Genomic DNA, 72,089 nt, shown 5'->3' with positions numbered 1-72,089 from the left:
TTTAATACCTTGGACTGAGGTCAAATGATATGCAAAATATGTGAAAGCAGTGATATCAATCCCTGAAGGATTCAAATAATTGGCAAGAAGCCCAAATGTAACAATTAAATCCAAGTAAGGATGATTCTCAATTTAGTTCAAGTAGAAAGTACAGTAAAAACATCTCCCGGGACGAACCAAGTCACAATAACCAACGGTGCTCTACCCCACGCCCGTTATCCGGCGTGCAAGTCCCCTCAATATAGCGTTACGATGTAAAATTCCGGGGTTTCAAACCCTCAAGACATTATTTACAATCATTTCTCACCTCAAGACGGTCAAAGTCTAGCTCGCTATGCCCTTGCCTCTCAAATTACCCTCCTCGTGCGACGAATCTGCCTAAAATCACAACGAATATGTCGCATTATGCTAAAGAGACAATACCCAATCGAAAGCAATCGAAAAATATCAAAATTCACGAATTTGACAAAACCCGAGCCCCGGGCCCACGTCTCGAAAAATCAGAAAATTAACATCACCGGATTCCTTGTCTCTCCACAAGTCTATACATACCAAGAACTCCCAAATCTGAGTTCAAATGACCCATCAAATCCTAATTGTTTAGTTTCAAAATTCAAGCTCTAGTTCTTGATTTGTAGGCTTGTATTTCATGAATCTTGTGACGATCCGAAGGGTCATCACCGTAGTTCTTCCTTGTTCCGCGCTTTCGAGGCCTTGAAAACCTCGCTTTTAGTTGTCTCGATTGGTGTACGTAGTTCGGGCGCGTAGCCGGAAAGTTTTTATGTTAGAATATGTGAATTATGTGAAACATGTGATGAATTTTGGTATTAATATGCATAATGTTGACATCGGTCAATATTTTGGGTAAACGGATCCGGACCTATGATTCGACGGTCCCGGAGGATCCGTAGAAAAATATGGGACTTGGGCGTGTGCCTGGAATCAAATTCTAAGGTCCCAAGCCCGAGAAATGAATTTTTGAAAGAAATTGTTTTTCTGAAATTTGATATGAAAATTTGAAATGAAAAGGAGTTAGAAAATATAGGTATCGCGCTCGTATTTTGGTTCCGACGCCCGGTACAAGTCTTAAATATGTGTTAAGCACTATCTGTAAAGTTTGGCTAAAAACGGACGTCATATGACGTGTTTCGGACTAAAAATGGAGAATTTGAGTTATGAAAGTTGAAGAAAAGAAAATCATGTGTTTGAGGCTTGATCCTATGTATATGATGTTATTTTGGCGATTTGATTGCACGAGTAAGTCCGTAAGATGTTTTTAAGGTTGTGTGCATGTTTGGTTTGGAGCCCCGAGGGTTCGGGTGAGTTTTGAATGGGGCCCGGGAGGTCTTGGACTTAGAAAAAAAAATATACAGGTTCAGATGTTGCAGGCCCAGCGCGGCCGCGGCCATTTCCGCGCGGTCCGCGTTGGCAGCCACGCGGCCGCGGTGCTTTTCTGTGCGGTCCGCGTGGTGGGGTTCAGAGGGTCGACCAGCGCGGCCGCGCACCAAATCAGTGCGGTCCGCGCTGGGTGGGTTCAGAGAGAGCCCACTTCTTCCCTCCCTCGGCGCGGCCGCGGTACATTTCCGCGCGGTCAGCACTGGTAACCATGCAGTCGCGGTGCATTTCTGCGCGGTCCGCGCCAACCCCCAGCATATATATAAATTCAGGATTTTCAGTCATTTTTTCCACTTTTCAAAAACCCAAAACCTAAGAGGCGATTTTCCAAACAACTTTTCTTCTCCAAAATGATTGGTAAGTGATTTCTAACTTAATTTCTTTATTCCTTAACATCTTTTAGCATAATTTCAACTTCAAATCAAAGATTTTCATAGGAAAAATTGGGTGTTTTGGGTAGAACCTAGGTTTTCTACAAATTGAGAAGTTGGACCTCAATTTGGGGTCCGATTTAAAAACAAATCATATATTGGGATTCATGGGGGAATGGGTAACCGAGTTTTGGTCCGAACCTCGAGTTTCGACCACGTGGGTCCGGGGGTATTTTTGACCTTTTTGGGAAAAACCTTGAAAAATCTATTTTTCATGCATTGGGGATGATTCATTTAGTAATTATTAATGTGATTAAGTAACTTATGACTAGATTCGAGTGGATTGGTGGTGGAATCAAGAGGTAAAGCTATACTAGAAGCGTGAGTTGAGTTTGGAGCATTCGAGGTAAGTGTTTGTTCTAACTTTGGTTTGAGGGAATAGGATTAGGATGATATTTTCTACGTGCTAATGTGGAGTACGGTGTATAGGCACGGTGACGATTATCTATGCACCGGAGTCTAGCATGACTGTGAGTCTTGATTGCTTTTAATTCGAATAATGTGACACAAGTTCCTTGTTTATTTGATGAGTTTTCATATAATGTGAACGGTTGAGGTAAAATTGTGATTGGTGTACTTTTGGAGCGTTAGCTCGAATATAATTGTGTTAGTTGAGGAAGAATGGCTTTAAAAGGAGAATGTGTTGTGAATACTCCCTTGCCGGGATGTGTAGACTGATATATATATATTCTTCCTTGTCGGGATATCTTGGGTTGTTAGTTGTACCCTTGTCGGGTTAAAGGTATTGAGTTGTTATTCTCCCTTGAAGGGGTCTACTATATGAAGTTAGATATTATGAACTATATTATGGGATTGTGTGGCACGCCGTCCACTTATATATGATATTATGGGATCGTGTGGCACGCCGTCCACTTATATATGATATTATGGGATCGTGTGGCACGCCGTCCACTTATATATGATATTATGGGATCGTGTGGCACGCCGTCCACTTATATATGATATTATGGGATCGTGTGGCACGCCGTCCACTTATATATGATATTATGGGATCGTGTGGCACGCCGTCCACTTATATATGATATTATGGGATCGTGTGGCACGCCGTCCACTTATATATGATATTATGGGATCGTGTGGCACGTCGTCCACTTATATATGATATTATGGGATCGTGTGGCACGCCGTCCACTTATATATGATATTATGGGATCGTGTGGCACGCCGTCCACTTATATATGATATTATGGGATCGTGTGGCACGCCGTCCACTTATATATGATATTATGGGATCGTGTGGCACGTCGTCCACTTATATATGATATTTCATTTTTATCTGTTACTCCCCGATAGCATGTCCCCTCCTAGTTTTACTTTGTATTATCTTGTTATTGTTTGCTTGCACTTGTTGTATATATATCTGTACAGGTTAATTGTGGTAGGTACTGTCTAGCCTCGTCACTACTTCGTCGGGGTTAGGCCAGGCACTTACCAGCACATGGGGTCGGTTGTGCTGATGCTACACTCTGTGCATTTTTGGTGCACAGATCAGGGAGCAGCTTACGGACCGCAGCAGTAGGACTTCTGGGAGCTATCTTCAGTCCAGGGACTCTCGAGGTAGCCTAGATGGCGTTCGCAGGCCGAAGTCCCTTTCAATATTTTTTGTTTGTTTATCTTGTATCAGACAAACATTATGTATTTTTCCTTCAGACATTGATTGTAGTATTCTGTAGTAGTCCGTGAGCTAGTGACACCAGACTCTGGGTAGCATTTTGGTTCAAACTTCCGCACTTTTGGTTTTCAGTTGCTTTAGATTTAAAGTCTTCCGCTTAGATTTTGTCTCGTTTATTATATTGTTGAAAGAAAGAAGGAAATGTGTTTTAAATATTTGGCTTGCCTAGCTCCGATAGTAGGCGCCATCACGACACCCGATGATGGGAAATCCGGTTCGTGACAAGTTGGTATCAGAGCCCTAGGTTTCTTAGGTCTCACAACTCACGAACAAGCTCAGTAGAGTCTGAGGGATCAGTACGGAGACGTCTGTATTTATCCCGTAGAGGCTACCGAGTTAGGAAAACTTCACCTTGTTCATTCTTGTCGTGCGATTCTGTTTCTCAAGTACTGATTGTCTTTCCACTCTGTTCTTTTGCAAATGGCGAGGACATGTGCTTCCTCTTCTACCGCGCAACAGCCTGAGCCCCCAGCAGCAGCCCCTATTAGGGGCAGAGGGCGAGGCCGAGGCCGTGCCAAAGGCTGAGGCCGGGGCAGGGCTCAGCCCCGAGCAGCATTTCCAGCGACGGAGCCTCAGGTCGATTTTGAGGAGGAGGTTCCGGCCCCAGCTGTTCCAGTGGGCCCAGCTCAGGTCCCAGAGGGTTCCATAGCCACTCCAGTGCTTTAGGACACTTTGGTCCGACTGGTAGGCTTTATGGAGGGCATTTCTAGAGCGGGTTTGCTTCCCAGAGCTCCAGCCACATCTCAGGCTGGGGGAGGAGTTCAGACTCCCGATACTCGTACTCCAGAACCGGTAGCTCCTCAGGCTCAGGTTACAGCAGTTCAGCCAGCTGTGGCAGCCTAACCAAGTATTGCGGCTCAGTCCAGCGATGGTGCGGCTATGTCCGCGGATGCTTTGTGGAGGCTTGATCGTTTCACCAAGCTCTTCACTACTACATATAGTGGCACTCCCTCAGAGGATGCTCAGGATTTCATATTCAGTTGTCATGAGGTTCTACGGACTATGGGCATTGTAGAGACCAATGGGGTCGATTTCACCACTTTTCACCTGGCAGGATCCGCCAAGACTTGGTAGAGGGATTTCTGTTTAGCCAGGCCAGCAGGGTCGCCATCATTGACCTGGGATCAGTTTTCAGAGTTATTTCTGGGGAAGTTTCTTCCAGTTACTCAGCGAGATGCTCTTCGCAGGCAGTTTGAGTGTCTCCAGCAGGGTCCTATGACGGTCACCCAGTATGAGACCCGGTTCATTGATCTTGCTCGTCATGCCATTGTGATACTCCCCACCGATAGAGAGAGGGTGCGGAGGTTTATTGATGGGTTGGCCCAGCCGATCCGTGTTCAGATGGCCATGAGTGCCGGTAGTGAGATTTCATTTTAGGAGGCGGCAGATGGTGCCCGCCGGATAGAGATGGCACTTGCTCAGGGAGGTGGTCATGGGTCTGATAAGAGGCCCCGTCATTCTGGTAGATTCAGTGGTACCTCGTCTGGAGGTAGGGATTCTTATGGTAGAGGCCATCCTTCGAGGCCCTTTCAGTCAGCTCTCCAGGCTTCTCATGGTACACCAGGTGGTCGTGGTTCTCAGCCGTAGTATTCTGACCAGCAGCTCTTCAGTTCACCATCAGCACCTATCAGTGCACCACTACTTCGTTATTCTCAGCAGCCGAGGGCTTGTTATACTTGCGGCGATGTGAGTCACATTGCCAGATATTGCCCTCGAGCTTCCAGCAGCTCGCAGCAGCAGGGTCCTCGCTCGATGATCCAGGCACCAGTTGCCCCACAGCCTGCCCAGCCAGCTAGAGACGGGGGTAGAGGACATAAAGGTGGAGGTAGAGGTCTTAGAGGTGGAGCTCCGACCGCTAGAGGTAGGGGTCAACCAGCAGCAGATCGTCCCAGGGATATGATTCAGGGAGGTGGGGCCCAGCCCCGTTGTTATGCTTTTCCAGCCAGGCCAGAGGCTGAGTCATCAGATGCTGTGATTACAGGTACTATTCTGGTCTGTGATAGGGATGCTTCTGTGCTATTTGATCCCGGATCTACGTATTCATATGTGTCGTCCTATTTTGCACCCTATTTGGTTATGCCTAGTGACTCGTTGAGTATTCCTGTTTATGTGTCAACACCGGTGGGTGATTCTATTGTGGTCGACCAAGTTCATCATTCTTGTATCGTAGTGTTTGGGTGTCTTGAGACCCGTGTTGATTTGTTGCTTTTGGACATGGTCGACTTTGATGTTATATTGGGGATGGACTAGTTGTCCCCGTACCATGCTATCTTGGATTGCCATGCCAAGACCGTGACCTTAGCCTTACCGGATTTACCCCATTTAGAGTGGAGGGGGACTTCTGGTCATTGTACCCGCAGTGTTATCTCGTATGTGAAAGCTCGGCGTATGGTCGAGAAGGGATATTTGGCCTATTTGGCGTATGTTCGCGATTCTAGCGCGGAGGCCCCTTCTACTGATTCTGTGCCAGTTGTTCGGGAGTTTCCTGAGGTTTTCTCTTCAGACTTGCCGGGTATGCCACCCGACAAGGATATCGACTTTCGTATTGATTTGGCCCCGGGCACTCAGCCCATTTCTATTCTACCATATCGAATGGACCCGCCGGAGTTCCAAGAGTTAAAGTAACAGCTGCAGGATTTGCTTGAGAAAGGTTTCATTAGACCCAGTGTTTTGCCTTGGGGTGCGCCGGTGTTGTTTGTTAAGAAAAAGGATGGTTCGATGAGAATGTGCATCGATTACCGGCAATTGAACAAGGTTACAATTAAGAATAAGTATTCACTGCCGAGGATCGACGATTTATTCGACCAGCTTCAGGGTGCGAGGGTATTTTCAAAGATAGATTTGAGATCGGGCTACCACCAGCTGAGGATTAGGGCATCTGATGTCCCTAAGACAGCATTTCGCACTAGGTATGGGCACTATGAGTTTTTGGTCATGTCATTTGGATTGACTAATGCCCCAGCAGCGTTCCTGGAGTTGATGAACCGAGTGTTCAGACCTTATTTGGACTTGTTCGTGATAGTCTTCATTGATGATATTCTTATATACTCCCGCAGTCAGGAGGAGCATGAGCAACACCTCAGAGTGGTCCTTCAGACCCTAAAGGATAGTCAGTTGTATGCTAAGTTCTCAAAGTGCGAGTTTTGGTTGAGTTCGGTCGCATTCCTGGGTCATGTCGTATCAGCAGCAGGTATTCAGGTAGACCCGAAGAAGATAGAGGCAGTCAAGAACTGGCCTCGACCAGCTTCAGCTACGGATATTCGGAGTTTCCTAGGGTTAGCAGGTTACTACCGTCGGTTCGTGGAGGGGTTTTCATCCATTGCAGCCCCTATGACCAGATTGACCCAGAAGGGTGTCCAGTTCAGGTGGTCGGACGAGTGTGAGGCGAGCTTTCAGAAGCTCAAGACGGCTCTGACTACGGCACCAGTATTGGTTTTGCCCACAGGTTCAGGGCCATATACGGTCTATTGTGATGCGTCTCGTATTGGGCTTGGTGTAGTGTTGATGCAGGAAGGCAAATTCATTGCCTATGCTTTGAGGCAGTTGAAGATCCACGAGAAGAATTATCCGGTTCATGATCTCGAGTTGGCAGCCATTGTTCATGCCTTGAAGATCTGGAGGCATTACTTATATGGCGTGACGTATGAGGTTTACACTGATCACAAGAGTCTTCAGTATCTGTTCAAGCAGAAAGAGTTGAATTTGAGGCAGAGGAGGTGGTTAGAGTTGCTAAAGGATTATGATGTTACTATCTTATACCACCCGGGGAAGGCCAATATGGTGGTCGATACATTGAGCAGGAAGTCCGTCAGCATGGGTAGTCTTGCTTATATTTCAGTCAGCCAGAGATCGCTTGCTTTGGATGTTCAGGCCTTGGCCAATCGTCTTGTGAGGTTGGATATTTCTGAGCCTAGCAGAGTGTTAGCTTGCACGGTTGCTCGTTCCTCACTATTAGAGCGTATCCACGAGCGGCAGTTTGAGGATCCCCATTTGTGTGTCTTGAGAGACACGGTGCAGTGTGGAGGTGCCAAGAAAGTAACCTTAGATGATGATGGTGTATTGAGATTGCAGGGGCGAGTTTGTGTGCCCAATGTTGATGGGATTCGAGAGTTGATCTTAGCGGCGGCCCACAGTTCTCGGTATTCTATTCACCCGGGCACCGCGAAGATGTATCAGGATCTGAGGCAGCACTATTGGTGGCTTAAGATGAAGAAAGACATCGTTGCGCACGTGGCTCGGTGTTTGAATTGTCAGCAGGTTAAGTACGAGCATCAAAGACCCGATGGTCTATTTCAGAGGATTGCACTTCCCGAGTGGTAGTGGGAGAGGATTACGATGGATTTCGTTACTGGGCTTCCGATGACTCATAAAAAGTTTGATGCAGTTTGGGTCATTGTTGATAGGCTGACCAAGTTAGCGCACTTTGTTCCTGTTGCAGCCACCTATTCGTCCAAAAGGTTAGCCGAGATTTAATCAGGGAGATTGTTCGCCTTCATGGGGTGCCGCTATCTATCATTTCGGATCGGGGTACGCAGTTTACCTCGCATTTCTGGAGAGCGGTTCAGCGAGAGTTGGGCACCCAGGTTGAGTTGAGTACAGCATTTCATCCCCAGACGGACGGTCAATCCGAGAGGACTATTCAGATTCTTGAGGACATGTTCCAAGCCTGTGTCATTGATTTTGGAGGCTCGTGGGACCAGTTTTTGCCTTTAGCAGAGTTCGCCTACAACAACAGCTACCAATCTAGTATTCAGATGGCTCCGTATGAGGCGTTGTATGGTAGGCGATGTCGGTCTCCAGTTGGATGGTTTGAGCTGGGAGAGGCTCGATTATTGGGTACGGATCTGGTTCAGGAAGCCTTGGACAAGGTCAGGATTATTCAGGATAGACTTCGTACAGCTCAGTCCAGACAGAAGAGTTACGCAGACCGCAAGTTCAGAGATGTTGCCTTCATGGTTGGTGAGCGGGTATTGCTCTGTGTATCGCCTATGAAGGGCGTGATGAGATTTGGGAAGAAGGGCAAGCTCAGCCCTAGGTTCATCGGTCCATTTGAGATTCTTGATCGAGTGGGAGAGGTGGCTTATAGACTTGCCTTGCCACCTAGCTTGTCAGCTGTGCATCCCGTGTTTCATGTGTCTATGCTCCGGAAGTATCACGGAGATCCATTGTACGTGTTAGATTTTAGCACTGTCCAATTGGACAAGGATCTGTCATATGAGGAGGAGCCGGTGGCTATTCTAGACCGGCAGGTTCGACAGTTGAGGTCGAAGAGTTTTCCTTCGGTACGTGTTCAGTGGAGAGGTCAGTCTCCTGAGGCATCGACCTGGGATTCCGAGTCCGATATGCGGAGCCGTTATCCTCATTTATTTCCCGACTCAGGTACTTCTTTATTTTATCCGTTCAAGGACGAACGGTTGTTTTAGAGGTGGAGAATGTGACGACCCGAAGGGTCATCACCGTAGTTCTTCCTTGTTCCGCACATTCGAGGCCTTGAAAACCTCGCTTTTAGTTGCCTCGATTGGCGTGCGTAGTTCGGGTGCGTAGCCAGAAAGTTTTTATGTTAGAATATGTGAATTATGTGAAACATGTGATGAATTTTGGTATTAATATGCATAATGTTGACATCGGTCAACATTTTGGGTAAACGGACCCGGACCTGTGATTCGACGGTCCCGGAGGGTCCGTAGAAAAATATGGGACTTGGGCGTGTGCCCAGAATCAAATTCTGAGGTCCCAAGCCCGAGAAATGAATTTTTGAAAGAAATTGTTTTTCTGAAATTTGATATGAAAATTTGAAATGAAAAGGAGTTAGAAAATATAGGTATCGGGCTCGTATTTTGGTTCCAACGCCCGGTACAAGTCTTAAATATGCGTTAAGCACTATCTGTAAAGTTTGGCTAAAGCCGGACGTCATATGACATGTTTCGGACTAAAAATGGAGAATTTGAGTTATGAAAGTTGAAGAAAAGAAAATCATGTGTTTGAGGCTTGATCCTATGTATATGATGTTATTTTGGCGATTTGATTGCACGAGTAAGTCCGTAAGATGTTTTTAAGGTTGTGTGCATGTTTGGTTTGGAGCCCCGAGGGCTCGGGTGAGTTTTGAATGGGGCCCGGGAGGTCTTGGACTTAGAAAAAAAATATACAGGTTCAGATGTTGCAGGCCCAGCGCGGCCGCGGCCATTTCTGCGCGGTCCGCGTTAGCAGCCACGCGACCGCGGTGCTTTTCTGTGCGGTCCGCGTGGTGGGGTTCAGAGGGTCGACCAGCGCGGCCGCGCACCAAATCAGTGCGGTCCGCGTTGGGTGGGTTCATAGAGAGCCCACTTCTTCCCTCCCTCGGCGCGGCCGCGGTACATTTTCGCGTGGTCCGCGCTGGCAACCACGCGGCCGCGGTGCATTTCTGCGCGTTCTGCGCCAGCCCCCAGTATATATATAAATTCGGGATTTTCAGTCATTTTTTCCACTTTTCAAAAACCCAAAACCTAAGAGGCGATTTTCCAAACAACTTTTCTTCTGCAAAACGATTGGTAAGTGATTTCTAACTTAATTTCTTTATTCCTTAACATCTTTTAACATAATTTCAACTTCAAATCAAAGATTTTCATGGGGAAAATTGGGTGTTTTGGGTAGAACCTAGGTTTTCTACAAATTGAGAAGTTGGACCTCAATTTGGGGTCCGATTTAAAAACAAATCATATATTAGGATTCATGGGGGAATGGGTAACCAGGTTTTGGTCCGAACCTCGAGTTTCGACCACGTGGGTCCGGGGGTATTTTTGACCTTTTTGGGAAAACCTTGAAAAATCTATTTTTCATGCATTGGGGATGATTTATTTAGTAATTATTAATGTGATTAAGTAACCTATGACTAGATTCGAGCGGATTGGTGGTGGAATCAAGAGGTAAAGCTATACTAGAAGCGTGAGTTGAGTTTGGAGCATTCGAGGTAAGTGTTTGTTCTAACTTTAGCTTGAGGGAATAGGATTAGGATGATATTTGCTACTTGCTAATGTGGAGTACGGTGTATAGGCATGGTGACGGTTATCTATGCACCGGAGTCTAGCATGACCGTGAGTCTTGATTGCTTTTAATTCGAATAATGTGACACAAGCTCCTTGTTTATTTGATGAGTTTTCATATAATGTGAATGCTTGAGGTAAAATTGTGATTGGTGTACTTTTGGAGCGTTAGCCCGAACATGAATGTGTTAGTTGAGGAAGAATGGATTTAAAAAGGAGAATGTGTTGTGAATACTCCCTTGCCGGGATGTGTAGACTGATATATATATATATATATATTCTCCCTTGTCGGGATATCTTGGGTTGTTAGTTGTACCCTTGTCGGGTTAAAGGTATTGAGTTGTTATTCTCCCTTGAAGGGGTCTAATATATGAAGTCAGATATTATGAACTATATTATGGGATCGTGTGGCACGCCGTCCACTTATATATGATATTATGGGATCGTGTGGCACGCCGTCCACTTGGTTATTGGCCTCTGTGGCACGCCGTCCATATATATATCAGGGAAACCGGAGTTTCTTCTGTTTATTTCTGATATTTCATTTTTATCTGTTACTCCCCGATAGCATGTCCCCTCCCAGTTTTACTTTGTATTATCTTGTTATTGTTTGCTTGCACTTGTTGTATATATATCTGTACAGGTTAATTGTGGTAGGTACTGTCTATCCTCGTCACTATTTCGTCGGGGTTAGGCCAGGCACTTACCAGCACATGAGGTCGGTTGTGCTGATGCTACACTCTATGCATTTTTGGTGCACAGATCAGGGAGCAGCTTACGGACCGCAGCAGTAGGACTTCTGGGAGCTATCTTCAGTCCAGGGACTCTCGAGGTAGCCTAGCTGGCGTTCACAGGCCGAAGTCCCTTTCCATGTTTTTTGTTTGTTTATCTTGTATCAGACAAACATGATGTATTTTCTCTTCAGACATTGATTGTAGTAGTCCGTGAGCTAGTGACACCAGACTCTGGGTAGCATTTTGGTTCAAACTTCCGCACTTTTGGTTTTCAGTTGCTTTAGATTTAAAGTCTTCCGCTTAGATTTTGTCTCGTTTATTATATTGTTTGAAAGAAAGAAGGAAAGGTGTTTTAAATATTTGGCTTGCCTAGCTCTGATAGTAGGCGCCATCATGACACCCGATGGTGGGAAATCCGGGTCGTGAAAAATCTCTAGTTGGAATTCACAATAAAAACGACTTCTAAGTCCAAGAAACTTACCTCAAGTCGTTCCCCATTGAATCCCTCTTTAATCTCCACCAAGAAGCTCTCAAATGATCAATCATGGAGGAAAAATGACCCAAAATCACGGATGAAGTGTTTTATAAACTCACTGCCCAGAATTTTTCGGCTACTGTTCACGCGTGTTACTGTACACGGTACTGTTCACGGGGTACTATTTCTGCAATTTTCTCCAAGTTTACTTAGTCCGAAATCACTTTGAAACACTCCCGAGCCCTCGGGGATCCTAACCAAACACATACACTAACTCAAAAACATACTACGAACTTAACCGTGCGATCAAATCGCCAAAATAACGTAATATACCACGAATTAAGCTTTAAAATCCAAGAATTCTTTCAAATTTCATAAAACATCAAATTTTCCATTTTGAGTCCGAAACACGTCAAATGACGTCCGTTTCAACCAAACTTTACAGAAAGTGCTTAAACTATATATAATACCTGTACCGGGCACCGAAACCAAAATACGGGCCCGATACCATCACTTTCTAATCAAATTTCATTTTCATTTTCCTTAAATATTTTCAGAAAGCAATTTTACTCAAAATTTCATTTCTCGGGCCTAGGACCTCGGAATTCGATGATTCTTGTTCCTATGAGTCACAAATAATAATACGAACATAGCCCTTCAGTCGAAACTAAATTCGGAGCTCATTTGCTCGGTTCAATACCCATTTCGCTAGTTAAACAATTAACTCATGTTTCGTGTCAAAAACTCAATCGCGACTTGATGAAATTAGACCAAAATTTCCAGATCACTCCTATAATTCATTATTTAAATTCTGGAAATCTCGAAATAAAATTTCAATCTCTAGAACTAAAAATGGACCTTTGGATCATTACATGCTTATGCTCAAACGACAAAAGTCTTCCAAAAACTCTTCCAAAACTTATTCGAGCCTCATGGGACCCCGACCAAACATGCCAACATAATTCATAATATTATTCAAACCTCTTCCAATCATCAAACACCTCAAACAACATCAAATTACCCAAAACTCATCGAATTCAAGCCTAATTTTCTAAAAACTTCTGAAATACACTTTCGATCAAAAACACGACCAAACCACGTCCGAATGACCTGGAATTTTGCACACATATCCCAAATCACCTAAAGAATCTATAGAAACTCTCGGAATTCCATTCCGACTCTCGGATCAAAATCTCACCTATCAACCGGAATTCGCCAAAATACTAACTTCGCCAATTCAAGCCTAATTCTACACCGGACCTCCAAGATTACTTCTGATCACACTCCTAAGTCACAAATCATCCCCCGAAGCTAACCGAATCATCATGATTCAAATTCGAGCCCTCTAACACATAAGTCAACGTCCGATTGACTTTTCCAAAACAAACCTTCCTTAAAGAGACTAAGTGTCTCATTTCCTACTAAAACCAATCCAAATCAACCCGTTCACACCTAACACTGATAATGAAGAATAAAGAAATAGGAAATGGGGAAAACGGGGCGGTAACTCACAAGACGACGGGTTGGGTCGTCACATCCTCCCCAACTTAAACAAACGCTCGTCCTCGAGCGTACCCAGAGTTGTCCAATAAGCCAACCAATAGCTGAACGACTTTACTTAGAATATACCCGTGGGTGATCCCACACTACCCTATCTCGCATAGGTCCGATAACATAACATAGCTAAAATTTCACAATCCATCTAGTCCATAAACCATAGAACAACACTGCACGTTCCGAAATTATACATAAGATTAGAACTTCACATCCATACTCAGAATAAGCCCGAACCAGCTGTAATAACCCATACCTGCAACATCAGGTGCAATTTTCTGATATACCACATAACTCAAACACTCGAAACAATAATTTCTATTCACAGTAGTTATACATAATAATCGAATATCGATAGGAAACCTCTTAACAACTAAAGCCTCATTCCAACACTCTCACATACTGCCAATGATAAAGGAAACACGCAATAAATCATAACCATTTCCTATGTCAACCATTCATGAAGTCATTTCTCTCCTGGTAATTACCATAGCAAATTTTGAACCGAACCTCAATATTTACCCATCACACATACTGAAATCGAATTCGTTCGCATTCATTAATGATTTCAACGATCTCTTCTGACCAAACACACTACTCAGGTGACATGACACATCAATACATGCCTAAGCCACAACTTGCACAATACGTGCACCAATAATAAATGATATGAATATACTCAATTCATGAAAACGACTCAACTGAGAGAGCTATACCTCAAAATCACCAGTACTGCTACAACACAAGGCTGAGACCCTGTCTCACATCATAGAAACAGGACACAAATTTGACCCGCAATGTCATGTTTCCACACAGCTTTGCTGCAACGCGCGTTCATATCCAAATACTACTCCACAGGAAACACCTCAAGTCACTATGCTTGAAATCGACAACCATGCTCAATTGATGTCTGGAGCCAAAGCAAATCATTACACCCATAGTGAAACAAATAATACACACCACGCAAACCTGATAGAACATAACTGGTACGTTATTCACCGAACAACACCCAATTACTCATCCCGCTCGACTTCCACTACTACAACTCCTATCGGAGCCAGACGATCCAGTGCCCGACACCAAATTAATACCGAAAACAACAACCTCACCCGGCGACATGCCTAGCCATATGAAACTCATCTGAAAAGTCCCCCAACACCGGAACTGAATTAATGATAGCAACCTTTGCACTGACATCCATCACGAATGCCCAATTAAGAAAGCAATCCTTCCCAACTGTCCGCTGGTCCTTTGAAATATAAACCACTCTGCTAGAACATAATCCAATGCACTTCATCACTCAACCCGTGGCATTTTCGGTATTGCCCGTAGTGCAATAGTTCAGAATCACTCAACACTAAGACAACCAGTCTGAATTCCAACATCACATCCAAAATCTAACATACTAGCAAACAAAGATCCACTCGAGCCTCCAAATCTCGATTGTCGCTAAACAGTGCCGAATACACATGATCCACCACCACAACCTAGCATGTACATAAGAACTCCCAGTCTCCAACTCCATATGGCACACAAATCATCAACCTGATTCAAGTTTCCACCGTGTGAATACATGCACACCTTTGATACCCAATCATTCCACGACAGATACTCAAATTTTATTTTTTATTTTTTTCTGTGCTACCAAGCAAACCAGAATACCACCAGTGGACCCACCAAGAACATGCCGCAATACTACCGAAATATCATCACTTTAATCACATTACCTTTTTTTGAGACATATACTCTTATCAAATCATTTCCAATTAGCAATACCATTTCCTTAATCATCTGAAGATCATTCACCCTAATCATCTGAAGCTCATTTATCTAATCACCTAAAGCTGCCCGTACCGCTCAAGAATGTTATGAATTTCCATGCAGAACTGAACCGTAACCTTACACGCGCAAATCTCAATCCTTTACGACATATCGCATATACCATATCATCCTAAGGTAACATAAGGACTTCACCTCCCTTCTGAACCATGAACGTCTACGTACTCAGCTAGTCAAGAACTTCCATTGATCCCATCTAGAAGAAAAAATCATTACACATCCCATGCTCTGCATGACATACATGGGTCTTGTTCAAATTCTTACAATACCAACACGACGGATGAGATCTGTATAAATTCATAACACCGCCGAATCAACAATTCATTAGGTCTATACTTCTGGCAAGAACTATCACCTCATTATGAACCAAACAATGGTCTTAGCCCCTTAATTTACTTCATATACTCAGATTGCACTGATCTCGAATTCAATGATCTCATCTCACCCATTACGAACTGCTCAGGCAATAAGCCACCCCAGACATAATCAAAAGCCTCATATGATGCCCTAATATGCCAATAGGCTACCAATTCGAACGCGATACAAAAAAGAAAACAAACTCTGGAGGGAATTACCAATCCCACGCACTAATACGGACTTTACTTAGAAAACAGGAAGCAAGGCATACAAAATAGCATATAGAAAACTATACTCAACATCACACTGTTGCAAACTTCATACTTGGTTTACATCTTTAATCAATCAAGTGATCACATGCCACACTTATATAATCTTCCCGTGGGACACACTTCCACAACCTACCACAACAATATCTGGAGCGTACATCCAAACCACCGGTCGCACTAACGCTAAAGAGTGATCAAGAATTATTAACCAGGACGCAAAACCCTTTTTACAAAACACCGATCTTAGGTGACGCTGAAGACAATACCAACTTACCGTAAACATCGAAACTTATCTCCTGCTCATCCGAGCTCATGACATCTTGTCAAAAAAATTCCTTCACTCGTGCCATTCTCAGCCCAATTTCCACAACCATAACTAATTCACCAGCATGCATCAAATCAGAACTAATATAGTACATACCCGCATAATCTGCTAACCAATAGCAAGCTCCCCAATTTAGCTCGAAGCCATAGATCACAACACACTATACTCATAATGCATATACTCCATTGTTGCCTCAATACCATAGTGAGGTTAAACTCAAATCCTCTGTAAGCTTGTGTAAACACAGTTCATCTAGTACTTCAACTCTTTGGCGATCTCGCAACAGTTAAACTCACTCTCTTAAGTGAACCAAAAATTTCAGACTTCAATACTTACAATTCATTTGCACGTGAGATCTTCTGTCATTCACATGAGGAGCACACCGCCTCAGCACACTTCGCGGGAGATAACCCACCTGCTTTGCCTCAATATAATATTTCTGTATACCTTCCACCACCATAAGCATTACGCAGTCACTTGATCTTCCTGAGTCTGTACTCATACCGCAACATGAAATTTACTTCACTCCCAACTAGGAGACATGAAAAGATTCTTCACACGCCCATAACTCGGGCTATAACTTGAATCACGATGGACTTCAAGCATCTATTAGTTCTTCCATCATTCAGCAGACCCTTCTCGTCGCTTCCAAATCATATAGATACGCCTCGCAGTACTAACATACTCATCACATAGCCACAACCATCATTTCCACTAACAGGGACACTACCGAACATAGAAGTTCAAAAACACTTGTTCACACAATCAGCATCTCGGCGCTCCCGCCATAGGCAAAGATCCAACCTCAAGTCCTCCAGACTTGACCACTATAAACTCACAGAGATAACACCTTGCCCCTCGATCGGGGAATCACAAGCCATCGAGGCACATCTGATACTAAGCGCACATGCGCGCATACGAACGCGTGGAAGGAATTTCAAAAGTTTCTTTTCAAGGTGAATCAAGGACGCACGATAAGAATTCAAGAATGTGAAGTTTTCCTAAAGGTTCTGCAGCCTCTCGACGATAAATACAGACGTCTCCGTACCGATCCGCGAGACACTACTAAACCGGCTCATAACTCGCGAGACCAATTAACCTAGGCTTTGATACCAACTTGTCACGACCCCAACCCCGGTCATGATGGCGCCCAACACACTGCTAGGCAAGCCCGACCATTCAACAACATTATCCCAAATTCTTATTCAGATTATAGATAAATATCACAGAGAATTTACTAAGTCATTTCATTCAAGTGAATAATTAATAATAAAATCTGCGGAAGTTCAATTAAAATACCACACCATAGCCCAACAGAATTCGGTGTCACGAATATGAGCCTCTAATACAGAATATCCACCTATTACAAGTCTGTCTAGGAAAAATATGGAATAAAAGATAGAGATAGAGGGAAGAGATCAAGGCTGCGAACGCCATGCAGCTACCTCAATACTCTCGGATACTGCCTGCTCAGCTAAACAATTCCTCACTTAGCTTGTGGTGTACCTGAATCTGCACGCAAGGTGCAGGGAGTAATATGAGTACTCCAACCCAGTGAGTAATAAACATAAATAAAGGCTGAGAATAAGAAATAATGGAAAAATACAAAGTAAACTTTAATTGGCAATTTAGAACAACAAATAGTGAAGTAATAAGTCAATTAAGTCAGAGTAGCAAATACTGAGACAGGTATAACAGATAAAAACAAATGCATGAGTGCAATGCAATGCATATGATGGTACACTCAAGTACCCACTGCGGCGTGCAGCCCGAGCCATCCATTTATTTATCGTCGACGGCGCTCACTGGGGGTGTGTGCAGACTCCGGATGAGCTCCTACAGCCCAAGCGCAATATCAAGCCATCTCGTGGCATCAAATCTAGGCCCTCGGCCTCATATCAATCTCAGTATAATCACCCAGGCTCTCGGCCTCAATATCAATGTAATCAACCAGGCTCTCGGCCTCAATATCAATATAACACTGCTGTGGCACGCAGCCCCATCCATGCTCAGAATAAGCCCCTTGGGCATTTGTAAAACAGTAGTTCTCAGCCCGAAATATCATTTAGATATATCATTTAAGTTTTTAAATCTTAGAAAGATAGCTGAGTTTGCAAAACAGTATTTAAAACCTTGCACTGAGGTCAAATGATATGCAAAATATGTGAAAGCATTGATATCAATCCCTGAAGGATTGAAATAATTTGCAAGAAGCCCAAATGTAACAATTAAATCCAAGTAAGGATGATTCTCAATTTAGTTCAAGTAGAAAACACGGTAAAAATATCTCTCGGGACGGACCAAGTCACAATTCCCAATGGTGCTCTACCCCACGCCTGTTATTCGGCGTGTAAGTAACCTCAATATAGCGTTATGATGTGAAATTCCGGGGTTTCAAACCCTCAGGACACCATTTACATCAATTACTCACCTCAAGACGGTCAAAGTCTAGCTCGCTATGCCCTTGCCTCTCAAATTACCCTTCTCGTGCAACAAATCTACCCAAAATCACAACGAATATATCGCATTATGCTAAAGAGACAATACCCAATCGAAAGCAATCGAAAAATATCAAAATTCACGAATTTGACAAAACCCGAGCCCCGGGCCCACATCTCGAAAAATCAAAAAATTAACATCACCGGATTCCTTGTCTCGCCACGAGTCTATACATACCAAGAAATCCCAAATCTGAGTTCAAATGACCCATCAAATCCTAATTGTTTGGTTTCAAAATTCAAGCCCTAGTTCTTGATTTGTAGGCTTATATTTCATGAATCTCTAGGTGGAATTCACAATAAAAACGAGTTCTAAGTCCAAGAAACTTACCTCAAGTCGTTCCCCATTGAATCCCTCTTTAATCTCCACCAAGAAGCTCTCAAAATGATCACCCATGGAGGAAAAATGACCCAAAATCGCGGATGAAGTGTTTTATAAACTCACTGCCCAGAATTTTTCGGCTACTGTTCACGCGTGTACTGTACACGGTACTGTTCACGGGGGTACTGTATATTGTACTGTTCACGGGGTACTGTACACGGTACTAGACACCGGGTACTGTACACGGTATTGTTCACAGGGTACTATTTCTGCAATTTTCTCCAATTTTACTAAGTCTGAAATCACTCTGAGACACCTCCGAAACACTCCCGAGCCCTCGGGGCTCTTAACCAAACACATACACTAACTCAAAAATATCCTACGAACTTAACCGTGCGATCAAATCGCCAAAATAACGTCATATACCACGAATTAAGCTTTAAAATCCAAGAATTCTTTCAAATTTCATAAAACATCAAATTTTCCATTTTGAGTCTGAAACACGTCAAACGACGTCCGTTTTCAACCAAACTTTACAGAAAGGGCTTAAACCATATATAAGACCTGTAATGGGAACCGAAACCAAAATACGGGCCCGATACCATCACTTTCTAATCAAATTTCATTTCCATTTTCCTTAAATATTTTCAGAAAGCAATTTTACTCAAAAATTTATTTCTCGGGCCTGGGAACTCAGAATTCAATGATTCTTATTCCTATGAGTCAAAAATAATAATACGAACATAGACCTTCAGTCAAAACTAAATTCGGAGCTCATTTGCTCAATTCAATACCCATTTCACTCGTTAAATAATTAACTCATGTTTCGTGTCAAAAACCCTATCGCGACTTGATGAAATTAGACCAAACTTTTCAGATCACTCCTATAATTCATTAGTTAAATTCTGGAAATCTCGAAATAAAATTTCGATCTATAGAACTAAAAATGGACCTTTGGATCATTACATGCTTATGCTCAAACGACAAAAGTCTTCCAAAAACTCTTCCAAAACTTATCCGAGCCTCATGGGACCCCGACCAAACATGCCAATATAATTCATAACATTATTCAAACCTCTTCCAATCATCAAAACACCTCAAACAACATCAAATTACCCAAAACTCATCGAATTCAAGCCTAATTTTCTAAAAACTTCCGAAATACACTTTCGATCAAAAACCCGACCAAACCACGTCTGAATGACCTGAAATTTTGCACACATATCCCAAATCACCTAACGAAGCTACAGAAACTCTTAGAATTCCATTCCGACTCTCGGATCAAAATCTCACCTATCAACCGAAATTCGTCAAAATACTAACTTCGCCAATTCAAGCCTAATTCTACACCGAACCTCCAAAATTACTTCCGATCACACTCCTAAGTCACAAATCATCCCCCGAAGCTAACTGAATCATCAGGATACAAATACGAGCCCTCTAACACATAAGCCAACGCCCGGTTGACTTTTCCAAATAAACCTTCCTTAAAGAGACTAAGTGTCTCATTTCCTACTAAAACCAATCCAAATCAACTCGTTCACACCCAACACTGATAATGAAGCATAAAGAAATAGGAAATGAGGAAAACGGGGCGGTAACTCACGAGACGACGGGTCGGGTCGTCACATCCTCCCAGGTCACTACTCAAAATACACAGCCACAGACCGGAGATGATGGACAATTTTTGGTTGCTCTAGTTGCCATCTTACAAAGACAAATGGTTAAGAAGGAAAATGCAGTTGCTGTTAAGGTCTTAGTGCAGTGGTCAAACTTAGCTCCTGAGGATGCCACTTGGGAAGATTATGCAGATTTGAAAGCTAAATTCCCTCATTTTGATCCTTGAGGACAAGGATCCTTTCAAGGGGAAGGGTATGTCATGGTCTGTAGAGTCGTTATAATTAAAAATGGGGCAGAGTTCAATTATAAAAGGCTGAAGGACCTCTTTGCAAAATACAGAAAGGTTGGAAGGTTGAGATTTGTTCAGCAGGTATAGATCAAAGGCTCAGATTAATTCCAAAGGCATCAAATAACGACTGAGAGGGAGGAGAAACCAACGAACTTCTGGTAACTAAATTCTTCTCTCTCTTCTGATTTCTCTTCCTTCAATCCAAATTCTATTCTCACCTAAATCTACTCTTCTTTCTGTTGCAGACTCGAGCTCATCAACAATGGCGTTCATCAATTAGTGTTGCTTATAATTTCATTTTCTTCAATTTTAGTTGTAATACTTTCATTCAGTCAATAAATCGAAAATTGTCCCAAAAATTACTTGTTGTTTGAATTTTCTGTAATTGTGGTTTGGCTTAAGTCGTGCTTAGAGTTTGACATTTTCATAGAAACAAAATTAACCAATTTTCCTCTCCTTAAAGTGAATTTCCCCGATTTGAAGATGAGATAAATGCCTACTATTACTTGGGAAGGAAATCTTTTAGTGTTTGATTGGAGTTGATAAAGTAGAAGCACTACAAGAAATTAAGTTTTTTCGTAGTATTTAGTGGCTGCTATGATAAATATCATATTATGGTGGATGTCTACTCTTCCTCCATGATCTTCATGTCAAATGCTTAATGACATATTCAATGACATATTTTCTTCACTTTGCATGCCTATATAAAGGCCTTGTAATAGATAGGAAAATAAACACAATTGAAGAAGAAAATCTCTTCTTTCTCTCTATCTCCATTTCTTGTTTATGTTTTACTAAATTATTTTTATTTTCTTGTTCTATATTGTTACTTTGAGTTATATTTCATAACACGTTATCAGTACGAAGCTCTAATTTTTATTTCAACTATCATCTTAAAGTACGAAGATAACCAAGTTCATCGTTGAACTACAAAATATTGAATACCTAGAATCAGTTACGTTCTCGATGGAAGTTTGAGTATTTTATATGTGAATCAATTTGCTTCAATTGTCCAGGGAGTATCTTTTTCATTTTTCCTATGAATTCTCATTTTAATAATTGGGATTTAAGATTTCGTATTATTCATATTACACAAAAGTACAATATTATTTGTGCAGGAAAATAAGCGGGTTGAATCAAGAAAAAATATATGTAAGCTTACAGTTTACTAATTTTCATTTATTGAACTTGAAAATTTTCCAAAGCTTTCAAGGATGTGATTCTTCCCTGTAAAATATGTGAGATATGTTTCCTTCACTTAATTTTCTTAGCCTAACAAGTATATGTGGTCCGCTTTGGAACTCTTATATCATCATTTATTAATAATATTCTTAGTTACATTGATTTTTAATAATAGCTAAGCTTTTCATATGTACGCTTTCAAAACAGAACTTGCTTAAGTTGAACTATGGTTTGAATATTCAGTTTTTTTAAGTACTTTAATTTTTGTTTGAATTTTTCATCAATTTGGATTTCTTTTGAACCTCTATGATCACTTTAAACTATTTTAGTCTTTGTGTAATTGAAATAGCTAGATCAAGTGTGTTGATTTATTCAATAGATATTGAACATGGATATATTTTTAATTTGGCTACTAATATATCATGTAAACACTTAGTGATTTTTTTATGTGTCCTATAATATTTATCAAACACTATCATGATTTATTATAAGTTATTGGATGTAAATTTGCAGCCTATAAATATATTGATAATTTTGAAGATGTCTCTCTCTCTTTTAGAAAAGAGGATTTTAAGATTCATTTTATTTGGAAAGTGGTAACTGACCGATGTCAATGCTTAATTATGAGATTTAATTGTCAATGGATCATAATAATTTCTTAATCGTTTTCTATATGGTTGTTACTACTTTGCTGATGGTTTATCAGTACTTAAAATATATTATATAATATTTATTTAAAATTGAAAATCTTGCATTATTAAATAACACTTGGATTATAGCAAAGTTTCATGATATACATGACTTGTAGAAATGATTATATTCTTATAACTAATCCCGCTTCTACTGATGACCACAAGATTGATAACTGATATTTTTCATTAAGGTTCAAGGGTGAGTCATAGTGCACTTTGGCATATTATGACAATGATTTTATGATACGTTTAAATTCTAATAGAATTTAGAAGAAATATTCTGACTACAAACAGTTGTATTTCATATAGATGCTACAAATAATTGATAAAGCTTTACGCTGATTTGAGATTTGTATACTTTAAGAAAATAAATTTGATTTGTTAAGTTGCAAATTAGTTGTGTACAACTTTATTGGCATGTGGTTGAAATTAAAGCTTGAGAATGAATCTCAATACTGTTTAGCCTATTATTCCATTGATTGTGGGTAAGACATCAGGATCAAGTCCTGATGCTCCATAATGATAAGATTTGGGTTTGAGTCCTAATTTATTATAGCTTAACATGCCTTTATATTGGTAAGACATTGGTTTGAGCCCCAATGTACCATATTGATGATATAATGATGACTAAAGAAAAATAATATATTTTTCATGAAAAGGCATGAAGATTGTCCCGCTTGATTAGCTCCATTCTTGAAGTGAATGTGGTAGCAATGCATAATAAGTCTAAATGAAGAAAAGTGGTTGAACAATGAACGTGAGCATTCCAAATAATAATAATCATCACAATGATTATAAAAGGAGAACAACAAGGGTTCTCAAAATAATCCTTCAAAATGTGAAGGCAATGTTTACCATCAAATTGGTATGAAGCACATCGCTGATTATGATCCATTCCTTGAAGAGAATGTGACTTATGATAAACATTGAGAATGCAGACCCATTCCTAAAGGTGAATGTGGTAATATGTGATAAAAGTAATCAAGGCATGATTGGATGAATACCACACAACTTACCTTTGAGGAAGGTTTGAGTGAAATAAAGAGAATAAATATTATTGTGTGATTACATGAATATGTCATTGGTCTCGTACATGTGATACGCCAAAATAGTTTGGCATGCCTTATAAAAATTATTAAAGGCAAAATTAAAGCAAGAAATGATTTTGCTTATGATAATTTTGACCATGACAATTTATTATGATATAATTTTCTCAGTGAAAGAGACATTTACCATATGAATGGTATGATAAAAGATCTTGTAGTACAAAAGTTGTTAAGAGATCCGTAAAAACTAATTTATTACAATCCGGATGAATAAAACTATTCATGACATTGATATTGTAAAGTCTCAAAAGAAACTTTTTGAATTTCAAATGTATAAATCAAAGTGATTGGCATATTGAGACTATAAATGAAAGGAAGATTGAATATCTTCATATTTCTATAATCATACCGGGTAAATATGAAAGTGTCACGACCCAATTGCCGAACCCGGTCGTGATGGTGCCTCTCGTGAAGACAAAGCCAGCAAAACCAAAACAGAACACCTCTTTTAAATAGTTAAATATCATAAACAGTTCTAAAGCATGATATAATATCCATAATTTGCAGAATTAACGATAACAACAGTAAAAGTCATCCCGACACAGCCCAAACCGGGGTGTAGCAACTAAGGATCCTGATACGAGTCTACTAGATATAATATCTGGTACAACTGTTTGAAGAATATCAAAGTAATAAGATAAGGGAAGCACGGGGGCTGCGGACGCCAACAACTACCTCGTAGTCTTCGAAAACACTGCCTGGACTGGGAGGATCAACTCTCAGGAGCGGACTCTGCGATGCCTGAATCTGCATACACGGTGCAGGGAGTAATGTGAGTACTCCGACCTAGTGAGTAATAATCATAAATAATGGATGAAAGCAAGAAAACACGTAAAGGCACTAAGCAATTCTATATCAAAGCAGTAAATCAGTGAAGAAGTCAAGTGAAATCTCTTTAAATCAGGTAAAACCGGTAATTTAGCAGGTAAATAATAAGTAGAAATCCGCCCCTCGGGCACAGTACCAATCACTCAGAACAGTATCAGATCCTCGGGCTCACTCTCATCACTTAATGCTCATTCTCAGCTCTCGATCCATATATCTCTCATAATAACAGAAATCAGAATAACCGCTGCGGTGTGCAGCCCGATCCATATAGATAGTCGACTGCGCTCACTGGGGGTGTGCAGACTCCGAAGGGGCTCCTACAGCCCAAGCGCTATATTGTTGCGGCGTGCACCTGATCCATATAAGTATTGTTGCGGCGTGCAGCCCGATCCATAACATATATAATATCCTCACCATTGGGTTTTCAACCCCTCTCGGTCATTAACCTCACATCCTCTCGGGCACCATAATAGAAGATAGGGATCTTAGCCCACAAATTCCTCTCATTTAGGAATAGTATGATAAAACCGGCTCGAATCGTTTAAAACAGATAGAAACATGACCTAGGATATGATTTTTAACAAGTATAGTGAGGAAAATCAGTCAAAATCCCCGAAGGGTTAAAATAGTTGGCACGAAGCCCAAATATGGCAATTAGCCCAAATCATGATGATAACAAATAAGCTTCAGTCAAATACGCGGTAAAATCATCAGTCGGGACGGACCAAGTCTCAATCCTCAGTAGTAAAAGACCCCACGCTCATCATCCAGCCCGTGTCTCACCTCAATATAGCACTACGATGTGCAATCCGGGGTTTCAAACCTCAGGACATCATTTACAATCATTACTCACCTCGGACCGGCTACAACTCTAGCTCGCGACGCCTTTGCCCCTCGAATCGGCCTCCACGTGCGTCGAATCTATCCAAAATGAGAACGAATACGTCACAATATGCTAAGGAAACAAAGCCCAAGCGAAAACAATCAAAAAATATCAATAATCCCGAAATTAGCAAAACCCGAGCCCCGGACCCACTTCTCGAAACTCAAAATATTTTACATCAACGGGTTCCTTCCACGAGTTCATACATATCAAAAGTTCTCAAATCCGACCTCAAATGGTTCATTCAAATCCCAATTTAAAAGTTCAAAATCTCAAGCCCTAGTTCTTCCATTTTTAGCGTAGGTTCCATGAATTTCTAGGTTAATTTCACAATAGAATCACGTTTTAGGTTCATAAATCTTACCTCCAATCACTTCTCCTTGAATCCCTCTTCAATCTACCTCAAAGAGCTCTCAAAATGATCAACTATGGTGGAAAAATGACTCAAAATCGCGGATGAAATAATTTAACCACTTTCTCCCTAGTTTTGACCTCTCTTCATCGCAATCGCGGCCCAAGCCTCGCGATCGCGAAGAGAAAAATTCCAAAGATCCAAAAACACGCTACGCAAACGCGACATGAGCACTGCGAATGCGATGCTTCCACTTTCCAAACTATGCGAACGCGAGACCTATAGCGCGAACGAGAAGAGCAATTCCACTGGACCCCCAAATCCTTATATGTGAACGCGGACCTCCTCCTGCGAACACGAAGCACAAGTTTCTAACCTTCCGAGAACGTGATCCCTCAGACGTGAACACGAAGTTCTAAATCCTTCCCTTCCAAATTTCTTCTACGCGATCGCGACACAACCTACGCGATCGCGAAAGACAAAATCTCTGCAACAACTGAGTTGATTTTCTGCCACTCTTCAAACTCAAAATGGTCCGATTGACCACCCGAAACTCACCCGAGGCTCTCGGGACCTAAACCAAAAGCACAAACACATCCTAAAACCTCATTCAAAATTGTTCCAATCATCAAAATACCTCAAACAACACCAAAACCATCAATTCACATTGAATTCAAGCCTAAGTTTTCTAAAAACTTCCAAAATACGCAACCAAACCACGTCTGAATGACCTGAAATTTTTCACACACATCACAAATGACATAACGAAGCTACAACAACTCTCGGAATTTCATTTCGACCCTCAGATCAAAATTTCACCTACCAACCAGAAATCGCCAAAATATAACTTCGCCAATTCAAGCCTAATTCTACACCGGACCTCCAAAACCAATTCCGATCACCTCCTAAGTCATAAATTACCTACCGAAGCTAACCGAACCATCAGAACTCACATATGAGCTCTCTAACACATAAGTCAATATTCGATTGACTCGATCACATAAAACGCGGATAACGAAGCATAAAGAACCAGAAATGGGAGAAATGGAGCGGTAACTCATGAGACAACTGGTCGGGTCGTCACAGAAAGATTACCCGATTTTCTTTCTATTTGTACTACACAAATATAAGTATGATGCTGGAATCACATGCCACAAGTAAACTAGAAGTTTACTAAAATAAATATTAGTTGGCATGACCGGTTGACCATCCCAGTTCAATTATGATACGAAAAAGTAATTAAGAATTACATTGACATATATTGAAGAATAGAAGATTCTTCAAGAATTTTCTTGTGCTGCTTATTCTCATGATATACCAGTTAAGGTTGGGATTGAATCCCTTGATCTCTGGAACGAATAAAAGGTGATAAATATATGGGCCCAGTCACATGCCATGTGGACTGTTTACTATTATATGATTTTAGTAGATGCATCTATTCTATGGTTACCTGTGCATTTTGTTATCAACTTGCAATTTGGCTTTTGCAAGATTGCTTGCTCAAATTATTACAGCACAGTTCCGGAATATAAATTATGATGATTTATCTTGATAATACTAGTTTAAATCCAAGTTGGTTTAGCAGAAATTGTATGCCTCCAATTATAGCTAAATCGTTGGTTATGAAAACAAAACTCCCAAACAAAATTTGGTATGAGATGTATTATTTAATATACAACAACACTTGTACGCATCTAGCCAAGTTATAAAAATTTCTCCCTATCACAATCGGTTCAGGGTCAGGAACCAAATAATTTCTATATAGAAATATGGATGTGCTATATGATTTAATTATGCCACCAAAATGCACAAAGATGAATTCCCAAAGAAGGTTGGGAAATGTGTTGGTGACCCCAACATTAGGGGGAGAAAATGGGCAGCGGAGAAAGTGATACGTGAAATGAATTATTATGAATATATATAGATCCTCGTATAAGAAAATATGAACTTGAAGTTCAAGTGATAATTCATTTACAAATTATTGCCAGACGCATTTGCTGACCCAAAGCTAAATGTCATATTTCAGCTGCTAATGCTCCAAATAGAATGAAGTCCATGAGGGACAGAGTCTATGGAATGCATGAAGCGTAACAGACCAATCGGTTCCAAAGATAAAACTCCTTGAAAAAGGAGAGGGCAAATATTCAAAATGGTCATAATAAGGAGGCAAGTGCCCTAGAAGAGCACCACGACATAACATTTCATAAGATCTCATGGGAGAGGCTCAGGTACCTGAAAATAATGAGATAAAGAGATCTCAATAAGTTATGTTTTTATTAGGTAATAATGGAACCGACGTAAAGTGATCGTCGACGATATTATTAACATTATGTAGTGCTCAATATTATTAATATTGACGAGGATCTTGGCTCAAATCTGTCATAAAATTTGGACAGATAAATGATTGGCCAAATGAAAAATACATAATGAAAATTGAATTCACTTGAAAAAATGTGAAGTTGGGCGGATAGTCCCAACACCTGAAAGTATAAAGCCAATAGAGGTATAAATGTGTTCTTGTTCAAAAAGTTCAAGTCGATAGACATAAAGACGACTTGTGACATAAGAAAATTAGTAAATATCCTCACATTGATTATATGGAGACATGTTTTCTTATGGTGGATATAATCATTTCAGGTTTTAATCTGGCAATACATGAAAACTTGATATGCGTATAATGGAAATCATTGAAGGATTAAAATTGTTCTGAAGCATATTAATGTCTTCTCATCTATCTTCTTTATCTTCCGATCGGATTGTCTGGCTTCTTTCAAGCCTCAAAAATCCTTATACGGATTGAAACAATCATGGCGAATGTGGTATAATTGCCTATGTGAGTACCTATTGAAAGAAGGGTACAAGAATGATTCAATTTGTCCTTGTATCTTTATAAAAAGATGTGGATTTGAATTTGTTATAATCTCTGTGTATGTTGATGATTCAAATATCATTACAACTCCCAGGCAGCTTCCTAAAGCAGTAGACTGTTTAAAGAAAGAATTTGATATGAAAGATCTTGGAAAGGCTTTTTGTCTTGGTCTACAAATTGAGTATATCAAAGATGAAATTTTTATCAATGAATCAGCACACACTAAAAAGATTTTAAAGCGATTTTATATGGATAAAGCACATCCATTTAGTATCCCGATGGTTGTGAGATCACTCGATATAAATAAAGATCCATTCCGACCTCATGAAAATAATGAAGAACTTGTTGGTCCTAAAGTACCATATCTTAGTGCGATTGATGCACTAATGTATCTTGCTAACACTACAAGGCGTGACATAACGTTTTTAGTTAATGTCTTAGCAAGATATAGCTCTGCTCCTACAAGGAGACATTGGAGTGAAATCAAACACATATTGTGTTATCTAAAAGGGACTACCAATGTGGGCTTATTTTATGGCAATGATCAATCCCGATCTTGTTGGTTATGCCGATGTAGAGTATTTATCTGACACAAACAAGGCTTGATCTCAAACATGTTATGTGTTTACATGTGGAGGCACTGTCATATCTTGGTGATCGACTAAGCAATCAATCGTGGCTACTTCTTCTAATCATGCTGAGATAATTGCTATTCATAAAGCAAGTCGAGAATGTATTTGGTTGAGGTCTATAATATATCTTATCCGAGACAAATGTGGTTTGAAGTGTGACAAACTACCCATAATTTTGTATGAAGATAATGCAGCATGCACAATCCAATTGAAGAGATGATTCATAAAAGGAGATAAGACAAAGCACATTTTACCAAAGTTATTTTTCACACATGATCTTCAAAAGAATGGTGATATCAATGTGCAACAGATTTGTTCAAGTGATAATATGGTTGATTTGTTCACCAAATCTCTACTGACATCAACCTTCAAGAAACTGGTGTACAAGATTGGGATGCGAAGGCTGAAGGATGTAAATTGATGCTCTCATCATGGGGAGTTAATACGCGGTGTACTCTTTTTCCCTTACAAGGTTTTGTTCCACCGGGTTTTCCTTGCAAGGTTTTTAACGAGGAAACCAAAATGTGTATTTCTAAATATGTGTACTTTTTTTCCTTCATTATGATTTTTTTTCCCATAGGTTTTTTTTCCTAATAAGGTTTTAACGAGACACATTATTTATGGACATCCAAGGGGGAGTGTTATGATAAATATCATATTATGGTGGATGTCTACTCTTCCTCCATGATCTTCATATCAAATGCTTAATGACATATTCAATGACATATTTTCTTCACTTTTCATGCCTATACAAAGGCCTTGTAATAGATAGGAAAATACACCCAATTGAAGAAGAAAATCTCTTCCTTCTCTCTATCCTCATTTCTTGTTCATGTTTTACTAAATTGCTTTTATTTCCTTATTCCATATTATTACTTTGAGTTATATTTCACAACAGTGGCGACTTAATTTAATTATAACAATTTATTTTTTTGGAGACCTGAGCAGTAGCTATAGAAGATAAATTTTTAATGACACTTTTATTAGGTCGCCTCTTAGGTGCAGACTGAATTTGCCATTCCCGCTAAGAACAAAGTTTGACTCCAAAGTTTTACTTTTATACTCTCTCCGGTCCAAAATAAGTGATTTTTTGGCCTTTTTTTGTGGTCCAAAATAAATAATTTTTTCAGATTTCAAGAATGAATTAATTATATTTTTCCTATATTGTCATTGGAGTAAATAGTGTTGGAGTATGTATTAGGAGTATTTATGTAAGATAATAAAGATTAATATGATCAATTTGATTGCTCGTGAATTTCCTTTTGGACCGGAGCGCGTAGCAACTTAAAAAATTTGACTCCAAAGTTGTATTATGGGTTCTTCTCTTTGCTCATATCTCTCCAGAAATTTCCCCCACTCCATTTTCTCTCCGCTCAAATCACAAATTATGACCCATGTGTTATCGACCCAAATGCCCTAATTTGAAATTGTGACTCCATATATGACTGTATGTGCTCACATCTCAAATTCAAATCCTTTTTCAGTGGTTTATACAGTTAGCGAGAATGATGATTTCAACAACTTTACAAATGATTTCGCAGAATTTGCGCAAGTCTTGGTTAGGGTAAGTCGATTTCACTTCTGCAATATTTCTTGGCTGCTTGTGAACAGTGAAACACAGTAAGCAACTACTTGCTTTCTAGGTGGAAGCCACTTTTCCCCGTCGGAACTGGAAAAAAAATTCTTTCATATGATAGAACCATGAATTATCTTAAAAATTTACAAGTTACTTCTTTTTATCTGACAATTAATTCTATTTTATCCCAAGCCTAAATGCCTCTGACATGTTATTCCTTAATCTGCTGTATAATATACGTAGTGACTGAATTTTGAGTTTATTTGTGTAGTACAACTGGTATTGGTTGGTGTTGTTCTGTCTACGTCAATGGCTTCTTTGTTTTTTGGAGGTATCTTGGGCTGAGGTGCGGTGGCGAGAGTTGGCGATGTTAGATAGTGCGCATAAAAATGGAGTATCTTAGGGGCTGTTATTGCATTGCGTGATAAAGATTGGTGCTTAGTCTATTAACAAACAACTCAGAAGTCAGAACCATTAAACGTCGCTAATGAAATGTACCAAATAGAAATATGATGAGCAGTTGTACAAAAAAATTCTAAATGAAGAACTAACTCTTTGTCTGAACAATTTGATACTTGATGTTTCTGCTCTATGCCTAGGTGATGGTACAATGATGACTACTAATTAAGTTCTTTCATCAATACAGTACTGCGAATAGAGAAGAAGAGATTTCTGAAGGGTACAATAGGCAAGGACTTAAATACAAGTAACAACAATTTAGAACATATTCCCAATTTATGCAGTTCTCTGGGTTATAAGTTGCTTAAAGAATATAATTTTAGTTATTATCTTCCTCTACGGTAAGCTACAAAATTTTAAGGTATTGAAGGTGAGCTTTGGAGCAACGGTAAAGTTGTCTCCGCGTGAGCTATAGGTCACAGGTTCGAGCCGTGGAAACAACCGCTAATGCTTGCATTAGGGTAGACTGTCTACATCACACCCTTAAGGTGTGTCCCTTTCCGTGACCCTGCATGAATACGGGATGCTTTGTGCACCGGGCTGCCCTTTTATTCGAATAAATTTCGGAAGATAGAAGAACTGTAGAATAATAAACAGACGTATATGAGATGCTTCTATAGTATCTTAAGATGGTGAATGTAAAGCCTAAATGAATCTAAAGAAACTAGCATAAGTCTCAACTTTGCTTCACTCACCAGATTCCTGCTGAGCTATAGTTGGATAATGGAGGGCAAGTTCGTCAATACTAGTACTTAATGTTGCTTTTTTCTGCAAACAGGTGAATTTTGCTGTTAGGGCGAACTCGTTTCTTCCATACTGAACAATAACTCTGCTTATTATATCTTCCACTTTACAGTCTTGCTACTGAACAATTATTAAGTGGTTGAATAATAGAAGCCAACATCAAATTCACCATCCTTATAGCAAGTGACATTCCGGGACAAATTCTCCTGCCAGCACCAAATGGTATAAATTCAAAGTTCCTACCTTTGTAATCCACACTTGATTTGATGAATCTTTCAGGCATAAACTCCAGTGGCTTTTCCCATGACTTTGGGTCTCTTCCAATGGCCCAAGCATTCACGAGAACTTGAGTGTTCTTGGGCACAGTGTAGCCCAATACATCTATGTCATTTTGAGCTTTATGTGGTAAGAGTAATGAAACTGTTGGGTGAAGTCTCATGGTTTCTTTTACAACTGCTTGGAGGTATGGAAGTTTCTCAATGTCTGATTCTTTTACTGGCCTTTCTATGCCTATTTGTTGAAGAATTTCTTCTCTTACCTTCTGTAACTCATGAGGATTTCGAAGGAGTTCTGCCATTACCCATTCCATGGTTATAGCAGATGTGTCACTTCCAGCCATTAATAATTCCTGCCATCCGATGTCGTGTCACACACATGCAAGAACCTATTAGCTTAATATATGTTCTGTTTAGTACAAGGTGCATAATATATATTACTAACTTCTTATATTTAATTAAGAAGATTAAATCAATAAAAAAAACTTGGTACATTGAAAATATTTGTTTCTACAAGTTGAGCTCTCTGGTTGACAACCCGTTGAGTTAGGGATTGTCATAAAAACTGTTCAAGTGCAAATGGATAAACTTCACAAGTAGTCACTTTTCAGCTCTGTAATTAAAAAATTAGACTTTCAAATTTCAGGTGAAATTGAAACTCAATGACAATAGCTATTTTTCAATTACATGGCTGAAAAGTGACCACCTAAATATTTGTGGAGATTTTAAGAAAGTCACTCGTCGTCATGGACGAGCTTGTAAAGCCTAGAATTTTTTTTTTTTCTATTTTAAACAAGCCTAAAGGGTTGATTTACATAGCCTTGAAGTACATGTGGGATCACATAAGGATAACAGGGGCATTAAGATACTTGGGTATAATTATAGCACAAGTTGAAAGTCTCCACGCTAAGTGGCCAAGTGCCCAACTTAAGAAAAGTTGACTAAGTTGAAGTTGGAATAAGTCATTGATACTATGGTCTCAAACGTAGACAGGGTTGTCCATCTGTAGCCATGCTTTCACAAGAGACCAAGAAAGAGATCAAGAAAGGAATTACGAAACCATGGCGTGAACTGGGGTCACAGATCAAGCGTGGCCTTTACAGAGAGAAGAGGAACGCCTAATGGCCTGAAGATCAAGAGTCCACCGTGGAGCAAACAGTTCCTTTTCACTCAAGTATAAGGTGGAACTCAAAATTTAAATGTAAAAAGGAAAAAAGAAAAAAGAAGAAGCATTACCACCATAGGAGGCTTGATCGTTGTGCCAAAATGGTGTTCGATATTGAATTCAATGTTGCCGCAAAAGCAACACGTCCGATGTCAACAGCTGTACCAGTTTGACGCTCTTTCCTTATATGATTCACTAGTTTTGCAGCCTTTTGGTGACGAAGTTCTTGGAAAGAATCGAGTCTGTGGTTAGTGAACATATGTGTGCTAAGGATCTTCTCTTTTTCTTCCATAAGTGATCACCATTGATCCATGCCACTGTCGCTTCTAGGTTAGGCTGGGCGGCGACAGCAACGGGAACAGTGCGTGCTGAGAAAGTTTCGTCGTGTTTATGGAGGATCTCTTTCGCTGTTTCAGGGGAGGAGGCTACTATGGTAGTGACTGAACCAAGTTTTAGAGTCATGAGAGGGCCATGGATTTTGGCAAGCTCGGCTAGTGATTGGTTGGGTCTTGAGCCTAGCTCTAGTAGTGAACCGATTATGGGGAGACCAGGGGGACCAGGTGGTAGATTTCTGGATTTAGAATGGATATAAGGTTTGAGGGACGCAGAAGAGAAGGATATTATGAAGTTCCAATTTTGTATCTTGAGGACAGATGCAAAGATATATTACTCCTTATATAGGCTTACTAAAACCAGCTCCATCTTATTAAAATGGAGCATGGAAAATGCTACTAGCTGGTATTACAATTTTATATTGTAACTTTTTTTTTTTTTTTTTACCATTTTGCTGTTTTACTTATTATTTTTTATAACATTGTACTTTTTCTTTTAATCATGTGTGTTTTCAGTCTAACAAATCCTGAAAACAGACAATTAAAACGTCATACCTTGTACATTTCCATGGCATTCGTGTATGACGTACCTCTGTGAGTGTGTGTATTTTTCTGGCTTCCAAAAGGAATATTGTGATTGGTAAAACGCCAATCCTGTATTTGGCAATTTTTCTGTGTCTTCATTAGGGGATTCCGTGATTCTACTTCTACCTGCCCCGTGCAAGTAGGCTGAGTGGTTTTGAAATGTAACAATATTTTTCTTGTTCTCTCCTTTATTTTTAGTTTAAGCTGACATAAACTCAGGCAATAATTACATTCTATATTCTGCATAAGAAAAATATTGCCAATACATTCTACTAGCTAGTATTCTTTTAATCCTTTTTGGTGTGAGAGATTGACTGTGATGGGTTTGAGGAGAGGTAGAGGTAGGCCGAAGAAGTATTGGGGAGAGGTGATTAGGTCGGACATGGCGCATCTTCAGCTTACCGAGGACATGATCCCTGATAGAAGGGTGGAGGTCGAGGATTAAGGTAGTAGGGTAGTAGGCAGTTGAGTATCTTTTCTCATTTAAGGAGTAGTAGTGTCATTCACGTATTTCCATATTCCTAGATTTCTATTACTACCTGAATGCTTTTCTTCTGGTTATTCTATTCTCTTGTTGGTATTGCTGCTTCTTTGACTTTTTCACTATTGTGTTATTCTCTTTATTTTGTTGTGATTGATTATGTATGCTTGCTTTGATTGGAGGATCTATCGAAAATAGCTTTTCTGCTTGCACAAGGTAGGAGTAAGGTTGCATACACACTATTCTTTCCATATCCCACTAGTGGGATTATACTGGGGTATGTTGTTGTTGGTGGTGTTTTCCTAGTAGTTGTCTTTCTTTCGTATGGGCTCCCAGATAGCACCTTATAGACGGAATCTGAAAGGAAAGAGATTCAGAAAAAGCTTTAATTTGTGGAACAAAAATCACTCTTTGAAACTTGGATTTTAGGCTTAAAAAATTTTAAGAACTTATTAAGGCTTGGATAAAAGTTAATTACTAGTACTATTTTCCCTAATATAATATATTGTGCTATTACGTTTGAGCAATTTTTCGATGAACGCAGCAAAGATTATCTTAACGTTGCAACCCCGATAATATATTGATCTCTTAACGTTGCATACAATATTATGTTAATCTCATCCCAAAGCTGATTTGACATTAAAGTCAGCTGTGGAGTAAGCCACCAACTTTGCATAGTTTATACGATCGATCTTGCTGACGTTCCTTGTCTCCATTATTTATCCTCAAGCAATACAAAATAAGCAAAAAGAATAGCTTAATCTTTGGGCAATGGCAGATCACTTATCAGAAAACCTCAAGATTTATACAAAGTACGAGAAGAAATTATTCAACAAATAAGCATGGAAATGTCAGTGCAAGAATCATACATTGACCAATAAAACGCATATACCTTCAAGCAGTTGTAAAAGAAACCATGAGACTTGATCTAGCAGCTTCCTTACTCCTACCACAAAAATCTCAAGACGAGACAGAAATGTTCGGTTTCACTATTCCAAAGAACAGTAAAGTTTTCCAGAATTTATGATCAAATAATAGCCATAGGTTGAATGCTAGCATATGCTCACCATCTTCATCTTTTGTTTAATTTTCTTCTCAATTTCTTCTTGGCTTTCCTTCTTTGATCATAGCATGATCCTTGGATGGCAGTGAAGATAGAAATAGAACCTGTTCATAGTTATCTTTACATAAATGTCCGTCACTTGTGGGCCTTGGATTAGTTACCTCATATAGCAAATGTTGATACCTTATTTATGTTAAATAAATATCATTTTAAAAAATTATATTCTATAACTACCTTTTGATTTTTATAGCCAAATACTTATTTATGGTCATCTCCTATCCTTAAGCCATAAAATACGCTGCCCTCTCTCTCATAAAATACGCTGTCTCTCTGGCTTGACCCTAATGAAGGCAACGAAATCTCCACGGCCAACTCCAGTATGTTTCTTCTTCTTCTTCTTCTTCTTCTTCTTCTTCTTCCTTTTCGATTTTGATTGTTTTCTTCTGCCAGTATGTTTCTTCTTCTTCTTCCTTTCCATGGCGAGTAATTTTTTGGGACTTTAACTTCTTGGCAATTTCTTCTTTAGTGGGTGCTAGCAATTTATTCCGATTCGTTACCGGCGGATGCTAGCCAAATTCAGTTCTGGGACTTTAACTTCTTCAGATGCGTTACGGATGCTAGCAATTTCTTCTTCAGCGATCTTTCTTGTTTTCTTCTTCTTTCTCTCATCACTGCTTATGGAATCATGGTCGGAATCCGATGGGTCGTCGGAAAATCGTCGACTAAAATAGTTCGTCTGAAGTTTGGGGTTGAGCAATTTGAAGATTCTGTTGCCTTTTTTTTAAGAGCATTGTATCTCGCTGTATTTCTATGTATTTCATTGTATTCACTATCTCTTTTTTCATTATAATTCAATGTATCTCGTTGTATTCCATGTATTTCATTATATTCAGTGTCTTTTTTTCTCATTGTATTTCAATATATCCCGTTGTATTCTATGTATTTCATTGTATTCACTGTCTCGCTATATGCCATGAATGTATTCATATGTGTTTTTTTAATTAATATAATTTATGTATTCAAATGTATTATATAATTTCTCTGAAGCTTGCTATGTTTTTGGGGTATTTTTCGGTTGAGCCTTTTTTATAACTGAAAAATACAAAATTTGTGTGTTATAATTGAGTTTGTTGAGTTATATTAGGAGTCTATTATGTTAATTGATTCACTTTCCGATTTAAAAACAGTGTAATCCCCTATTTCACGCCATGGATACAGTCGAATACAATAATCTGTCCAGCTGTAATCTCATGTTTCACTCCATGAATACAATCAAATATAATAACTGATTAGCTGGACTTTCCTGATTCACGCCTATTTTTGCTACTGTATTCATGAATACAATAGCTTAAATACATCAAATACATCTTATAACCACATAAAAGATATCTATAATCTGTAATATAGCAAATGATATCTACAGATGACTAATTATTACTAAAAGATAGTGCTTTATAAAACTTTCTCTACAATATTTTGGTCTTCGGCCCACAAAAAAGGGATGTATACAATGTCCTCATTGTGGGCCTTAAGCTGGGATTGAGTTCAGGTTTCTCTGAGCCCAAGGCAGCACAGCCATCACTTCTGTAGCTTTATGAGTCACATTTTTGCAAGAGAGTACCATTTTTTTTTTTGTAAGTTTTGTTTTTTACTTTATGAAATGCTAGTTCGGAAGATACCTAATATATTATAATAGTAGAGCGGACATGAAGGTAAAGGTAATACGGGGTGAAATCACTAAGGATTGGGTGGAACCCTGTCGTTGTGAATCAAGGAGCACAAAAAGAAATGAAGTGGAAATTTAAACAAAAAAAGCGAATATATGGTGAAAGTAAAATAGAACTTCTAAGCATATGCTACCATTCAGTATTATCCCCAATCTGACACAAATCAAAGTGGCAATTGGTACTCACCTAATGAGTAGCCATGAAAATATTGATCAAGATGTTGAAGTTCGTTATTAGTTTCAAGTTTCTCGTCTCCAATTAACATTCAAACCTTATCTATGAGATGATAATACATCTCAGTTCTCACAATCAAATAGCTCAAAGAAACAGCCCATAAGGTTTTTTTTTTTTTTTTAAAAAAAAACAAGTGGCAAATAAAATTGTATAGACTAAACAATGATCTTGTTTTCTTCCATAATAGGAATGGCAACAAGAGGAACGGCCTTCCTCAAGCTAACTCCAAATTGTTCCTCCATGTTCAATTTCTCTGGTGCCATTCCATCAGGTAGCTTCCAACTAAATGGTTGAATAATAGAAGCCAACATCAAATTCACCATCCTTATAGCAAGTGGCAATCCAGGACAAATTCTTCGGCCTGCGCCAAACGGTATAAACTCAAAGTCCCTACCTTTGTAATCCACACTAGACTTAATGAATCTTTCAGGCATAAACTCCAGTGGCTTTTCCCAGGACTTTGGGTCTCTCCCAATGGCCCAAGCATTCACGAGAACTTGAGTGTTCTTAGGCACAGTGTAGCCCAACACTTGTATATCATTTTGGGCTTTGTGTGGTAAGAGTAATGAAACTGCTGGGTGAAGTCTCATGGCTTCTTTTACAACTGCTTGAAGGTATGGAAGTTTATCAATGTCTGATTCTTTCACTGGTCTTTCTGTGCCTATTTGTTGAAGTATTTCTTCTCTTACTTTGTTAAGTACTTGAGGTTTTCGAAGAAGTTCTGCCATTGCCCATTCTGTTGTTATAGCAGATGTGTCACTTCCGGCAATGAATAAATCCTGTCGTCATGTCATGGCAAAAACAAGCAAGAACGTATAAAACATCATATATATATATATATATATATATATATATATAAATATTGTGCTTAGCACAAGGGTTTGTATTTAATTAAGTAACAATAATAACAAATCCAGTAAAATCCCACGAGGTCTGGGGAGGATAGTCTGTACGCAGACCTACCCCTACCTTACGAGAGTAGAGAGGCTGTTTCCGACCTTTGGCTCAAAAACAAAAAAAAGGAGCAATAAACAAATGATAATAACAATAATGTAATAACACAAAGAAAGCAAATTAAGAAGATTGTATTTAATTAAGAAGATTGTTTAATAAAACTTGATGTGTTTAAAATATTTGTTTCTACAAGTTGAGGCCTCTATCTAAGAACCCGTAAAGTTAGGGCGTCGTCATTAAAAATGTGCTGTACAAATTAGGTACTAAGCCCCAAAAAACAAATGGACAAAAACATAATCTGGTCCGCCTAAATATTTGTGAAGATTTTTTTTAAAGAAAAAAGTCATTCGTCGTCTTTTGTCGCAAATTATGTCTCATGGTATTATTTTGTTAACTATTGCTCGACCAAAAGCAAAATTATGTATACTTATTCAGTTATTCCATCTCATTTGATGCGAATGTTTTGATTAGAAAACTAAAAGATTTTTTTTAGATTAAATCAATATCAAAAGACAGAATTACTCTTTATCTTTTTCACAAATCGATCATCAATACCATTTCAATTATACTACTTCGTATTATTTTTAAAAAATAAATTCATATTTGAATTCTCTCCTGGATATTCCCTTTCTAATATAAAGTTTAAAACGCCTGATAATTTTTTTTTCTATATTCCAATCCTTGCATAGTTAATATTTGCAGTATAATCCTTACATAACTTGTTTCCAACCAAATGGTCCCTTAAAGTATGTTTTCTCATTTTTAACAGAGTGATAGCTTCATGAACTATGCCCACGTTGACTTAAAATATTTTATTCCTTCCATTTCAATTTATGTAAACCTATTTGTTAGAGTCAGAATTTAAGAAAGAAACAAAAAAATTCAAACTTGTGATATTAAATATATCATAATATTTGTGTAACTACGTGTCTTTTAGAATTTGTGGTCTAAAAGCTTGTCATAAAAGAAAATAGATTTAAATAAATTGAAGTGTAAGGAGTACCAAATAGAGTAAAAAGGAAATTTAAGATTATAAATTTAAACAATATATATAGAAGATATAGCAAATTCGACGTTAGATAACATTTTCCCCTCGCACCCAAAGTCAATACAAAAATAAATAATATTTTCTGAGTTTAAGTTATACATTCTTAGTATATAGAATTTTTACACCAAATTTACATATTATTGTAATAGAGAACGTATATTATTTTCAAGATTATAAATTCTACATTTAAATAAGCTAAGGCTTATTTATAAATATCCAACTAATTTAGGGTTTGTTTGGTATGAATATTTTCCGGAAAATGTTTTCCAATTTTCCCATGTTTGGTTGACTTAAATATTTTGGAAAACATTTTCCTTATCAGCTCATTTTCCTTCACAAAAATATTTTCCAAAACTCTTTCTCAACATTCCCACCCTCACCAACCCACCCCACCCCCTCTCCAAAAAAGGCTTTTTCTTTTTTTTCAAATTTCAGTTTTTCCGTTACCACCCACCCTACTACCCCTCCACCCCCACCCCCACCCAACCCCTACCCCACCACAAAAAAATTATTTTTTTATCTAAATTTGTTTTTACAATTTTAAATTTCTGTTTTTTCTTTTTTCTGCACCACCCACCCCCACCTGCCTTCCCCGCACAAAAAAAAAATACTTTTTTTTATAATTTAAATTTCTGTTTTTTTTTTGTTTTACTGCCTCCTGCCCCCTCCCCCGGATAAAATATTTTTTAAATATATTTTTCAGTTTTAATTTTTTATTTATCAGTTTAAAGGTTCAAAATTTTATAAGTTCCAAAATTATAAGTTCGGAGGTTTATATGTTTGGAAGTTTACGAGTTTAGAAATTATAAAGTTTACGGGTTCGAAATTCCGAGGTTTTGAAAGTTTAGCGGTTCGAAAGTTTATGAAATTTGTGGGTTCGGAAGGTTGTTGGTTTAAAAGTTTATGGCTTCATGTTTATTATATCTAAATTATTTATGAATACTCTTGAGAAGTCATTTTTCTTAATTTGCGTACCAAACACTGGAAAATGAATAAGATTACTATTTGTTTTCCAAGAATTTTTTTCTTGGAAAATATTTTCCGTTATACCGAACACACCCTTAGTGTTGTAAAAAAATAATGATTTTATATATAACTTAAATTGTTAAGTATTTCGGTTGAATATAGGTGAATTTCAAATAAAATTTTAAAGGAAAAAAGAAAAAAGAAGAAGCACTTACCACCATAAGAGGCTTTATCTCTTTGCCAAATCCTGTCACATCAGCTTCTTCAAATTGATCAAGTAGTACATCCAAGAAATCACCATTCTTCAGCACCCCTTTGGCTCTAGCTTGTAGTCTCTTCTCAATTACTTCGTTAAATATTTCATGCAACCTTAAATACGCTGGCTCTATACGACGCTTCACTCCTTGCAAATCAAACCGCTTTAAAACCGGAAAATAATCAGACAAGTTAGGTACCCCAGCATCCTCCATGATTGTCCAAACCAATTCCTTGAATTCATGAGCTGTCTTGAATTCAGGGTCCACCATATCAATCGAGAAAACGGTGTTCGATATTAAATTCAACGTCGTTGCAAAAGCAACACGTCCTATGTCAACAGCTGCACCACTTTGACTTTGCTGCCTTATGTGACTCACTAGTTGTGCAGCCTTTTGGTGACGGAGTTCTTGGAGAGAATCGAGTCTTTGGTTAGTGAACATCTGCGTGCTAAGAAATCTTCTCTTTTTCTTCCACAAATGATCGCCGTTGACCCATGCTAGGGTTGCTTCTGGGTTCGGCTGGGCAGCAACAGCAACGGGAACAATGCGTGCTGAGAATGTTTTGTCGTGTTTATGGAGGATTTCTTTGGCTATATCGGCCGAGGAGGCAACTATGGTTGTGACTGAGCCGAGTTTTAGAGTCATGAGAGGGCCATGGATTGTGGCTAGCTCGGCTAATGATTGGTTGGGTTTTGAACCTAGCTTTAGCAGTGACCCAATTATTGGGAGACCAGTAGGACCAGGTGGTAGCTTTCTGGATTTAGAAGAGAGATATGGCTTGATAATGAACCATAACAGTGAGATGAAGAAGAGAAAGATGGAAAGGATGGGAAGCTCCATTTTTGTAAGTTGGGATAGATGCAAAGATATAAAACTCCTTATATAGACTTTAAAGGCTCCATTTTATGGAAAATGCTAAAGATATAAAACTCCTTAAATTTATTATCTTATCCATTTTTTTTCCTGCATATGTAGCGACACGTGAAAAGAAGTATTTGGCCCAAAATCTCCACTTACCTATCAAACACCTCCACCCACATATTAAACACCTCCACCCATGTTGGGGCTACTTACATGAGAGCCATGACAACCATCTTCCATGATATAATACACAAAAAGATAAGTGATTTTATTTTGCGTCTCACACAACTTATATTAATTGTGTGAAACATTTTTTTATTCCACATATTTGTGGATTCATATCTTACATATTTGGGTCCACAAAATTCTGGGACCCACACAAAAAAGAGGTCACGTCTACTTTTTCGAGAAAGAGTCCTAAAACGTACGTGTGCGCACGACGATTGCTATACAATAAGAAAAGATATCTAACAATATATACATACAACACACACAGAGAAAGAGTCATAAAACATACGTGTGCGCACGAGGATTGCTCGGTAGATGTAGTAACAATATGTTTTTCCTACGTACTCATTTGAATTATCAAACAAAAATCCTATTTGTAAATTCCAACTAGATGTATTCAAAAATCTATGTATCAGACATTGTACAAGTGGGATCCTTGGCCACATGTATAGTTCCATTTTTCTATCTTGGGATAGATACAAAGATATATATATAAACTAATTAAAAGCATCCTCTTTCCAACATTGTTAGGTACTATTCCCCCCCTTCCGATATTATTGGGTGTTTTTACATCTTCATTTTCATCCAAAATAAGCGGTGTTTTACATAATCAAGAAGACGTTAATTTATGTTTTCAAATTTACTCTTGATTTTTATACTTCCAACGTGAAAATTACAAATTCCTACGCTCTTTATACTTATCAGCTTTGAAAGATGCAAATTTAATTAAGGATAGTATAGTCAAAGTTCTTCTTAATTTTTAGGAGTGAGTAGTTTATTAAATGATGTGCCAAAGGAATATCCACCAAATAATATGCACAAGAGGGAGTAATTAATTAGGGTCGTTAAATTTCAAACAAATGAATACGATCTGGCTAATATTTGGTCCCTTCATTATTGATACTTTTATATGTTGTTGACTTGTTCCATATGTGATAGTATTTGGTTACGCATAAGGTTCAATTAAGTACTTTCTCCACTTTTTTTATTTGTCATTTTAAAAAATTAAGAAGGTATTAACTTTTTTAACTCCACTCTTAATACTCCAAGAAAGCACGTATTTATTTGCGGAAGATATACATATAAGTGTAATTTAGTAAAATATTCTTTTTAATTTATGTTATTAATTAGTTTCTTTTACAAAAACTTTTGATTAGTTCTGTTAAATAGGTTTCTTAAGTACCAAAATCTTAAACCACAAACAAAAAGTAGTGAAGATGTGTATTTGGTCTCTTTATATAAGAAATATATTGTATTTAAACTATTTCTATAAATGTATTATGCGCATAATATTGTCTAATATAGTTTAAAAAAATTAGCATAACACGCGATATTTAATTCATTAATTTTGTAGGAATTCACAAACGGATAGATCCAAAGCATACATTTCACTTTTAAACTCTAAATGTGTTTAACTGAATATATATCACAAAGACAAAATATTAGTAAAATTATCAAAAGTTGTGCTTCAAAGGAAGTGTACTAGCATTTCATTTAATTCTATTGGTTGGTTAGATTAGATTAAGTGGTCTCACTTCAATATTTTCTATCGAGGGAGAAATATGTTGGGTAATTAGATTGTCAAATTTCATTTTAGATAAGTAGCCCAAGAGCTTTGTACGTCTTTTAGTGCTGTGCCTATTATTCTCGATGTATGCGGTGAAATCGGAGGGTCCATTTCCCCGTCATCGAGGCACGTCAGAAGATTATCTCGAAGCCTCGAGACTACAAGGCTATGGTCGAGTTTCCTCCCTCGAGGTTCGTCGACGCCCGACCTTGAGACAATGTTGGCCACGACTATGGTAGAAATGGGGAGTTCCCAAGGTACACAGCTAGGACTGACAGAGCCTAGTGGACTGCCCTAACCCTGAATCAGGGTGTCATCTAGATGTCCCATCTCCGCTTCTTTGTCATTAATGTATTTTGTACTATGTTGGAATTCCCCTCCTATATAAGGGGGATCCTTATCATTTTGTAAAGCCCGGTTGCTTCAGTTGCTCCATACGAAATATACATGAACATTTGCTCTGCTCCATAGCATATTCTCTTGATATTGTTACTTCTGTTTATTATCTTCGTCATTGTGCTTCATTTGTTGCTTATCATAAGCCATAAAGAGCCTTCGTTGATTTTATTATAACTGTTAGCCATACTTCGACCACCTTCGATAGCTCCCAAACGAGCTTCGGAATCGACCTCGAGACCCCGATAATTAACCTATCGGTTTGGTTATCACCTTATCCTTAACTCTTATTTCGTTTCTATGTCTCACATACATAGTATCAACTGCTTAACAACTAGAATAAAAATAGATCACGTCTTTTTAGAGTCCCATAATCAAATTTAATTGTTATAACCATTTTCACAGTAAATAGTTTGGCGCCCACCGTGAGGCTAAAAATAATAGTGATTATTTTCTTGCTGGTTTTACTACATAACGCAAGTTATCTTTCACGCTTTCTCTTGTCCAAGATCTTCGATTTTAGGTCGAAATGTCTAACTCATTGAGTGGAGGTGAAAACAAAAATCTTGAGGACCACAGAGAAAACGGTATGGCTGCTCCAGGTGTTGGTATGCCACCACGAAACCTCGAGAACGCACCAGGACCAATTCTGGTGGACGCAGTCTCGCGCGACACCCAACAGGTCGATATAAGCTCGCACACCAACATGAGTGTGCACCAAGGAGATCAACAAGAAGCTCAGAAAACCCCAACTAGGGAAGAACGAGAGGTTAGCCTTTATGTTATTTTTGAAATGTTGCAGGAACAACAACTGGCTATTGCTCAGCTACAAAGTCACCAGAAAACTCCTAGCACAGTAGCACCGGGGACAGCTCCCCCAGCCGTCGGAGAGATCGAGCAATAATGGGTCATCATGCTCACGCCTGGCTCGGCCAGCTTCATTCCGAAGGCGCTCCAGGGCCTCCTTCTTTTTATGCAACTGAAATAAATGAAGTGTTATCCTCAGAAGCTAGAAGGCGGAATGCATGCTCACCCGGAGCAGAATATTACCTGCTCCTTCAAGTAGTTCTCATAATTCAAGCTCCAGCTCACCTCATACCACAAGTGTACCAACTCGACATCCTTTTCATCGCAAATGAGCCTAAGGGATCTCTCCTCATCCAGAGCTTTCAGGAGCCTGGCTTCATGACGAAGCAGCCCGGACTTAAGCTTGTCAAAGGCCTGCAAAAGAAAACATAATAAGGAAGAGAAGGCGTGAGTTCGAAAGGCCTATGCCAAAACTCACTACGAAGTGAAGTCGCTGGGCTTCCTCGAAGGCTGAGGGAACATCTACCAACCTAGTTCCCTCAATTCTGAAAGGGTTGACTCCATTCGAGGCACGATCGCTCGGTGTATACGACCCCAGGTTTCTAGTACCCCTCGAAGTACTGTCAACAAAAAAAAGGCGACAACAACGGGGAAACCATCTTTCCAAAACCAGGAACCACGGACGCGACAGGCTCGGACGATGCTTCCGCTCCAAAGCCCTGATCCTGTTTTGCCTTGCTTTGAGCGTCATCGCCCTGAAAAAGCATCTCTCGCTTATTGTTGTCGTTCTTTAGCCCGAAAGCTGGCAACCCTTCCCCCTCTCTAGAGGAGCGCGACCTCGCCTCGGAAGGCTCTCTGATGCCTACAACAGCAAGATTAATACGCATAAAGGGAAAATTTCTCTCCAAATGAAGGAAGTGAAATGAAAAAAATAGCACAACACGCACCATGATGTTTTGTTTCCCATCTGTCCCGGGACAAAGCTCGCCACTTGCGCTCATAATAGGTCGAGTGGGTCGCCAACTTCTGAACCCAATCCGGCAAATCAGGAACGTTGTCTGACGCCCATGAAACCGCTATAGAAAAAGAAAACAAGGCACGACTACGAAACCATTTTTTGCCATAGACAAAACTAAGAAGGCACAGAATGCATCACTTACGTGTATAGTTCCATTCCTTAGAGAATCGCATAATCTCTATGGGGATAATTTCAGTGGTCCGCACTCGGACGAATTGAATCATCCACTCCCGGTCTCATCTTCCTCATCATCAATAACAAAGGGCGTAGTTGATAGACATCGCAAGGTTAGCAGACCTCAATGGTGAAAGGGCTGGTACAATCTAATAAGATGACTGAGCATAAGTTCAAGCCCCGCCTTCTCTGCGAAAAATCTCATCATCAACACTAATCGCCAAAATGACGGGTGGATCTGCACTAAGGTAACTTGATACTTTAAATAGAAGTCGAGCACAACCCTATCAAGGGGGCCCAGTGTGAAAGGATACGTGTACACATTCAAAAATCCATCGGCACGATCCGTGATGCCCTCATTCGGGGAAAATGTCTGTAACACTACTTTCTCCCCCCATCCGCAGTCTTTTCTCACTAACTCAAGGTGCTCTTCTCCTATCAAAGAAGTAATCTCCAAGGTATACTCTCATTGGTCCTGAATGCCAGAGGCGGAACTCTCCCCTCTCTACTGAACAGACCCCGATGTAACAGTCATGGCTAATGAAAAATTAGAGAACTAAAGCAGGAATCTGTGCAAGTACGTTAGTACTGAAGTTATGGAAGACTTAACGCAGAAAAAGAAGGGTAACTACTTAGAATGGTGGGATCTCCAAAAAAGCATAAACAACCCTATATATGGAAAAAACAACATCATCGCAAGTCCCGAGGTGGTACCCGACCTCGAGGACCTCCACCAAAGAGAAGTTAGTCCTAAGAAGACAACAATACCATTGCCAGTCCCGAGGTGGTACCTGACCTCGGGAACCTCCATCAAAAAGAAGTTAGGCTCTAAAAGGCCAACGACATCATCGCCAGTACCGAGGTGGTAGCCGACCTCAAGGACCTCCATCAAAATGAAGTTAGGCTCTAAAAGACCAACGACATCATCGCCAGTCCCGAGGTGGTACCCGATCTTGAGAACCTTCATCAAAGAGAAGTTAGGCTCTAAATGGCCAGTGGCATCATTGCCAGTCCCGAGGTGGTACTCGACCTCGAGGACCTCCATCAAAAAGAAGTTAGGCTCTAAAAATCCAATGGAATCATCGCCAGTCCCAAGGTGTTACCCGACCTCGAGGACCTCTATCAAAGAGAAGTTAGGCTATAAAAGGCCAACGACATCATAGCTAGTCCCGAGGTGGTACCCAACTTTGAGGACCTCCATCAAAAAGAAGTTAGGCTCTAAAAAGCTAACGGCATCATCGCAAGTCCCGAGGTAGTACCCAACCTCGAGGACCAAAGGTTAGGCTCCAGGAAGCTAATGACATTATTACAAGACTCGAGGTGGTACCCGACCTTGGGGACTTTCGTCAAAAAGGAGTTAGGATCCAAGGAAATAAGCACTTAAACTCCACCCGTATGGGCTTGGCCTCGGGGTACCATATGAGTTCGGGGAAACCCTCTTTCGGGATCTATCTACAACACCTTCATGTTATTTATGCTAAGTTCGAAGCAAGTTTCCTAGTGGCCCGAGTTTGAACGAACCTCCACTCGGGGAATACTCTCCAAAGCTCAAAGGCAGTCCCTATCCTTGGACCTCCGTGCAAATTTCCCCTCAAATATTACTGTGGGGCCTAGGTGATAAATCACGGTCTTAAGGCTCTAAGAATTACTTTCATTCAACTCGAAGTAAGGGGCCCGACGACCCAATTTTAAACGGCGAATGGTTCCACAAGAGGTCGTATTAGTCTATCAAAGGTCAGAAAAACACTTGCATCTGGGTTCGATATGGCAGCAGCCGATTGAGTCATGCATTCAGAGTCTCCATAAGTACAAATGAAAGGAAATATAGCAAGCATCGAAGATAAACTTGGGAAAATGTCTTTGTATTCAGAAAACACTTGATTATAAAAGCCCTCGAGGGGTCCTAACATATGATTACAAAAGCCCATGAAGGGTCCTTACACAGAAACAAAGAAGCAAAAGTATAGTAAAAAGCCTAGAGCCTAGCCCACTCTCAAAGGTGCATCCTCGGTAGCAACATAATCGAGCACCATCTCTTCGGGCATGCATCCCAGTGACATTATCTTCGACCGCCACCTCCTTTGGGGTTTCATATTGGTCCTCTAGAATAATATCACCGAGGGCGAAGATGAAGAAGAGGAAAGTGGAAAGATGAAAAAGAGGAAAGTGATGTAGAAGAAGCAGAAAAAAGAGACATAGCCGCCAAAGCCAGAGGTTGAAGATTCAGCGGGAATCAACCCTACTTTCACGGCTGCTCCTGCTCCGAGTCTGCCTTCCAGGACATTGTGCCGTGCAAGTCTAATGGCCGGTTGTGCCATTTTATCCCTTGCAAAACCAAGTGGAAGAAGTGACACACCAGGCCAGGATAGGAGAGTGAGTAGTGGTGTATAGTCCGAACGCTCTCCCTAGCAGCGATGTAGAGTCCAAATGTCCTCCTAAGTCAGAAGAAGTCAGCCCCCTATCTCATTACCTCGAACCAACTGTCGCACTCCCTTTTTCCCTCATCACAGAGAGAGGTCCGGGTTTCGACATTCCATGTGGTGCAATGATTCACTTCCTTTTTGTGAATTGGGTATTTGAAGAGTCACCACCTAACGGATTATGGTGCGTTAGGACACCTAAAGTGATTAACTCTTGGTTTGGTTTGCATTACCAGAGATTAGGGTAAGGGCTCGATATAACCTCGAGGTGTAGGTTTTAGGCACCCCTCTTGGTCCACAACTGTAGGTCCCGACCAAACTTACATTTCTACAAATTAGTCCATACAAATAATTGAATCAAATAGGTGCAGTACGTTTGAACAAGTCAAGTAGTAAAATAAAGGTTGAACAAATTATGAAGAAAAGTTTTAAACAAGGAGAATGTTAGGGCGTAAAGAGGGGTCCTAGGTTGTTTATCCTACGGGATCACCTCACGCAATGTCCGGTAAACACTCCTCAATGAGAGGCTACATGTAGCATTAGCGCGTAGTCATCAAATCCCACGTCTACCCTTCCAATCCCCTTATTGGTCATGTAAAGCGAGTGTTGGTTATCAATTCCTATTGCGTGCTGCTACCCGTCCCTTCTTAATAGACTCGAAGGGAATTAGGACATCTTCCTATATGCAGTTCTAAACATACCCCTAAGGCTTAAAGGCAAAATTCTAAGGCGACAGTCAAAGAAAAGTAATTTAGGACTTTCACATAAATGGAGCAATTAAAGGCCTATAGTTTCCTCCGCAAACAAGCATACATGCAACACGACTCAACCACAAATAAGGTCTTTAGCAATCCAAAGTCCTAAAGCAGGATTTATAAATGATTATGCAGGAATAAACCACTTTCAGATGCAGAAGTCACAACCTATTAGTTGTCGAGGATCTCTTTTAAAAGCTCATTAGGATTCAGAAACGTTGAGTGACAGAAACAACTTCAGAGCAGTGGAAGTTTTGAAAATGCCCTAAGGCTTGCCTACATGTAGGACTTATACTTATGTTAATGCAGAAACAAGCAAGTTTTGAAATAATCTTTTTTAAACTTATATGATATCTAGATGAGATTACAACAGTTTTGAAAAGACTAATTTTAGAAAAAAGAGTTATTGCCCGGTTTTGAGAAGTAAACTAGGTGAGGTACATTTGATCTATTAGGCTAATTCGAATTACCAAATAGAATTGCGAATTAGATCATGGTATCTAGGCGTATTACGGTTTTTAGTCAACTTGCAGTAATATATGAAAGTCTTGCTAAATCGGAATTACACCCTATAGGCATGATATCTACACTTGAGTTGATTTAAAATATGATGACTTGGAACCTAGAAACATGGTTTCTACATGACAAATGCAGGATTTAAGAACATGATTTGTATATGATGCAAGTGACATTAAAAGTGAAGTCCTTACAGGCATGGTTTCTATTATGATGCAAATGAGATTGAAAGCTAAACCCTACAGACATGCTTCTACTATGCAAATACAATCAGATTCAACATGAATAGAAACCCTATAGGCATGTTCTCTAGTGAGTGAGGCAAGCAGATTCGAAATTAAATCCTTAAGTAGGATTCCTCCCAAGTTACCCCATAAAGTATACATCTACCCACCCTTTCACTAAATGCCCCAAATATCTGTTTACAAATTATTACAGGCTAATAAATGAATTACATAAGTGCAATAAAAATTAAGAAGTTATTCTATCGAGAGCCTGCAATCAGTCCATAGTTACCCAAAGCCTCCAATGGTCTTTCAATCCTTGTTTCCATAGACAAATCAGAGTCTAGGTGCATCAAAGTTCCCTAAGGGTCTCAAGGACCCCGGGCAATGCTTACACCTAGACTTAATAGCCAAGCATTGAACCAGTGCAGTGTGGAAAGCCAGCCTCAGTATGCCAGAGTTCCAAGGGTTCTCAAGGGGATCCCAAGGCAGTACATATACTAGAGGGGGCAGAACTTATTAACTAGGAGTAGAGTGAAAGTGTAGGACACATGTTTGAAAGGAGTTTGTTAAAAATAACTGGACTGAAAGGTCCATTTTGAAAGCAATTAGTAATAGAGATGGTTGAAAGAAGTTGGATTAGTAAAACAGAGTTCAAACACCTCAGGGTAAGATCATACACAACAATTGAATAAATTTAGTAATCACACATGGGGTTAAGAAGGTTTGGGGATACATATACATTGACTGCAGACACCTGACCCCAGCAGGAGTATTAGGACTAGTATGGACATGCTTAGAGATAGTTGGACATTGGCATAATCACAAACCAGTCATGAACACTGAGAGGAGGGACAAGGGATTCACAAAGTGGTAAGTGCACAGTAGGTAAAAGAATACAATTGCCCAGATATGCTTGAATCACACAAAGGGAATACATGAATTTAAACGGAGGGTAATCTTATCAGCATGCTTAGATACAGACTTCACAACAAAACTACAAGTAAAAGCAGGTTAGAAATAAAAGAAAGAATAGAAACATGTTGTTGTTGAGACTTTAAATTAAGCTAGGACATACCAGTGAAGATAGAGGTCAGCAAAATGAAAGAACCAAGGTTTACAGATGATTAGCCTTGGCTTGCAGCCGACTAATAATAGTAGAATAACACCAATTTTTTTAAGTAAGAGAGGGGTTTTTGAAAGCCAAGTCTCGTGTCTTGTTAATGAAAGATTTAGGGTACTTATAGCTTTGAAAATAGGTAGAAAATAAGGTAACAAGTAAATGTTTAGCACAATCATAGAAGTAATCACAATTAGAATCTAATTAATACAAGTACTCCCCTTTAATCAAGGGATTACAACTTAAACAGATACCAACAGAGATAACCAAGGAAAGAAAATTAGCTGAGAAAGAATGGTTTTTACCATATAAGGGGTAGTAAAAGTATAGAGCGTATGATTGAGTCTAAGTACAGAATACACTAATTAAGGAAATGATTCAGCAGAATGAAGACTATAGCAAATAAGGAAATGGAATCAATCAACTTAAACATCCGAGTAAAATTTTAGGGTTTTATAAGAAAATCTTACAATCAAACCATAAATTAAGGAAATCGGGATTAATCAAGAGGGAGTCATGATTCTGTACATCAACATATAAATAGAGAAGAATGAACAGGTGTAGCAGTCATGCAAGATCAGCCATATCGACAGAAAAAAGCAAGAGATGAGCAAACTAGATGGACACAATCATATAGAAGTGACACGAGTAGGCTAATGAATCAGTAGGAAAACCTATTCGAAGCATGGTAACCAACAAAAACTTAACAAAGTCAAGTAGTCATGGCTAACACACAGAACCAAAGTGAAGAAAAACCACACATAAACAGGTAAAGAAGATCAGGCCAACACACAGAAATAAGTAAAGAAAATCTTAAAGAAATTAGGGCTTTTTAACAGAGTTAAAAAGTAGTAAGAACTTAGAATCGGTCAAGATAAACAAAGAAAAAGGTTTAACCATAAAGAAATCAGTCGAAACAGGTATAGAAAGAACTCCGAAAACCCTAGTTTCTCAAAGGGAGTAAAAATGGTTTAAAGTAGAAGATCTTTCAGAAGAAAGCTCGAGATAAGCAAGTCACAGAAGTAGATAGGCTTAAAGCATAAAAATAACATAGATCTGAGAGATTCAGAAGAGAGTTAGGGTTTCAAAAAAAAACCAAGTAAAAATAAAAGGAACCTACTGAAACTTCACCGATCGTGACATATAAGGTGTGATTTTGCCCAAAATCACACAGGAGACCCATAAGTAATAGGAACAGAAACCCTAGGTCCAAATCGACATGGCCTAGGACCCTTGAGGGCCATAGAAATGATGAGTAGGGTGATGAGAGACCCATTGGAGGCTTGGGTTTGAAAGGGTGGTCGCGGGAGATGACCGGAGAAGGAGGCGGTGAAAAGTGATTAGGGTTAGGTAGAGAGAGAAGAGAGATGAGAGCATCTGAGGGCGGCGCCCTTAGAAAAGTGATTAGGGTTAGGGGCGTCTCTTAGAATTAAAAAAGAAAGGTTGAACGAAGGCCGCTGATATAAGAGATCAACGGCCAGGATTTAGGATGGATTAGGTCGGGTAGATGTGTATAGGATATGGGTCGGGTGGTTTGGGTGTGAAATTGGGCGGGAGAGCGGTCCAATTTTGACTATAATTGAAAGCCAAATTTGGCTGTTATTTAAATAGCCAATTTTACCTATTTAATTTATAAAAAATAACAAGCAATTTCTGGAAAATAAATTTAATGTGCCAAAATAATTTGAAATACATAATTAACAATTTAAAAATACGAGATCCAATTTTATACATATAAAACATAATTAAATCTTAACAGGGCTAATATTGTAATTATGCGCAATTTTACTTTAAAAAAATACTAAATGTAATTGTAAAAATACATAAAAATTACATTAGCCATATTTTGGTATAAACATAGAAATTAGATAGATGAATTATCAAAACAATAATTTTGAAAATAATTATTGGGGATTTTATGGATAAAAAGGGAGAAAATAAGTCAATTTAATCCCTTAAAATTATGAAAAAAATAATTAAAACCTTGGGCACGCTTATATATGCATATATATATGCTATTTTGAAGGTACTTATGCATATTTAAAATATATAGGGAAAAATTCGTTATCAACAGCTGCCCCTCTTTACCCGGGAAGGAAGAAAGAGTTTATGGGTAAAGACGTGATGGCCAATTTTGACCGGAAGGGATGTTTTGAAACATAGAGGCCGAGATCTGGTTTTCGAGTTGCTTACATATCCTTGGTTTTATAGGAATCAGGCCATGTGTAGTTCTGGATTCACCTGCGGAGTATGCCGATGAAATTTTGTAAGAACGGACACGAGGTGTAGGAAGCGGTTACAGTGAGCATTTAAGGCTCGGGACGGTTGGAGGGAACTGAAGCGGGATTTCTCCTACTAGGATAGTGGTTACTTACTGATTACCTGCAGATAAAAAATGCTACAAATGTATTTGCGAAAATTTAAACATTATGCAAATTCCCTTTGGACAATGAAGGTTGTCTTCGGACTATTAAAGATGACATCCTTAGACCATGATGTCCTGGGACATGAATTGTTTAATAAGGGATTTGCAGGCCATGAAATGATGTTCTCGGGCCATGAAAATAGTGCCTCCAAACTATGACACCTTTGAATAATGACATGCAAATTTTGGGAGATCCTCATGTCATGGCATGATGTCTTCAGGCTATGAGGATAGTGCCTTTAGACTATGATGCCCTTGGATAGATTGGCGATATTTTAACCCATGATATGCAATAATATGATGTAACAAGACAAGTCTTAGTCTTGTAAGGTTGAAGGCAAATCTTAGCCCGAAAGAGAAGCGAGATAAATAGTGTTTGGGATAGCGCTTAGTTTCAAAGAAAATTAGAGGCAGAGCTTAGCCTCGGAAAACCGAATGGTAGCCTTATGCAGATTGGAAGGCAAAATAGTAGACTTATGTAATGCAGATGCAGGTGGAGGTAGAGCTTAACCTTGGAAGGCAGAATGGTAGCCTTATGCAGATTGGAAAGCAGAATAGTAGCCTTATGCAATGCAGATGTAGATGGAGGTAGAGCTTAACCCCGGAAGGCATAATGGTAGCCTTATGCGAATTAGAAGGCCGAATAGTAGCCTTATGCAATGCAAATGCAAATGGAGGTAGAGCTTAACCTTAGAAGGCAAAATGGTATCCTTATTGAAGAAATAAGGCAGAATGATAGCCTTATGCACTGTAGATGCAGATGGAGGTAGAGCTTAACCTCGGAAGGCAGAATAGTAGCCTTATACAAATTGGAAGGAAGAATAGTAGCCTTATGCTATGCAGATGCAGATGGAGGCAGAACTTAACCTCGGAAGGCAGAATGGTAGCCTTATGTAGATTGGAAGGCATAATAGTAGCCTTATGCAATGTAGATGCAGATGGAGGTAGAGCTTAACCTTGGAAGACAAAATGATAGGCAGAATGGTAACCTTATGCATATTAGAAGGCAGAATAATAACCTTATGCAATGCAGATGCAGATGGAGGTAGAGTTTAACCCCGGAAGGTAGAATGGTAGCCTTATGAGAATTTGAAGGCCGAATAGTACCCTTATACAATGCAAATGCAGATGGAGGTAGAGCTTAACCTCGATAGGCAGAATGGTATCCTTATGCAAGAAATAAGATAACAAATGACAGTAGAGTTTTCTTAGCTGATAGCAGATTGCAGCGTTGTGATTACTGGGAACATCGTGACATATGGAAGATCACTGGTGTGTGTTGATATCAAATGTTGGTAAGTGCAATGGTACTGAGAATCGTATTTTGAACCATTTTTGTCCTGTGAGTGTACAGTATGTCTAATGATTTCACAATCCTAGTGCCTGTATTCAAAGAAAAATCGTGAGTTTTGTAAGGGGGAAGGTTAGCTCGTATCCCTGCTGGCTTTGCTTGACTCGTTCGGCTTTGATTTGGTGATACCGTCAGTATTATTAGAGTAGTATTGGTAAACAAGTAGTTTCAATAATAAACATGCATGATTTTTGTAAGAGTATGACATGAAATAACTTTTAGATGAACCAACGACTGTGATGAGTTCAGGACATTGCAACCTCTCCTGCTACGGAATTTTGAGGGCTCTCCTCAAAATTATGCCCTAGTTTGATGGGTTGATGTTTCTGACTGTTGCTCGTGTGGCGATCGACTGAATTTACTTCGGAATTTTGAGGGTCCTCCTCAAAATTCTGCCCCAGTTTCCAATTGCGGGGGAAAATGAAATTTTATTGCATTATGACCGAACCCATAGGGCTACCTACGTATCCCCTCTTAAACATGAATTGAGTCAGACGTAGTTCAATTTACATCATATAAGGAAAGCATAAAGATTACACATAGTAACGCTTGACTGCATCTGAATTGATCGGTTTTGGCCAGACATCTCCGTCCATTTCTACAAGTATGAGGGCTCTTCCTGTCAAAAACCGGTGGACCATGTATGGACCCTGCCAGTTGGGAGAGAACTTCCCTTTGGCTTCATCTTCATGCGAGATTTTTTTTTGTAATACTAGCTGTCCCGGTGCGAACTGTCTTGGCTTGACTCTTTTGTTGAAGGCTCTAGACATTCTATTCTGATAGAGTTGAGCATGGCAGACTACATTCATTCTCTTTTCGTCTATAAGGGCTAGTTGCTCATAATGACTTTTTACCCACTTTGCGTTGTCGAGCTTAACTTCTTGTATGATCCTTAGGGAAGGAATTTCTACCTCAGCAGGAATGACAACCTCTGTACCATAAAACAACATATAGGGGGTAACCCTGGTTGATGTGCGGACTATGGTGTGATACCCTAATAGAGCAAATGATAACTTCTCGTGCCATTGTCTGTGATTCTTTATCATTTTCCTCAATATCTTGTTGATATTCTTGTTGGAGGCTTCTATAGCTCCATTTATCTGAGGTCTGTAGGTTGTGGAATTCTTGTGTTTGATCTTGAATGTTTTGCACATATCTTTCATCAAGTCGCTGTTGAGGTTGGAGCCATTATCAATAATGATTAACTCTAGAATTCCGAATCGATAAACAATGCTGTCGCGGACAAAGTCTGCCACGACTTTCTTAGTCACTATTTTATAAGATGCTGCTTTAACCCATTTGGTGAAATAGTCGATGGCTACTAGGATAAACCTGTGTCCGTTAGAAGCAGCAGGTTCGATTGGTCCAATAACGTCCATTCCCCAGGCGGCGAACAACCACGGTGAGCTTGTTATGTTATGCTCGTTTGGAGGTACCTTTATCATGTCTGCATGTATCTGACAGCGGTGGCATTTTCGGACATACTAGATGCAGTCCGTTTCCATAGTCATCCAAAAGTAACTAGCCCAGTGTATCTTCTTTGCTAAGACAAAACCGTTCATGTATGGGCCACAGGTCCCAACATGAATTTCCTCTAGTAGCCTGGATACTTCCTTTGCGTCGACACATCTTAATAATCCTAAATCGGGAGTCCTCCTATACAGGATTCCTCAGCTATGAAAGAAGTTGTTGGACAATCTCCGAAGTGTGCATTTCTGAGTTGAATTCGCAAGCTCCGGGTACTCTCATTTTGCTAAATATTCCTTGATATTATGAAACCAAGGCTTTCTGTCTGCTTCCTCTTTACCATAGGCACAATAAGCTGGCTGATTATGGATTCTCACCAGAATGGGATTAATGAAATTCTTGTCGGGATGCTGTATCATAAATGATAGGGTAGCCAATGCATCGACGAACTCATTCTGGATTCTGGGAACATGCTGGAATTCCGTCTTTGTGAACCTCTTTCTCAATTCCTGTACATGATGCAGATACGGGAGTATCTTGAAGTTCTTGGTCATCCATTCTCCTCGTACCTAACGTATAAGCAAGTCTGAATCTCCAATCAGTAGCAGGTCTTGAACGTTCATGTCAATCGCTATTTTGAGTCCTAAGATGCAGGCTTCATACTCGGCCATATTATTGGTGCTGGGGAACCTGAGTTTGGCAGACACCGGATAATGCTGACCGGTACCTTCATAGGATTTCGCAATGTCTTCTCTTATGAATGATACCTCTTTATCAGGAAAATATGTTTTTAGGGGTTTGTATCCTCCATCCACGGGGTTTCCAGCAAGGTGGTCTGCCAGTGCCTGTCCTTTGACCACTTTTTGAGTTATGTAAACAATGTCGAACTCGCTCAACAGGATTTGCCACTTGGCTAGCTTGCCGATGGGGGCTTCTGAAAGATGTACTTCAAGGGATCCATTCTCGATATGAGATATGTAGTATAGGCGCAGAAGTAATGTCTCAGCTTCTGAGCTACCCAAGTCAAAGCACAATAGGTGCATTCCAATAGAGAATACCGGGCCTCGTACGGGGTGAACTTCTTACTAAGGTAATAAATGGCTTGTTCCTTCCTCCCTGTTTCATCGTGCTACCCCAGAACGCAACCCAAAGCTCTATCTAACACTGCAAGGTAGAGTAATAAGGGTCTACCTGGCTCGGGCGGGACGACTAATACTGGTGGTGAGGAAACGTACTCCTTGATTTTGTCGAAGGCCTTTTAGCAGTCATCGGTCCATTTGGTGGTGGCATCCTTCTTTAACATCTTAAAGATTGGCTCACAGATAACTGTAGACTGTGCTATGAATCGACTGATGTAGTTCAGCCTTCCCAATAAACTCATCACATCCTTCTTATTCCTTGGCGGTGGTAGTTCTTGAATGGCTTTGACTTTCGATGGATCCAGTTCTATTCCTCGGTGGCTCACAATAAACCCAAGAAATTTCCCAGCAACAACCCCAAATGCGCACTTTGCGGGGTTTACTTTTAGGTTGTATCTCCGTAGTCTATTGAAGAACTTCCTCAAATCTTCTATGTGGTCAGTGGCCTTCTTGGATTTGATAATAACATAATCACATATACCTCTATCTCCTTGTGTATCATATCATAGAAAATGGTAGTCATGGCCCTCATATAGGTGGCCCCTACATTCTTCAGGCCGAATGGCATCATCTTGTAACAGTACACTCCCCATGGCGTAATGAATGTCGTTTTCTCAGCATCTTCCTCATCCACCCAGATCTGATGATAACTAGAGAAGCAATCTACGAATGACTGTAGCTCATGCTTGGCACAATTGTCAATCAGGATGTGTATATTTGGCAAAGGAAAGTCATCTTTCGGACTGTCCCGGTTGAGATCTCAGTAGTCGACACAGACTCTGAACTTCCCTTCCTTCTTTGGCACTGGCACAATATTGGCTAACCATGTCGGGTATTCTACTACCCTGAGAACCTTAGCGTTGATCTGCTTGGTGACTTCTTCCTTGATTTTCAAACTCATATCCGGCTTGAACTTTCTGAGCTTTTGCTTTACCGGTGGACACATTGGATCGGTTGGCAGTTTGTGAGCCACAATAGATGTACTCAGACCAGTCATGTCATCATACGACCAGGCGAATATGTCCTCATACTCCTTTAGAAATTCTGTGTGTCCTTTCTTCTCTGATGGTAACAGGTGAATGCTGATTCGCGTTTCCTTGACGTTTTCTGCATCTCCCAGGTTGACAATTTTGGTCTCGTCCAAGCTGGACATAGGTCTGTTCTCAAAGTTCTCAACTTCTTTGACAATCTCGTCAGGTATGTCATTTTCCTTTGAATCCATGTCCGTTTATTGTGTTGTCTCATTGCATGTCACAGTCATTGATTCATCAAGACAAGTAATAGTAATGCTATATTGGTAAAGCAAGGAGACAAAACGATAGCAATAAATATTAATTCATAAGAAAAATCAAAAATGCTTTTGATAGATTGAGTAACGATTTTGAACATCGAAGATCTTATTGCAGGAATTGAAAAAAATGCAAAAAGAAAATCATTTAGTAAATAAAATAGTAAGTAATGCTTGTTTTAGCGTTGCTACCCCGAGGCTCGTCGGGCTTTGGTTGTCCTGATGGTCCAATTCTTGAGATGTGCCCCTCTGCTCACAGCCTGTATGGAAGGGCCTTCCTCCCCCTCCTCCTCGAGAATAACGCAACAGTCCATATCACTATCCTCTAGAAACAAGTTCTTCACTGTTTCAAGTGCTTCCTCTTCATCTGAGCCATAAATAATGTCAGCCTGTTGGAAGGTCTACTCCAGATGCGGTATTGGCTGCTCTAGTGGGTAGTAAGGACCGCACCATGGTGGCAACCAACTATTGAATTCTTCACAAGTGTATTCATATCCCAAACCGAAGTTAGTGTCATGTTTCTTGAGTTTTATGGGTTTAGAGATTCCTTGGAGGTTCTTGCCGAGCCCTTTGCCAGGTTCGTACCCACTCCAACTCAGTATACTCTCAATTTTGCTATCCCACCATTTGTCTTTGTCGATAGCATTGACCCGCTCAATGTGGTGGTAAGTTTCCTCACCCAGCTTTCTTCTTCCCTCGATTGCCGGAATGGTTTGGCGACTGTATATAGGGTTGCTACCGTCGCCGTGAATGATCGCTTCCTGGTGATTCCATTCGAACTTTACTAACTGATGCAGCGTTGATGCTACAGCCCCAGCAACATGAATCCATGGCCGTACCAGCTGGTACATCTATTACCTAAAAATCGACCTCGAACCAGGTTGGTCCCATCTGCAGGCATAGACTAATCTCACCAATGGTGGACCTCTGAGAACCATCAAAGGCTTTCACATTGATTGCTCCATCCTTTATCTCATGCAGCCCTTTACCCAATTTCTTGAGTGTTACCAGCAGACAAATGTTAAGACTGGAACCTCCATCGATCAGGATTCTGGTGATGAAATAATCTTCGCATTACACGGTGATGTGCAATCCTTTGTTGTGCCCCAGCCCTCAACGCCCTGAATCTGGCTGGTCAATTTCTTAAGTTCCTCCGCCAAGTTCCTGATAAGCAGATCCTTTTCACCAGACTTAGGTGTACATGAGATAGGTTGGGTGGAGTGTGGCATGGTCTCCACGTAGATAAGAGTGTTATGGTGGCCTGGTGTATGGGTGTGGAAATGGTCATTTATGGAGTTCTGAGGTTCTGGGATGAGTAGTGGAGTGTTGTTTGGGGTATTACAGGTATTGCATTGGTTCTTTGGTGGAGCATCTGATGATGAGGCGTTGGATGATTCTGTTGTTTTGGGATATTTTGAGGAGGTGTAGGGTTTTGAGCATTGGGGAAGTTGATATCTGAGGTGTTGAGGGAAAATGACAGGTTTGCCAGATTTCGAACCTGATCGAGCTCTTCCTGGAATTTCAACAGTTTCTGTTCAAGTTGTGACACATTCTCGTTAGGAACCCGAATACCTTGGCCATCAGTGGCCTCTACCCATTCAGATGTGTTCTCTTTCCTGATGTTGTTTAAATCTTCCATTTTATTCTTACCTTTGTTCTTGCCTTTAGAGGGACTGAGAGGAGGAGTGGGTGGAGGGCCCCTGGATCTTGTAAAATAAGATAATGATGCCCGAGTGCACGAACTAACCTTTGGGAAGGGAAATAATAAAAACAAAAATAAAACAAAAGGTAGTCAAGTCAATGAGGATTACAAAAAGTATTGCAATATTTAAACACATAGTGCGGGAATGTAAAGCGTGTCCTAATTTGGGAACCTCTTTATGCCCGAGGTAGGCCTAGGGACAAATAGACTTGGAGTACTTCAAATGTCAATAAATGCTTCATTTAATAATATAAAAATAGACGAATCCCAAAGCGATACTAAGATAATAATAAGTCACTACTGACACTTGGCCTTATTACATTTGGAAAGCGAGTAAACCTAATCTATTTGGCCTCAGAAGGACCTTCCTCAGGTTGAATGCTCTCGTTGATCAAATCCTCCCGTTCGCGTAGGTTCACCAATAAAAATGCCTTTGCCAGGTGTTCTCCTTCGTTTCCCTTAGTGTTCTGGAAGTCGGTGACTCTCTTCCTCACTTTTCCTTCCAGTTCCAGTAGACTGTATTCTAGATATTCCAATTTTTTGCTAGCTTTGGTGGCCTTCTCTTTCCACTCATTGATTTGGTCATTTGATGGAAGACTCCTCCACCAGTCTAGCAAAAGTGGGGGCATGCTGACCATACCGAAACTGGGGACCTCGTGCCTTAATTTCTGCAAAACAGAAGGGTGAGACCCTACCCCCATCGGACTCGACTATTTATACCTTTATGATCAGCACATCGACATTTAGTTCTCCAAATTAATGCACAAAACGTGATTATGTCCATTTGGGGTTAAGGGAAACCCAATGGACTTTTGGACAAGGCTATCTTAAAGGATTATTTTGTGGACAACATAAGTGACCCGGCTAGGTTTGACCATGATGAATGCGCAATTTAAACAGAGTAAGGTTTCTATGAGGTTTTAAACTAGTACTCTTGAGTGGACAACTCGAGGGGGAAGGCATGAAACTGTCGACTGCACCGCTGATCGGCTAGTTTTACCCGCAAATAAGCCTTTCCGAATTTATGGGGGTTAATGATATAGGAAGGGCGCAACCACTCATCAAACGTTGCTATAGTATTTGTTTGGTACAAGTGGAGTATGATGTGGAGCATGATTTATGCAGCAGTTAATAACATGTAGGCAAGTATTTTCACGTTGGAAAAATAAATACAGCATTTAAATAATTGAAAAGACAGTTACAAGAAAAGGAAAACAAAGAGAAGTCAGTTTTCAGGGTAATAAAGAAATCATAAATGCTTAAAAAGAAACAGACAATTACATTCAAATAAGAGAGGAGGGTACGAGATAAAGCATGCTTGGACTAATTTGTAAAGACAAGTTTGTTATGGTAAAACCCTAAAAAATATCCCCAGCAGAGTCGCCATGTTGTCGCGCCCCCTTTTTCCCTCATCGCGGAGAGAGGTCCGGGTTTCGACATTCCATGGAGTGCATGACTCATTTTCTTTTTGGGAATTGGGTATTTGAAGAGTTGCCACCTAACGAATTATGGTACGTTAGGGCACCTAGAGTGATTAACTCTTGGGTTGGTTTGCATTACCAAAGATTAGGGTAAGGGCTCGATATAACCTCGAAGGGAAGGTGTTAGGCACCCCTCTTGGTCCACAACTGTGGGTCCCGACGAAACTTATATTTTTACAAATTAGTCCATACAAAAACTTGAATCAAATAGGTGCAGTACGTTTGAATAAGTCAAGTAGTGAAATAAAGGTTGAACAAATTATGAAGAAAAGTTTTAAACAAGGAGAAGGTTAGGGGGTAAAGAGAGGTCCTAGGTTGTTTATCCTACGGGATCACCCCACACAATGTCCGATAAACACTCCTCAATGAGGGGCTATACGTGACATTAGAGAGTAGTCATCAAATCTCACGTCTACCCTTCCCACCCCCTTATTGGTCATGCAAAGCGAGTGTTGGTCATCGATTCCTATTGCGTGCTGCTACTCGTCCCTTGTTAATAGTCCCGAAGGGAATTAGAACCTCTTCCTATAGGCAGTTCTAGACATACCCCTAAGGCTTAAAGGCAAAATTCTAAGGCGACAGTCAAAGAAAAGCAATTTAGGACTTCCACATAAATGGAGCAATTAAAGGCCCATAGTTTCCTCTGCAAACAAGCATACATGCAACATGACTCAACCACAAATAAGGTCTTTAGCAATCAAAGTCCTAAAGCAGGATTTCTAAATGATTATGCATGAATAAACCACTTTCAGATGCAGAAGTCACAACCTATTAGTTGCCTAGGATCTCTTTTAAATGCTCATTAGGATTCAGAAATGTTGAGTGACAGAAATAGCTTCAGAGCAGTGCAAGTTTTGAAAATGCCCTAAGGCTTGCCTATATGCAGGACTGATACTTCTGTTAATGTAGAAACAAGCAAGTTTTGAAATAATCCCTTTTAAACCTACAGGCGGGATATCTAATGAGATTACAACAATTTTGAAAGGACTAATTTTAGAAAAAAGAGTTATTGCCCGGTTTTGAGAAGTAAGCTAGGCGAGGTACATTTGATCTATTAGGCTAATTCGAATTGCCGGACAGAATTGCGAATTAGATCATGGTATCTAGGCGTATTACTGTTTTTAGTCAACTTGCAGTAACATATGAAAGGCTTGCCGAATCAGAATTACACCCTATAAGCATGGTATCTACGCTTGAGTTGATTTAAAACATGATGACTTGGAATCTAGAAACATGGTTTCTACATGACAAATGCAGGATTTAAGAACATGATTTGTATCTGATGCAAGTGACATTAAAAGTGAAGTCCTTACAGGCATGGTTTCTATTATGATGCAAATGAGATTGAAAGCTAAACCCTACAGGTATGCTTCTACTATACAAATGCAATCAGATTCAATAGGAACAGAAACCCTATAGGCATGTTCTCTAGTGAGTGAGGCAAGTAGATTCGAAATTAAATCCTAAAGCAGGATTTCTACCCAAGTTACCCCATAAAGTATACATCTACCCACCCTTTCACTAAATACCCTAAATATCTGTTTACAAATTATTACAGGCCAACAAATGAAACACATAAGTGAAATAAAAATTAAGAAGTTATTCTATAGAGAGCCTCCAATCATGCCATAGTTACACAAATCCTCCAATGGTCTTTCAATCCTTGTTTCCATGGACAAATTATAGTATAGGTGCATCAAAGTTCCCTAAGGGTCTCATGGACCCCTGGCAATTCTTACACCTAGACTTAATAGCCAACCATTGAACCAGTGCAGTGTGGAAAGCCAGCCTCAGTATGCCAGAGTTCCAAGGGTTCTCAAGGGGACCCCAAGGCAGTACACATACTAGAGGGGATAGAACGTATTAACTAGGAGTAGAGTGAAAGTGCATGACACATGTTTGAAAGGAGTTTGTTAAAAAAACTAGACTGAAAGGTCCATTTTGAAAGCAATTAGTAACAGAGATGGTTGAAAGAAGTTGGATTAGTAAAACAGAGTTCAAACACTTTAGGGTAAGACCACACACAACAAGTGAATGAATTCAGTAATCACATATGGGGTTAAGGGGGTTTGGGGATACATATACATTGATTGCGGAAACCTGACCCCAGTGGAAGTATTAGGACTGGTATGGACATGCTCAGAGATAGTTGGACACTGGCATAATCGCAAACTAGTCATGAACACATAGAGGAGGGATATGGGATTTGGGATTCACAAAGTGGTAAGTGCACAGTAGGTAAAAGAATACAATTGTCCAGGCATGCTTGAATCACACAAAGGGAATTCATGAATTTAAAGGAGGGGAATCATATCAACATGCTTAGATACAGACTTCACAACAAAACCATAAGTAAAAGCAGGCCAGAAATAAAAGAAACTGAAACAGGAATAGAAACATGTTGTTGTTGAGACTTTAAATTAAGCTAGGGCATACTAGTGAAGACAGAGGTAAGCAAAATGAAAGAACCAAGGTTTACAAATGATTAGCCTTGGCTTGCAGCCGGCTAATAGTAGTAGAATAACACTGAGTTTTTAAGTAAGAGACGGGTTTTTGAAAGACAAGTCTCGTGTCTTATTAATGAAAGACTTAGGGTATTTATATCTTTGAAAATAGGTAGAAAATAAGGTAACAAGTAAATGTTTAGCACAATCATGGAAGTAGTCACAATTAGAATCCAATTAATACAAGTACTCCCCTTTAATCAAGGAATTACAGCTTAAACGGATGCCAATAGGGATAACCAAGGAAAGAAAAACAGTTGAGAAAGACTGGTTTTTACCATATAAGAGGTAGTAAAAGTATAAAGCATATGATTGAGTCTAAGTACAGAATATACTAATTTGAGGAAAGGATTCAGCAAGAATGAAACACCATAGCAAATAAGGAAATGGAATCAATCAACTTAAATAGCCGAGTAAAATTTTAGGATTTTATAAGAAAATCTTGCAATCATACCATAAATTAAGGAAATCAGGATAAATCAAGAGGGAGTCATGATTCTGTACTTCAACATATAAATAGAGAAGAATGAACAGGCATAGCAAACATGCAAGGTCAGCCATATCGACAGAAAGAAGCAATAGATGAGCAAACCAGATGGACACAAACATACAGAAGTGACACGAGTAGGCTAAGGACTCAGTTGAAAAACCCATTCGAAGCATGGTAACCAACAAAAACTTAACAAAGTCAAGTAGTCATGCTAACACAAAGAACCAAAGTGAAGAAAACCAATCTAACACACAAAAACAGGTAAAAAAGATCAGGCCAACACACAGAAACAAGTAAAGAAAATCTTTAATAAATTAGGGCTTTTTAACAGAGTTAAAAAGTAGTAAGAACTTCTAATCGGTCAAGATAAATAAATAAAAAGGTTTAATCATAAAGAAATCAGTCGAAACAGGTATAGAAAGAACTCCAAAAACCCTAGTTTCTCAAAGAGAGTAAAAAATGGTTTAAAGTAGAAGATCTTTTAGAAGAAAGCTCGAGAATAAGTAAGTCACAGAAGGAGATTGACTTAAAGCATAAAAATAACATAGATCTGAGAGATTCAGAAGAGAGTTAGGGTTTCAAAAAGAAAACCAAGTAAAAATTAAAGGATCCTGTTGAAACTTCACCGTCGTGACATATAAGTTGTGATTTTGCCTAAAATCATACCGGAGACCCATAAGTAATAGGAACAAAAATCCTAGGTCCAAATCGACATAGCGTAGGACCCTTGAGGGCCATAAAGATGATGAGCATGGTGATGAGAGACCCATTGGAGGCTTGGGTTTGAAAGGGTGGTCGCCGGAGATGATCGGAGAAGGAGGCGATGAAAAGTGATTACGGTTAGGTAGAGAGAGAAGAGAGATGAGAGCATCTGAGGGTGGCACCCTTAGAAAAGTGATTAGGGTTAGGGGTCTCTCAGAATTAAAAAGGAAAGGTTGAACGAGGGTCGTTGATTTAAGAGATCAACAGCCATGATTTAGGATGACTTGGGTCGGGTAGACGTGTATAGGGTCTGGGTCGGGTGGTTTGGGTGTGAAATTAGGCGGGAGAGGGGTTCAATTTTCGCTATAATTGAAAGCCAAATTTGGCTGTTATTTAAATAGCCAATTTCACCTATTTAATTTATAAAAAATAACAGGAAATTTTTGGAAAATAAATTTAAGGTGTCAAAATGATTTAAAATACATAATTAATAATTTAAAAATATGAGATCCAATTTTATGCATATAAAACATAATTAAATCTTAACTGGGCTAATATTGCAATTATGTGCAATTTAGTTTTAAAAACTAATAAATGTAATTGTAAAAATATATAAAAATTACCTTAGCCATATTTTGGTGTAAATATAGAAATTAAATAGATGAATTATCAAAAAAATAATTTTGGAAATAATTATTAAGGATTTTATGGATAAAAGGGAGAAAATAAGTCAATTTAATCCCTTAAAATTATGGAAAAAAATAAAAACCTTGGACATGCTTATATATGATATTTTGAAGGTAGTTATGCATATTTATAATATATAGGGAAAAATTGGGTATCAACACCAATGACGACAACCGTAACAGCCGTAACAACAAGAACATCAACGATGGAACATCACCATAATACCTTAAGGCCATAGACCCCAAACATGGTGGGTAGCAATGGAGGAGGATAGTGGGAAGAAAGGGATGGAAAGGTGTTGAAAGGTACTTGGATAAAAAGATAGTACCTGAAGGCCCCCATTTATAGGGGTGATAGTATGACCAACAACACCATCAATGCCTTTGAAAGACAGATCAACAGGTGCAATTAATGAGTCATTGGAAACTGGATCGACGACGATACTGTTGCTTTGAAGAATGGGAATCGGCAGCGCATTGAATGACGTTGAAAAGACAAGTCCATGGGATGTCCCGGTTATCGTGAAGGCTTTTGTCATAAGTACGATATCATCAACGTGACATTATCGCGGGAAGTCCGAAGAGTTGGATGTCAAAATCATTTCTTGTTACTCCTCTCTAAGAAATGCGGGGACTATCTGTATATGGTAAAATCAGAGGGTCCATTTCCTCATCATCGAGGCACCTTAGAAGATCATCTCGAAGCCTCGAGACTACAAGTCTATGGTCGAGTTTCCTCCCTCGAGGTTCATCGACGCCCGACCTTGGGACAATGTTGACCGCGACTATGGTAGAAATAAGGAGTTCCCAAGGTACACGAATAGGACTGACAGAGCCTAGTGGACTTCCTTAACCCTGAATCAGGGTGTCATCTAGCTATCCCATCTCCACTTCTTTGATATTAGTGTATTTTTTACTATGTTGTGATTCCCTCCTATATAAGGGGGATCCTTGTCATTTTGTAAAGCCCGATTGCTTCAGTTGCTCCATACGAAATATACATGAACATTTTCTCTGCTCTATAACATATTCTCTTGATAATGTTACTTCCATTTATTATCTTCGTCAATGTTCTTCATTTATTTCTTATTATTGGCCATAAAGAGCCTTCGTTGATTTTATTATAACAGTTAGACATACTTCGACCACCTTCGATAGCTCCCAACCGAGCTCCAAAATCGACTTTGAGTCCCTCGAATCGACAAGCTCGAGGCCCCGATTATTAACCTATCGGTTTGGTTATCACCTTATCCTTAACTCTTATTTCATTTCTAAGTCTCACATACATAGTATCAACTGCTTAAAAACTAGCACAAAAATAGATCACGTATTTTTAAAATCCGATAATCAAATTTAATTGTTATTACCATTTTCACAGTAAACACTCGATTTATTAATGTTCCTTAATTGTAATTAAAAACCAAACGTCGCTTTTTATACTTAATATCCTATCAGTAACAGGTTGGTGAAACAAACCAAGTTGTCCATGTGACGCCTATGGCGGCTAACAAATACGGGTCAAGCAGGATTGACATGCTTCTAGACTGGCAAGTTTCTGAAAAATGTATGCATATGTCATTTTATGCAAATTTTATCGAAATGAAAGTAAAAATAAAGAGATTTATAAGGCATAACACAGCTGTATACGGTCAATAATTGGGCTTGCCTGCGACATGGTACATCAGGCTCGGAGCATGGCAATTAAAGACAAAAGATCGACCCCAAGTCCCACGGGGCTAGAACCCGGGGTCAGAACGTCTGTCTTTAAGAACATTGAGTCTATGATCCCGGAGTCGACCCTAACCCCAAATGAGCTCAAAAAAACATTATTAGCACAACTAACAAAAGACCAAAATATTCGTGACTGGTCAGATATTACGGTGGGAATCTCGGCACATATAAATAAAGAACCGACAATTAGCAAATCAAGAGATTTTTAACCTTTTATAGAATTATACCTAAAGTAGGACTCCTCCACTATATAAAGGTGGTCTGATAATTTGTTTAAGACATTTTATAACACACATTCCAAAGCAGTACATTATCTTTCTCTTTATGATCTTATTCAATAGTGTCTTAATATCGATCGAAGTACATCTAGTTCGAGGTGGCTAACCTCCCAAAATTGTAACTGTTCAATTCGTGTGATTTCAATTTACTTTATCATTGTTTATTTCAATTACAACTCAATTCATCGCTTTGTGTCAAGTTTATTCGCATATCCTTAAAATTACTTACGAATTTAATTGTTATCCGATTTTGAGGGTAAACAGTTTGCCGCCACCGTGAAATTAAGGATAATAGTGGTTATTTGATACAAATCTCCATAACACACACTACTTTACACTTGTTCTTTGAAGTGTCTCTAATTTCAGGTTAAAACTTAAACTCATAATTAGCACCCCTACATGTTGACAATGAGTCCGGCCATCATGGTGAAAATAACAATATAGTGTCTAGTGACGGGGTACCACGGTCGATCCCATCGAAATTCCTGTCGCTGAGCCGATTGATGCTAACTCGCGTGTGGCTATAGACACAAATCTGCAGATTAACCCCAAGAATAGCATCCGTGGTGGAGCCCGATCAGCAGCTCAAAATACATAAAACATTGGAGGATAATGGATCAATTTACGGACGATCTTCGAAATGTTACAAGCTCAACAAGCGGCGATACCTTAGTTACAGAACCAAAGCCGTGCACCGAGCATAATTGAACCCGATCCGTCCCGGGAAGTCACCTACAAGGATGAAACAGTTGCAGATAGGTCGAATGAAAATAAATCAAGGACTAACCTCGAGATCATAAAGATGCTCAAGGAATTCACAAAAAGGGTAGAATCAGGGGAAAAGAAAATCGAAGCTAATGACAAAAGGTAGAAACCTACAATTCCAAGGTCGACCAAATTTCGGGGAGCACCGGCTATTCTGAAAGGCCTGAATTCCAAGAAGTTAATGCAAAACCCGTTCCTTCCAAGCGTGGCTCCATAGCCGATACCCTAAGAAGTTTTGTATGCCCGAGATTCCTAAGTACAATGGAACGACCGACCTATACGAGCATGTTACCTCCTACACATGTGCCATTAAAGGGAATGACTTGGAGGGTGATAAGATCGAGTCTTTCTTGTTGAAGAATTTTAGAGAGACCCTGTCAAAATGAGCTATGATATGGTATCATAACTTACCTCCTAATTCTATTGACCTATTTGCTATGCTTGCAGATTCTTTCGTAAAAGCACATGCCGGGGCTATCAAGGTCGAGACTAGGAAGTCAGATCTTTTAAAAGTAAAACAAAAGGATAATGAGATACTCAGAGAGTTTTTGTCCCGATTTCAAATGGAACGGATGTGTCTGCCACTGGTCGCTGATGATTGGGCCGTTCAGGCTTTCACCCAAGGGCTTAACATTCGGAGATCGTTGGCTTCACAATAGTTGAAACAAGACCTTGTAGAATATCCAGCCATCACTTGGGCCATTGTCCATAACTGATATCAATCAAAAATAAGGATTGAAGATGATCAACTTGGGGCCCTTCCAGGTCTGTATACCCCATCAGAACAGTCGATAGAGTCAAGAGAGATATTGACTGTGAACCAAGATCAAATAAGGATCGGTATCAGCTGTACAATAGAGATTGAAGAAGCAGTGGGTCGGGCGGAACTCTATGAGAAATGAAAGGAGAAGTGATTGAGGTGAGAGCAACCGGGGAATCATGAGCAAAAATAGCTTCGACAGGCCCGTCGGGCCTAAAGAAGCACCGAGATTATTGGAGTACAATTTAAATGTCGATGCCGCCACTATTGTATCTACCATCAGACGAATTATAGCTACCAAATGGCCTAGACCTTTACAGTCTGATCCATCCAGAAGGAACCCCAATTTAATGTGTAAATCTCAAGGCACTCATGGCCACAGAACAGAAGACTGTCGACAATTAAGAGAAGAGGTGGCCCGGCTGTTCAACAACAGGCATCTCCTAGAGTTCCTGAGCGGTTAGGCCAAGAAACACTTTAGGAACAGGGATTTTAATAAGCATACTGAGCAGGAGGAATCTCAGCACGTCATTAACATGATCATCATTGGGGTAACCATTCCCCAGGGGCCGATGCTGAAGCACACCAAAGTATCCATCATAAGGGAAAATGGACTCGGGATTACATACCGGAAGTAACCTTGTCTTTCAACGACGAAGATGTTGCGAGGATCGTGAAACTCCACAACAATGCAATGGTAATATCGGTACTCGTAAATAAATCTCGAATTAAGCGTTTGTTAATTGATACATGTAGTTCATCCAACATCATCAGTAAAGGGGATGCGATACCACTAAAGGGGTTCTGAACGGGTTCAATATGGCATGCGATACCGCTAAAGGGGAGATAACATTACCGATAAACACCACCGGAACCGTGTAGGAAGACAAGTTTTATTTAATCGAGGGGGATATGAGATACAACACTCTGTTCGGAAGGCCATGAATTCACAACATGAGAGCAATGCCCTTGACGTTGCATTAGATACTGAAATTCCCAACACTCAGAGGAGTCAAAATAGTTCATGGGGAACAACCGGCTTCCAAAGAGATGTTCGCGGTCAATGAAGTGATCCCGACATCCAAACTCTCAACAATGGAGGACCTGAATCAGATAGTCAAACAACAATCACTGATACCAGCCTCGACAAAGTTGGAGGAATGAGGGGTAGACAAGGATGGCGACTACGGAGTTCCTAGATCTTTCATAGCCCCCAACAATTTCGATGCTACAAAATCAACGGTCGAGGAATTAGAACAAGTCATACTAACTAAAAACTTGCCCGATTGAAATATATACCTAGTTACGGGGTTAAACCCCAAGCTTAGGAAAAAACTCATTCAATTTCTTATAACTAATGAAGATTGTTTAGCTTGGTCCCACCTTGATATGAAGGGGATCTCGCCGGAGATAACCGCTCATAAGCTAAGCCAGGACCCGAAGTTCCACCCGATCAAGCAGAAGAGGAGACCCCAATCCGATGTCAAACATTCTTTCATCAAGAACGATGTATCTAAACTCCTTAAAATAGGGTCCATTTGGGATGTTAAATACTCGGATTTGTTAGCAAACGTAGTGGTAGTTCCTAAATAATGGAATAAATTAAGAATGTGTGTAGACTATAAGGATTTGAATAAGGCATGTCCAAAGGACTCCTTCCCTTTTCCCAACATCGATCGAATGATCGATGCTATGGCCCGCCACGAGATCCTCATTTTTCTCGATGCCTACTCCCGGTACAACCAAATACGGATGAACCCGAGTGATCAGGAAAACACCTCCTTCATCACTAAGTATGGCACATACTGCTATAATGTGATGCCATTCAGATTGAAAAATGTCGGTGCCACTTACCAACGCCTGGTAAACCGGATGTTCGAGGAACAAATAAAAACAATAGTGGAGGTTTACATTGACGATATGTTGGTTAAGTCCTTGAGAGCAGAGGAGCATTTAAAATATTTACAGGAAACCTTCAGCATATTGAAGAAATACAATATGAAG

General features: G+C 39.7%; 1 protein-coding gene, 1 long non-coding RNA gene and 1 pseudogene across 2 annotated transcripts; 1 reads left to right on the top strand and 2 right to left on the bottom strand.

Moving 5' to 3' along the window:
* Window positions 1-30,637: 30,637 nt before the first annotated feature.
* On the top strand, window positions 30,638-36,965 carry LOC107761625 (uncharacterized). The gene is made up of 2 exons (XR_012693968.1): window positions 30,638-30,928; window positions 36,571-36,965. It is a non-coding gene; the product is annotated as an uncharacterized LOC107761625 (long non-coding RNA).
* On the bottom strand, window positions 31,648-34,249 carry LOC107761624 (geraniol 8-hydroxylase-like; annotated as a pseudogene).
* A 1,014-nt stretch (window positions 36,966-37,979) lies between the features above and the next one.
* LOC107761623 (geraniol 8-hydroxylase-like) lies at window positions 37,980-42,115 on the bottom strand. The gene is made up of 2 exons (XM_075219223.1): window positions 41,189-42,115; window positions 37,980-38,784 (listed from the first exon to the last, which is right to left on the bottom strand). Exons 1-2 carry the CDS (start codon window positions 42,068-42,070, stop codon window positions 38,161-38,163), a joined length of 1,506 nt encoding a protein of 501 aa, XP_075075324.1. The 5' UTR covers window positions 42,071-42,115; the 3' UTR covers window positions 37,980-38,160.
* Window positions 42,116-72,089: the final 29,974 nt, after the last annotated feature.

The sequence above is a fragment of the Nicotiana tabacum genome, chromosome 8 (assembly GCF_000715075.1).
Source record: "Nicotiana tabacum cultivar K326 chromosome 8, ASM71507v2, whole genome shotgun sequence".
Classification (NCBI taxonomy): Eukaryota; Viridiplantae; Streptophyta; class Magnoliopsida; order Solanales; family Solanaceae; genus Nicotiana; species Nicotiana tabacum.
Note: the sequence above shows the minus strand (reverse complement) of the source record. Positions and strands in the feature narration are given on the sequence as shown.

Excerpts from the sequence above, each read along its gene's own strand:
- LOC107761623 (XM_075219223.1), bottom strand. The coding sequence starts at position 42,070 with ATGGAGCTTCCCATCCTTTCCATCTTTCTCTTCTTCATCTCACTGTTA. Across the intron at positions 38,785-41,188 it reads AGATAAAGCCTCTTATGGTG|GATTTATTCATTGCCGGAAG; the intron begins GTAAGTGCTTCT and ends ACATGACGACAG.